The 60,948-nt window shown below is 35.1% G+C and overlaps 1 protein-coding gene across 7 annotated transcripts; it reads left to right on the forward strand.

Moving 5' to 3' along the window:
• Positions 1-23,697: 23,697 nt before the first annotated feature.
• On the forward strand, positions 23,698-58,543 carry LOC100374414 (AP-3 complex subunit delta-1-like). Of its 7 annotated transcripts, none has more exons than XM_085503203.1 (31): positions 23,698-23,929; positions 27,069-27,164; positions 28,466-28,627; positions 33,010-33,117; positions 34,791-34,856; positions 35,061-35,124; positions 35,779-35,918; positions 36,370-36,443; positions 38,011-38,060; positions 39,748-39,797; positions 41,257-41,305; positions 41,590-41,735; positions 41,886-42,034; positions 42,818-42,944; positions 43,303-43,641; positions 44,488-44,633; positions 45,022-45,111; positions 45,353-45,552; positions 46,290-46,364; positions 48,120-48,277; positions 48,908-48,990; positions 49,381-49,567; positions 49,841-50,056; positions 50,743-50,859; positions 52,060-52,224; positions 52,783-52,830; positions 55,704-55,841; positions 56,469-56,609; positions 56,918-57,003; positions 57,407-57,614; positions 58,374-58,543. In XM_085503203.1, exons 1-31 carry the CDS (start codon positions 23,834-23,836, stop codon positions 58,467-58,469), a joined length of 3,870 nt encoding a protein of 1,289 aa, XP_085359329.1. In that variant the 5' UTR covers positions 23,698-23,833; the 3' UTR covers positions 58,470-58,543. The 7 variants fall into 7 exon arrangements, with proteins under 7 accessions (XP_085359329.1, XP_085359328.1, XP_085359331.1 ...); XM_085503202.1 differs by lacking the exon at positions 33,010-33,117 and adding an exon at positions 33,648-33,755; XM_085503205.1 differs by lacking the exon at positions 33,010-33,117 and adding an exon at positions 33,648-33,755 and having other exon boundaries at positions 50,788-50,859.
• The last annotated feature ends 2,405 nt before the right edge of the window (positions 58,544-60,948 follow it).

Below are 60,948 nucleotides of genomic sequence, written 5' to 3' on the forward strand. Positions count from 1 at the left end.
GAATATAAAGGCAAGTGACCAGAATATAATAACATTTGGCCAGAATATAATAACATTTGATCAGAATATAAAAGCAAGTGATCAGAATATAACAACATTTGATCAGAATATAATAAAGTTTGATCAGAATATAAAGGCAAGTGACCAGAATATAATAACATTTGATCAGAATATAATAAAGTTTGATCAGAATATAAAGGAAGGTGATCAGAATATAATAACATTTGATCAGAATATAAAGGCAAGTGACCAGAATATAATAACATTTGATCAGAATATAATAAAGTTTGATCAGAATATAAAGGCAAGTGACCAGAATATAATAACATTTGACCAGAACATAATAACATTTGATCAGAATATAATAAAGTTTGATCAGAATATAAAGGCAAGTGACCAGAATATAATAACATTTGATCAGAATATAAAGGCAAGCGATCAGAATATAACATTTGATTATAATGTAAAGGCAAATGATCAGAATATAATAACATTTGATCAGAATATAAAGGCAAGTGATCAGAATATAAAGGCAAGTGATCAGAATATAATAACATTAGATCAGAATATAATAACATTTGATCAGAATACAATAAAGTTTGATCAGAATATAATAACATTTGACCAGAATTAAAATAACATTCGATCAGAATATAATAACATTTGATCAGAATTTAAAGGCAGGTGATCAGAATATACTAACATTTGATCAGAATATAATACGATTTGATCAGAATATAATAAAGTTTGATCAGAATATAAAGGCAAGTGACCAGAATATAATAACATTTGATCAGAATATAAATAACATTTGATCAGAATATAATAACATTTGATCAGCACATAATAACATTTGATAAGAATATAATAACATTCGATCAGAATTTAAAGGCAGGTGATCAGAATATACTAACATTTGATCAGAATATAATAACGTTTGATCAGAATATAATACGATTTGATCAGAGTATAATAACATTTGATCAGCACATAATGACGTTTGATCAGAATATAATAACATTCGATCAGAATTTAAAGACAGGTGATCAGAATATACTAACATTTGATCAGAATATAATAACGTTTGATCAGAATATAATACGATTTGATCAGAATATAATACGATCAGAGTATAATAACATTTGATCAGCACATAGTGACATTTGATCAGAATATAATAACATTCGATCAGAATTTAAAGGCAGGTGATCAGAATATAATAACATTTGATCAGAATATAATAAAGTTTGATCAGAATATAAAGGCAAGTGACCAGAATATAATAACATTTGGCCAGAATATAATAACATTTGATCAGAATATAAAAGCAAGTGATCAGAATATAACAACATTTGATCAGAATATAATAAAGTTTGATCAGAATATAAAGGCAAGTGACCAGAATATAATAACATTTGATCAGAATATAATAAAGTTTGATCAGAATATAAAGGAAGGTGATCAGAATATAATAACATTTGATCAGAATATAAAGGCAAGTGACCAGAATATAATAACATTTGATCAGAATATAATAAAGTTTGATCAGAATATAAAGGCAAGTGACCAGAATATAATAACATTTGACCAGAACATAATAACATTTGATCAGAATATAATAACATTTGATCAGAATATAATAACATTTAATCAAAATACAATAACATTTGATCATAATATAATAACACTTGATCAGAATATAAAGGCAAGTGATCAGAATATATTAACATTTGATCAGAATATAATAAAGTTTGATCAGAATATAAAGGCAAGTGACCAGAATATAATAACATTTGATCAGAATATAATAAAGTTTGATCAGAATATAAAGGCAAGTGACCAGAATATAATAACATTTGATCAGAATATAATAAAGTTTGATCAGAATAGAAAGGCAGGTGATCAGAATATACTAACATTTGATCAGAATATAATAACATTTGATCAGAATATAATAACATTTGATCAGAGAATAATAACATTTGATCAGCACATAATGACGTTTGATCAGAATATAATAACATTCGATCAGAATTTAAAGACAGGTGATCAGAATATACTAACATTTGATCAGAATATAATAACGTTCGATCAGAATATAATACGATTTGATCAGAATATAATACGATCAGAGTATAATAACATTTGATCAGAATATAAAGGCAAGTGTGACCAGAATATAATAACATTTGATCATATTATAAAGGCAAGTGACCAGAATATAATAACATTTGATCAGAATATAAAGGCAAGTGATCAGAATATAATAACATTTGATCAGAATATAATAAAGTTTGATCAGAATATAAAGGCAAGTGACCAGAATATAAAGGCAAGTGACCAGAATATAATAACATTTGATCAGAATATAAAAGCAAGTGATCAGAATATAATAACATTTGATCAGAATATAATAAAGTTTGATCAGAGTTATAAAGGTAAGTGACCAGAATATAATAACATTTGATCAGAATATAATAAAGTTTGATCAGAATATAATAACATTTGATCAGAATTTAAAGGCAGGTGATCAGAATATACTAACATTTGATCAGAATATAATAACGTTTGATCAGAATATAATACAATTTGTTCAGAGTATAATAACATTTGATCAGCACATAATGACGTTTGATCAGAATATAATAACATTCGATCAGAATTTAAAGGCAGGTGATCAGAATATACTAACATTTGATCAGAATATAATAACGTTTGATCAGAATATAATACGATTTGATCAGAATATAAAGGCAAGTGACCAGTATATAATAACATTTGATCAGAATATAGTAACATTTGATCAGAATATAACATTTGATCATAATATAATAACATTTGATCAGAATATAAAGGCAAGTGATCAGAATATAATATCTGATCATAATATAATAACATTTGATCAGAATATAAAGGCAAGTGATCAGAATATAATAACATTTGATCAGAATATAATAAAGTTTGATCAGAATATAAAGGCAAGTGACCAGAATATAATCACATTTGATCAGAATATAATAACGTTTGATCAGAATATAATACGATTTGATCAGAGTATAATAACATTTGATCAGCACATAATGACGTTTGATCAGAATATAATAACATTCGATCAGAATTTAAAGGCAGGTGATCAGAATATACTAACATTTGATCAGAATATAATAACGTTTGATCAGAATATAATACGATTTGATCAGAATATAAAGGCAAGTGACCAGAATATAATAACATTTGATCAGAATATAATAACATTTGACCAAAATATAATAACATTTGATCAGAATATAATAAAGTTTGATCAGAATATAAAGGCAAGTGACCAGAATATAATAACATTTGATCAGAATATAAAGGCAAGTGATCAGAATATAATAACATTTGATCAGAATATCAAGGCAAGTGACCAGAATATAATAACATTTGATCATAATATAATAACATTTGATCAGAATATAAAAGCAAGTGATCAGAATATAATAAATAACATTTGATCAGAATATAATAACATTTGATCATAATATAATAACATTTGATCAAAATATAAAGGCAAGTGACCAGAATATAATAACATTTGATCAGAATATAGTAACATTTGATCAGAATATAACATTTGATCATAATATAATAACATTTGATCAGAATATAAAGGCAAGTGATCAGAATATAATATCTGATCATAATATAATAACATTTGATCAGAATATAAAGGCAAGTGATCGGAATATAATAACATTTGATCAGAATATAATAAAGTTTGATCAGAATATAAAGGCAAGTGACCATAATATAATAACATTTGATCAGAATATAATAAAGTTTGATCAGAATATAAAGGCAAGTGATCAGAATATAATAACATTTGATCATAATATAATAACATTTGATCAGAATATAAAGGCAAGTAAGTGATCATATAATAGTTATAGTGGATCTGAGACAGTTACGGCTTTCCATAGAAAACAATGTTGGCGGTTGGGTGAATTTCTCAAAAAAAAGTGTTACAAAGATCAAAATTATGTTTTAATTTGTTGAAACATAAAATACATGTTGATCTAACTATTGGCTAACCGTAAGATTTGAGGACTACAAACACTCATAGGCTCATAATTGGTGGCACATGAGACCTTAAGTACGATACATACTTTTCAACATACTAATTAAGAGACAGAAATTGTTTTGCAGGGTTTTATTGTGCCATAGATTTTAACTATATATAAATTAGCAATAATAATATATTTATACATTATATTATTGAATTTTTACATTCATTGATATGCAAAACAAATGGATCACAAAAAATATGTTATATATGCGTTCCAGATGCTAATTTAAAATTAATGGCTTTAGAATACAACGTGGATTCTGGATGATGCTGATGACACCAGGCTGGCAAAGCTTTCTGCGGCCTTCGCAGTTGAGTTGTCCAATAATAGTCCAATGTCACTTGCAGTCAAATAGACAGTATCTTCCAAGTCGTCCATTTTGTTGAATTTCTTACCTGACCTACAAAAAGAAACCAATTGTATGAGAAATGAGAACAAAAAAACAATGAATAAAAGCAATTTGAAGCGGGAGAGTCGTCACCTACGCATGCGTCAGATGGCCAAAGCGTGTCATTGTTTACAAACAAGCGTCTACCCATGATGAGCCTTTGCGTTTTTAGCGTGTGTTGTTATGGTCGCTTGGGACTCAATTCCCGCGTGTGCACAGGTGACATCCCTCCCGCTTTAACAGAATCAAAGCAAGCAGGTTAAGAGCACATATTCTATGCGTTCGTTGTCAAGATTTTTAAATCACTTCTACGAGTTGTTGGTAAAATGTTAATTAACAAGAATTGTAACACTTAAATTTCAACTTACAAAGATTTTGTTGTTTTTCCAGCAGCACCTTTGAAGTATTCTTTCTCTTCTTCATAGCAAGCAGCTAAGATGTTCTTCAGTAGTGTCTCACTGACTCCCGATTTAACGGTTTCTTTCTGAGCGTTGGCAGCCTTGGCAGGTTTTTCCACTGGCATAGCAGATGCATTATCAGTGAGCCTAGGCATGTAGGCATCATTCATTGGCAATCTACAGATACAATAATAAAATATTTAAGAAGATATTCTCAGGTGCTGGTGAAAAAACATCAAGAAAGTAGTGTATGTATGTACATATATGAATTACTGACTGGGGTACAAAGTTGGAGTAGTATAAGTTTATATACGTCTTGGTTGGTGCTTTGGATTGTCTGTTTGCAGCGGGTGTTGTCGCAGCATTGCTGTAAAACGATATACAATTTGTTTATTGAAGTGGTATAATGTCATGTGACGCACACATTTATTACAGTTATTCAACAATTTTTTCATCAAGAGCATTATATTGTGTTAGTGAAGGTGAGGTGACCAAAATGGTGAAAAGGTTTGTTCAAAGCGTTTTGTCCCGTTGAACACACCCAAGGATTGTTCATGTGCCTTAAAAATCACAATCTACTAAACTTTATCTTTATTCTTAAAAGAATCTCACCTTTTCAAGGACTTTGCACCAAGTGCCAGTGATTCCAATTGCTTTGGTTCGGAGCGCTTCTCAGGAATCTCTGTCTTCATCGTAGTGGAGCGTCTACTCTTCTTACCAGTAGTACTTTCCTCTGGACCACTGAAGTTTATATCCAGGATATTCTTCAGCAAGACATCACTAACTCCCTTAACTACTTTCTTAGCAGCTTTACCTACTCCTCGGACCATTTTCTTTGCGCGTGAGTCATTTTTGCCTCCAGCATTCATCAGTTTGGTGTTTCCATCATCGGTTCTTGGTTTGGCATTAGCAGCATCCTTCACATAGAACATGTTCTCAGTGACAGGTTTCTTTAATGGCTTACGGGCGCTGTAAAAAAGAAAGAATTACATTATATCCCTGTAACATTATAGGATGCGAAATGAAGGCAAGATATACACTGTTGTTACTACACTTATAAAGAGCAGAGATTGAAACACACACACAAAATCTGATAGAGATATAATCATGTTTCTTCATAATAATTAAGATATTTAGGAATTATATCCAACATCATGAACGAAAATACACATGTCCCAGTTTTTAAGAAATTGAAATTAGTGATGAACATTACCTGGTGGCAGGTGTGGTATTCTCTTTCACCACAGTAACTGGTTGAGCAACAGCTGCAGTCATATTCTGCGTTCCATTAAGGGTGGATCTATCATTAGAGATGGTTTGTTGCTCCTTCTTCTTCATCATAGAGGAAGGTTTACTTTTACCAGTTGCACTTTCCTCTGGGTCGCTAAACGACGACGTGTCCAGGATATTGTTGAGTAAGACGCCACTTACTCCCCTGGCCACCTTCTTGCCCCTTGACTTCCTTTTGCTATTATCCTTCTTTGGTTTAGCATTAGTAGAATCCATCACATAGAACTCGTTCTCAGTGACAGGTCTTGGTTTATGGATGCTGTATGAAAAATAAGAAATCACATTGGTATTGATCGACAACAAAATCGACTGTATAACAAGAGACATGCTAAGTCAAGCAGAAGATAGATAGAACAGAATCAAATCAATTATTCTACACATCAGTCACTGTCAATAATTATCAAATATCAAACAACATATAACAATTTCATATTTTTAGCATTTACTTTTAACATGACTACTTTAGGAGTATCATCAATGACAAAGGAATGTGAACATTACCTGGCTGCAGGTGTTTTTACATCAGCGGTTGCTTCCATCATATTGACAGGCCTCTCAACACCAGTCATCTTACTTTTCCCTTTAGATCTTTCGGTAGAGACAGATCGTTGCTTCTCAACAGATGGAGCATGAGCGTTACTATAAAAAAATAACAAATACAATTTCTTTTCCATTTGTCATCATTTTACACAAGCTTTTGCTAAAACTATATACCAGACTGACAAAAATAATATTTCTAAATGTCACAATACAGTAGGTATAAAGATACAAAAAAATACAATATCTTACCGAACGATAGACTTTGCACCAAGTGCTGATGATTTGGTGACTTGTTTTGGTTTGTAACACTCTTCAGGAAACTCCTCCATCATAGTAGAAGTTACACTCTTCTTACCAGATGAACTTTCCTCTGGGTCGCTAAAGTAGGACATATCCAGGATATTGTTCAGTAAGATGCCACTAACTGTTCGCTTGACAAGTTCAGTTTTGGAATGGTCCAATGTCTTCCCCTCCTCTTTCATCCAACCGTCAGTACTAGCCATAATGTTACAAATGGTCTCACTGACTTTCCTTGGCGGGCCATATGTGCTGTGTTTTTAAAAAAAATGAATATCTGTTACAGCTACATCCATCCCACATTGCAATGAAGACAAATATAACAATAAATTCGACTTTTTCCAAATCTATTTGTTAATTATAACTTACCTGAAAGATGACTTTCTTTCCAGCACATAAATTGGCTTCTTAGACAAGTAGTCTGTCTCAACAGAGACAACTTTTCCATAGGGGATATGGTCATTCTCTTCTTCAGAATCCGATGTCAAGATATCATGAAGCATAGTCTCACTCACTCTACCAACAGCAACTTGCTTTGGTTTCCTAACAGGCATTGGTGCAATGTTTGTACCAGCGTACTGATATGCCACAGCTGTGGGATTAGCAGCGTAACTGTAAATACAAATTAAACAAAGTCATTTGATTAGTCATCTTAAGTTATGATGCAACTTCAAAGTATATGTAATTATTATATATATCTGGAGTCGGCTGTTTATGGACTGCATGAACGGGTGAGATGGCATTGAAATACCCTAGATTGTTCATTTTTACTTGTGCGATTTCACACATAATTTATACATATCAGTCAATATATGTATAAATTCTTTATATGACCTGTGATATTTGATATGATGAAATGTTTCAAGCTATGGCGAGGTGGACTTACCTAGTAGTTCCATCGTTGAGATATCTTTGTGCAAAGATATACTCATTCTCCTCCTCAAAGGCTGAAGACATGATGTTTTTCATCAATGCTTCACTCACTGTTCCAGTAGCAAGCTGCTTGTTTTCAGCAGGTTTAGAGCTGGCTTTTGGTCCATTACCAACTCCAGTTCCATGTTGCACAGTCGCTTGCTTCTTACTCACACTGGATGGAGCAGTAGCATTGCTATATCAAATGAAAACACATTTTTTAATAAGGTTCCCAGATTTCTGACTCACTTCTAATAAATATCATTGTAAAATAATGGATATTTGATAAATAATAATTTAAAAGTTTAAAAAAATTAATAATCATCTCACCTTGCGTAAGACTTTGCGCCAAGTGATTTTGACACGAGTTTCTCATCAGTGGCATTGCGATTAGCAGCATCCATAGTATAGTACAAGTTATTAGTGATCCTCTCTGATGGAACACGAGGACTGTAAATAAACAACACTAACAATTAGAGATATACAAATGGCATAATCATAAAAAAAAGACAGCTGTATTAGAAGGGGGAAAAATAAGTAAACAAAGATTTGATATTGATCTGTATTCAGGAACATTAAAGAGTAATGTTATGTTGTTACAAAGGCTTACCCCTTCACAGACTTGTAACCAACTGTCGATGATTTGGTGACTTCCTTTGGATCACTAAGCTCCTCAGAAAATCCCTTCTTCATCGCACCAGAAAGTACAACCTTACCAGCTGCATCTTCCTCTTCATCAGAAAAATCCATGATGTTTGACAGTAAGACACCACTCACTCCTCCCGTAGGCACAGTCGTGCCATTCAAGTCGTTTTTGCCTTTGTCCATCTTGGATTCAGCATTAGCAGCATCCATCTTATAGAAGTTCTCACTGATCTTCTTGGATGGCTTACGGTTGCTATAGTTATAAAGGGGTAATGTTATTTTTTAGTAAATCATTTATGATATGGCCCTGGCACATATTAAAAATATTCATAATAGATTTTTTCCTTATAATGTTATACATTTTATGTTCTTTGGCAGATTTCATTACAATGCATACAATCTGCTTTCAATTTTATAAAAAAAAAAATGTTTCTTTAAGGAATCTTACCTGACAACAGGCATGGCACCAAGAGCCGACGACTTGGTGACCTGGTTCAGTTCAGAATGCTCTTCAGGAAACTCTTTCCTTATTGTAGTAGAAAGCACAATTTCACCAACGATACTTTCCCCACTGAAAGATGTATCCAGGATGTTATTCAGTAAGATGCCACTAACTGTACGCTTGACAATTTCAGTCTTGGAATGATCCAATTTCTTCCCCTCTTCTTTCATCCAGCCGTCCGCAGTAGCCATGATGTTACAGATAGTCTCACTGACTTTCCTTGGCTTGGCATAAGCGCTGTGTAAAGCAGTAAATATTTATGTTAGTACCGTCCATCTCACATCTCCAACTGCATATTTCTAAGAGTTCATGGTACTATAAGCCAGACAGCGAGACGCATGGAAGCACTTGGTGTTATGTCAAATGGTTACTTGGAGTTTTATTTCTTAAATTGTTTTATAACAACCAACAATGAACAAGGACGTCAAAACGGCAGATAATTATGTATTCAGACAAAAATACCACACAACAACAAAACCCACACATGATCTATTGACTAACTATATTTGTAGAAATCCACTTACCAGAAGGAAGCCTTCCTTTCAAGCACATAAATTGGTTTCCTAGACATGGAGTCATCGTCAAAAGAGCCGCCAGCTTTCCCATAACGAATAAAGCTATTCTCTTCTTCAGAATCCGAAGTCAAGATGTCATGCAGCATAGTCTCACTCACTCTACCAACAGCAATTTGCTTAGGTTTCGTAACAGACTTTGGTATATTCTTTCCCATAGTACTGGTGTACTGGTACGCCATAACTGTGGGCTTGTCGCCACTGAAAATACAAATACCACTTCAACGTTTGATCTGTCATCTTGACCAAACACTGACATGGTCACCTGTTTGAATTTTGTCTTTGTGAAAACTTGATAAGTAAGTGGAAACATGTCTTGGTAAGCTTGCTGTAGTACAAAAAGTCTTCAAAAAATATTTCACAACCAAACTTACCTGTCATTGTTGAGATATCTTTGAGCAAAGATATGTTCATTCTCCTCATCAAAGGCAGTACGCATGATACTCCTCAGCAATTCATCACTCACTGTTTCATTAGCGAGCTCCTTGGTCCCCACAGATGTAGCGCCATTACTGTCATAAGCACGAGCACTGTCCACTTTGGCTTGCTTCTTACTCACACTGGATGGAGCAGTAGCATTGCTATATAAAAAGAAAACACATATTTTAATAAGGTCACTTTTAATATCATTGTATAATATTGAATATTTGACAAATAATAATTAAAGTTTTAAAATTAATAATCATCTCACTTTGCGTAAGACTTTGCACCAAGTGATTTTGACACGAGTTTCTCATCAGTGGCATTGCGATTAGCAGCATCCATAGTATAGTACAAGTTATTAGTGATCCTCTCTGATGGAACACGAGGACTGTAAATAAACACACTAACAATTAGAGATATACAAATGGCATAATCATAAAAAAGACAGCTGTATTAGAAGGGGGAAAAATAAGTAAACAAAGATTTGATATTGATCTGTACAGATTCAAGAACATTAAAGAGTAATGTTATGTTGTTACAAAGGCTTACCCCTTCACAGACTTGTAACCAACTGTCGATGATTTGGTGACTTCCTTTGGATCACTAAGCTCCTCATAAAAGTCCTTCTTCATCGCGCCAGAAAGTACATCCTTAGCAGCTGCATCTTCCTCTTGATCAGAAAAATCCATGAGGTTTGACAGTAAGACACCACTCACTCCTCCCTTAGGCACAGTCTTGCCACTCGAGTTGTCTTTGCCTTTGTTCTTCTTGGATTCAGCATTAGCAGCATCCATCTTATAGAAGAAGTTCTCACTGATCTTCTTGGATGGCATACGGGTGCTGCAAATAAAATTACATTAAAGTTATAATAAATATTACTAGCCATACCATAGCAAGGTGTGTGTTCATTTGCTAAAACTTATTCCTATTTTACATCATCATCACCATTCCACGAGTGAAGAAATTTTTGAACCATTCAAAATAACATGAACATTTACCTGGTTGCAGGCGCTTTTACACCAGTTGCTGCTTTCTCTCCCTTAACAGTAACAGGTTTCTTAACACCAGTCTGCTTCGCAACAGTCGTTCCACGCAAAGGAGTTTCTGCCTTACTTACGTTGACAGGAGCACGAGCATTACTGTGAGAAGAAAATTAACTTAAGTTTTCATCAACCAAATATGTAAAAACACGTGATTTTTTAAGTACCGGTAATACACAGTTCAACCCGTTCACAATAAACATTGAAATGATTGAGAATTTCTGTGAAGTTTAATTTACAAAGGCATAAATTTAGAGATACTATTGTGATACTATTAATATTAAATAAATCTTAATAACTTGATAGAATCATACCCAGCAATACTTGGCACCAAGTGCCGATGACTTACTTGGTGACTCGGTTCAGTTCATAACGTTCTTCAGGAATCTCCTTCCTTGCTGCAGTAGAAAGTATAACTTCACCAACAACACTTTCCCCACTGAAAGATGTATCCAGGACTTTATTCAGTAAGATGCCACTAACTGTACTCTTAACAACTTCAGTCTTGGAATGGTCCAATTTCTTTTCCTCTTCCTTCAACCAGCCGTCCGCAGTAGCCATGATATTACAAATAGTCTCACTGACTTTCCTTGGTGGGGCATAAGTGCTGTGTAAAAAAAAATATATTTATTCTAGTATTGTCCATCTCACATTGTATTGTGAAGATTATAGCAATAATATTTTTCAATTAATATAGTTTTCAATTGCACATGTGTACAACACAAAACATGGATGGAAAAACTTACCTGAAAGAAGTCTCTTTTTCAAGCGAAAAAATCGGCTTCCTAGATGCATAATCAGGGATGAAGGTATTCTCCATTTTAAAACCTGTTAGGTCGTACATCCATGGGTCACTCAATTTCTCATTGACAGTTTCCGTTGGTAGGATAACAGACGGTGGTGAAATGCTTCCAACAATGGTAGGGTGCTGGTACGCCACAGCCGTGGATTTCGCAGCCCCACTAAAATAATAACAAACACAGATTTTGAATTTCAGACATAAAAATCATCTTCGTTAGTAATTTTCTTTAAGTTTAAATAAATATAAAAATATTTGAATCGTATTTATCGTTTACTCTGAACTGTACCTTGTCTTGTTGTTAGTTTTACCAACTGACGCCTTCTTACTTTTCCTCTCAAGAGTTGGCTTCTCATTGCCAATCTCTACGTCGTCCTTGAGATAACCCTTAGCAACGACCATATCTTCTTTATCATCGAAGCATGATACCAAAATATTCCTTAGCAACGCTTCACTAGCTGTGCCAGTAGCAAGCTTTTGGGGCTTCGCAGTCTCCACGGTAGCATTTGGTCCATCACTGCCTCCAAGTACGCGTTGTCGCTCAGCAGTCTTTCCATGAACACCAGCTTCTGTGTGCTGCTCACTCTCATCAGCATTACTGTGTAAAAAAAAATATAATTATCAGATTAATAACTTTGACATTTGGGCTTGCCGCCAGTTCCCGGAAAATAACGAGCTATAGATATTCACTGTGACCCCTGTCAATGACATCGAATTACGTGATTATTGTTATCATACGCATACGGGCTTTCAAAATTATCATAAAAAGAAAATGCTTCCATTTTATTGCTTTTCCAATGCTTTACATGTGTTTTGTTTTCCAAATCGGCCATGTCATATTTACGGGTCACTTATGAGGTCAAAGAGGTCATGCAAACGAGTTATCTGCCTTAAGCGGGCGCAGTGGCGACGTAGCGTGCAAGGTACTCCACGAATATACCAGATTGTAACTCTGATTTGAACAGCACAAGTGTCACGGCACCATGTCAAAAGAGGCCGGTAACCAACAAATAAGATGTGTGTTTAGACATGTGCGGGCGCTGTTCGGCCTCAGACAATACAAACTTCAACTGTTACGTACAATAGTGGAATAACACAAACAGGCTGCTGACTGTGGTGTACTATTTGTATTGTTATATCATTAAAAAAAAAAATACATACCTAACATTACCACCAGACGAAGCTCCACCAAAGGGTGATCCAATTTGTAACTTGGCCTTGCCGGTCCTAAGAAACTCTCTCAACGTCTCTTCATCGGGAATTGATTTCTCAATGTCGCCGAATTTCTCAACCAAGGAAGCAACTAGTACGATGTTGTCAGTTGACGCACCTACTTTCCTTATTTCTCGCAAGACCTTACGACCAATCTCCGTATCGTTGATGACAAGAAGATCCGAAAAGAAGCCTTTCCGTCCACCTAACACTAAAGTTATACAGAAGAACGCATATTAGAAACACAAACACTGATCGCTACGTAGTACGCCAAATTGGGTTTTCCCGCATAACACTTAGATGTTGGTGCGAGACTGCGGAGCGCGAAATGCTATCACGCTACTAGTATGTATATATGTATGAATAAGCAGCGACGCTGATACAATTAATAATTGTAAATAATACAAAGAAACTAATTTACCGTTTTCGCCACTATCCCCACCATCCATTAACTTAGGTTTCCCATCTTTAACCAAAGGTCGTTGATGCTTACCGTTCTGCAAAAAATAAATCCTACTATTTATTTATTTATTTATTTATTTATTTATTTATTTATTTATTTATTTATTTATTTATTTATTTATTTATTTATTTATTTAATGTTGGTTGCTTTTACCTAGGACTGTGACACGTTTGTCTGAATTGCCATTGTTTTTGTTTACGTCACTTAAACAATGTCGCTTGTTTTCTATTGTCGCATTTGCATTGACATGCGCAGTGTTAGACTGATGGCGCCACAGAACAATAACAAACAAACGGCCACGTGACATATGATGCGCTTTTATCGCTGCAGTGCGTTTGTTGGGTCGTGGAAACACGTCCGGTAGTTATTCATTTGATTGTCCATTCACCAACAATGAAATCAACAACGACTGAATACATCAATATTGCGATAACAACAATTACTTTTTCTCTCTGCCGGCGGTGTCACGAACATATTCACTTTTTGCACACAAAAAATAAACTTCTGAAAACTTTCTGTTTAAAACTAATGTCTCAAAATATTCAAAAGTAAAATTTTAAAACCAACTTTTAACCATGAAAAGTACTGAGTGCGGTCTACCCAAATGTTTTTTTTTTTTTTTTTTATTAAATTAATATTTTAAAAATTGGTTCCTGTTTATGTTTGTTGACTGTAAACATAACCTATCCACATCAAAACAATTCAAAGAATGCATTCACAAGACTTTACCACAATTATTTTGTCAATAAATTTCAAGATTGGGTTAATAGTCGCACAAGAATGCCATACGAAAAACTTACCGGCTTACGAGATGACATGTTTTCTTTTAAACGCGCTGTGACTAGCAACTAGGATGAGAGCTATCGACAAGGCTGTCAGTTGTCCGAGTTTTCAAATAGAAATGAAACGTTTATTCTGAAATGCGTCAATTTAAACAATCTCACTTGTCTGTCATTGTTGCGTTGACATTGACATGCGCAGTGTTAGACTGATAGCGTCATGGAACAATAACAAACAAACGGCCATGTGACTTGTGACGAGCGTTTGTCGACGCAGTGCGTTTGTTGAGTTTTAGAGACGCCTCGGACATAATCTATTTAATTGTACATTTATCACCAACAATGAAATCAACAAATTTTCAATAATATGAATAAAACATCACGAAAAAAATTCTGTTAAATATTGATTTCTAATCATCTGGTATTTTTTTCATTTTCTATTCTTAGTAAAACAAGAAAAATTTGCGTTTGATGTAAATAAATACAAGACACAATGTACGTAAACTATAAAACAGCGCAACACACACTCACAACATCTACTAGTAAATTGTTCTCAACAGAAAAAGTAACATAATGTAATTAGTAGAACGTCGAACTCGTTGTGGTTAATCGTTAAAAAAACGGACTAAAACATTTCTGAGAATATTTTGCATTTAGTTGAATTGAACACTTGAAGTAAAAAAAAAAATACAAAACTAATGTAGATAAAATTATCTACCGGCCCGACGCGTTACACCACCCATTTACTATTTTCACATCGTCCGCCCGCACGGTGTTGTTCGGTGTGCAGATTTCATAGCTTTGCAAGATGATTGCGTTATTGTATAATTAATCGCGCAATAAAGCCGCGTCGATAACTATAAAGTCACGATAGGACATTTAATAGCTGTTTTTGTCAAGAGACTCGCACACATAGATGTTGTTTAAAAATAAAACATTTTCGAAAATATTAAAAAGTAGTAAAATTAAAACTACTAGTAACTTGTTTAAACATGGAAAGTCCTGAGTGTGTGCGGTCGATCCCAATTGATTTTTTTTTCGGGATATTGTTTTAAAACTAATATTTTTTTTTAAACATCTATGTATCCTCAATTCCCGTTAAAGATTTCAAAGAATGTATTACACAATATTTTATCACAATTATTATGTCAACAAGCCGTACAAGAATACCGTATAAAGGACTTACCGTTTTACAAGATGCCATGTTTTCTTCTAAACGCGCTGATAAATAGAAAATATTAGGAGAACTATACGCAAGGTTGTTGGTTATCTGAGTTTGGAACTAAGAATGAACAAGAATGTTGAATTGCGCGTTGTATATTGGTTACTTGAACAATCCACCTTCGTCTTGCCATTGTCGTGTTGCCATAGATGCGCATTGTTCGTCTGGTGGTCACAGAACAATAACAAACGCGCGACCACGTGATTTGCGCCGCGCGTTTGTCAACGCGGCGTAGTGCGTTTGTTGCGTCGCAGATCGCGACAGCACATAATAAGTTTGGTTCTTCAGCCTTTCTGAATAAATGGCCCAGTGATCGAGATAATTGAATTTCCAATTGTAATTTTGTATATTCTCAGCTCTATTCAAAGTACGGGCAGCATAACTAATGCACGATGACGCAACAAACATTACAATCCAATGTTAGTGCCATGATGAGCATGCGCCATGTTTGCAGAAAAATAAAACGTCTGCTTTAGATTATCAAAGTAAACGAAGAACAAGATTTTTACACAAATCGAATGTGTAAGATACCGAAAATTTGTACTATTGGGAAACAATTTCTTCCGATAAACAAAGTCACATCATAGTCACGTCAAATTGAAAACCCGATTGTACTCATGGAACTAAAAAATGGCATTAAACACAGTCAGCGGTACGTCCCGTATATCCACAAATCCTCGGGTCTGACATTACAGGCCGCGGGCATAGGAGAACACGTATATTGCACACGAACATCCCCTATTCACGGTACGGTACAAGTATGATCCATCATGATTCCATTTTTTTCTCATCGTTCATACACAGGGTGGGGCGATTCGTGAACGCATTCGGATTCCCCGAAGCAATCTTGAACCTTGATACACACATTCGGCACTGGGTAAATCATATCCAACGTGCGGTATACTACACCCACGATTCCTTCGTATAAAATTATTCCAGGTCCTGGCCCCTGGAGTCGACTTTACTATCCATCGTTTTGTATTTGGCGCGTGGTAGTCGTGTGCCGCGCGTGGAGGTGTCGCGCGTGCACCGGGGTCTAACTGGGGAATCCGTAAAAAAAAACTTTATTTTTGCCCATGCGACAGTGGTAAAGAAAATTGCTTGATTTCTAATATAATCTAGAATTCTAGATCTATTTAGTCATTGCTCACATAAATCAAGACTTGTTACGATATGTTATGCTTGGTTATAGTCAAGTGAAACTAGATAATATGTTCATTAATTGTGACCTGTAATATCCGGTTCTGATCATATTTAGAGGTTGAATGACTATACTATTAGCCAATGAAACAAATAAACAGCACACACGTAATTACATGTGAATGTTTCATGATTTTTGTTTCATTTTCTGTGTCAAGAGTGCCCGCACATAAAGTGGTCATAGGTAATGCATTATAATAGTCTATATAGACTAACTGGCCCAGGCGTGTCAATTTTATTGTTTTATTTGCTAAATCCTTTAGAACGAGTTTGTCACGGTAGAATCGCGAAATTGGTAATTTCGGGTCAGATCACGATTTAAGGTAAAAGCCTAGTCATAATTTTTGACAAAATTGGTCATAAATCACATAACAATGGAATAGCATTATTTTGTGTGTCAGTTATGCTTTTTAAGAAATGTGTCCTAATATTTTTTGAAAATTGCTATAAATTGCTAAATTCCATAGAACACAATGTTGAAGAAAAATTGCATTTTTTGACACTTTTTAATACCCAGATTTTTTAAATAATTCAGAACAACAAAAGGTACTCCATCATTAACAACATATGATTTTGTCAGCCTATGTTACCAGGTTAGATTTTCAGATATTGCATAATATCTCTGCCATAGAAACCTGTGGGAAGTGTTATAATAGTGTCAACATTGCGACTTTCCACTAAAATACAACCATCAATTTTTTGAAAAAAAGGCTGGTGACCCCCAACATTTTAGGTCAATATCTTTATATTGCCTTGGAGTACACTTTATTGCAAAATGAATAAATTCTGGGGTTTTTTTATTTATGAGTAGGCTTCTACCTTGAGAAAGAAAAAAATTGCCACGACTGGGCCAGTCTAAATAGTCCAGTAAGAAAAAAATTGCCACGACTGGGCCAGTCTAAATAGTCCAGTAAGCTTGCTACAACAATTCCACGCTATTCTACTGAATTCCTACGAGGCATCTCAAATATTGCATTTAGCCACCAGGGCCAATATATAAGTACTGATGCTGATCGAAACAAAAATCGTATACACATCCGTACAGATATACCTTATTTTACGTGATTATCGCGAATTCTGCTGTATCAGTACTTACGGAGCCTCTGCTGTAGTTGATTACATGTAATGTTTCTGTCTGTAATGATGTGTTCTAAATTATATATATAAAGGGGTATGTTTTCTTAGAGGAAATTGAAATATAACGAGGTACTCCAATAGTTGAAGTAGATGGGTATGCGCCGCCGTTTTGACCCCTATTTTCTCGGCCAAGCCCTCGGCGCCAACTTTCAAAGCCTATTTTTTTTGTTTACCCCAACGCCAATATCTGAGCCCAAGAGCGCCCCAAATCGATAGATTGTGCGTCCTACCCCCCTGGTTAATTCAGATCGGAAGTCAGTTATAGAAGGAGTTCTTCAAATGCATATTATAGTATGTTGATATTATTGTCATGAATTTGTTTTTGCGTATCTGTTAATCGACTTAATTAGCTTGATTACGAGCGAATTGCTGCGTTATGTCTGTCATCGTTTAGGTCTATTTGAAGTATTGGACGGAACTTGGCTCAGTGATTTGGAACTAATTACGAGATAACCGCCGCTATTCTGACTATTAATTCTGACAGTTGGTATCCGTAGTTATTAATGAAGTGAACGATTAATCAAAAGATATGACGTATTCAGTACTTAGTTTGATTGGCTGTATGATTGAAGGTTACGCCCTAGAGTCTTTTTACTGCATTGTAATTGGTTAGAGTTTTGAAAATGAATAAAGAGAGTTTGAGTTGGTCTTGGGGAGTACACCAGAACAGAGGCAGTCCTGGAGAGCCTTGGGGCGAGTGTTGACGCAGTCTAAGAGAGTCTTGGTTCAGCCTTGCGATAGTCTTGGGGACTTTTCCCCAGGGCGCTGTGTCTTGTAGAGTGCTCCAAAAGATCGACTAAGACGAGAGTTGAAACGTATTTCGTTGTGTGTGTCTTATTTGACTGTAAAGTTAAAGTGACTTTCCCGATCCCATACCTCATTAAGGGGACGAGATAGAGAGACGAGACGAGATTCCCCCCTGACAAGTGTGGAGAACCCGAGAGTAAAAGAATTTCCCCCTGATACGTGGTGTGAGAACCCTGGGCATTGCGTCTTACGCACATTGACATCCTGTGAAGAAAAGTGAAATGGCGAAGGTGTGTCTTTCTTGCGAACCGAACTAACTGGCTCGATGGCAGAGACGACTCAGAAACCGCGCTTGACGACTAACGGCTTTACCAGTATGGCACCGATGAATGACGCTGAAGAGATGAAGATTTCAGAACCCCTTATGAAGGACGAGTATCATATAGGACTGTATAATTAAGAATTGAGCGACATTAAAGACAAGAAGATGAAAGAACGACCCCGGACTAACGCAACGAAAAAAGAAGACGCTATATAGACTCTGATTAGAACTTTAGCTATCTGTGTATTGCTTAGAGAACCGCTCGTTGGACACTGTAACTAACACTGTGTAACTCAAGGACGTTGAACTCTTTTCCACAATCCCAACCCTATTGTTCAGTAATGTAATGTATTGCTTGCTTTTCCTATCATTTTTTCTTACCGTTTTTTTTGTGATGTCGAATTGTATGTATGTAAGCGCCCAGATTTTTGTTTTGAAATGATATTTAGTGACGTGCGAGGTCCTTTATAACGATTTAAGCGCGCCTCAGTGGACAAGTATTTGCAACACAGTGTTTTGAGTTTTGTGAAGTTTTATGGTGTTTTAATGAGTTTATGAATAAGGGATATGATGGGGAAAGTAATGCCCCAATGAGTTTTTCAGAGTTTTGAGATTTGTCGAGTACAGAGATACCGACGTTTTAAGAGTTGTTGTTGTTTACGTGTTGTTCCGGAATACTTCTGACGCTTTTTGAGTTGATAGCACCTTTGTAGCGTTTTTTAATATCTTTTTGGGATGAGAGTTTGGTGCGCTTATATACGTATTGTTTGATATCGCAAGCTTTTGTTCATTATTGACAGGATCATATGTAACTCAGTAGTTTCTAAGTTTTTAACTATTCCCCGTCTTTTTGCCAGAGGAGTAATGTGTTATGAAAGCAACATTGTCTTTGCATTCCGTTTCCACGCCGTATGACTTGTGTTTAGATTAACGACTTATGAGTTCAGTTGAAGTTTATAAGCGTATATGAAAGGAGTTTGATTAATAGCTTTTTATCCATTGTTTATTAGTTACCGCTTTGCAATGCTTTAACCGAGAGACGCATCCCTGGTAATCACGTGATCATGCTGTCGACTGCAGCGATTGGCTGATCGCTTGGTTACACCGCCACGCCTTAGTTTTTTTGACCTTTTGATATAGAGTTTGTAACCTTAGTAACGGAGACAGTGCAGCGAAGGGTTACCTCAGCGAACTGTTTGAGAAAGTGAGTCGATTAGTAGTCTTTCTCTTGTTTTTGATTTATAACCATTGATATTTGTGACTTTATAACCATTGTATTTAGACTTATAATCAGTTTATTAATCAGTGTGTTTTACTCTTTTTGATTTATACCTTTTCTTATTAGTACATGTATTGTATTTAACCCGTATGACGATGAGTAGAGGACGATGAGTAGAGGACGATATCTTTGATTTATGAACGTGTTATGCCGGGAGGCATATCTCAGTTTGGGTGAAGGGATGTGTCATGAATTTGTTTTTGCGTATCTGTTAATCGACTTAATTAGCTTGATTACGAGCGAATTGCTGTGTTATGTCTGTCATCGTTTAGGTCTATTTGAAGTATTGCACAGAACTTGGCTCAGTGATTTGGAACTAATTACGAGATAACCGTCGCTATTCTGACTATTAATTCTGACAGTTGGTATCCGTAGTTATTAATGTAGTGAACGATTAATCAAAAGATATGACGTATTCAGTACTTAGTTTGATTGGCTGTACGATTGAAGGTTACGCCCTAGAGTCGTTTTACTGCATTGTAATTGGTTAGAGTTTTGAAAATGAATAAAGTAAGTTTGAGTTGGTCTTGGGGAGTACACCAGAACAGAGGCAGTCCTGGAGAGCCTTGGGGCGAGTGTTGACGCAGTCTAAGAGAGTCTTGGTTCAGCCTTGTGATAGTCTTGGGGACTTTTCCCCAGGGCGCTGTGTCTTATAGAGTGCTCCAAAAGATCGACTAAGACGAGAGTTGAAACGTATTTCGCTGTGTGTGTCTTATTTGACTGTAAAGTTAAAGTGACTTTCCCGATCCCATACCTCAAGGGGACGAGATATAGAGACGAGACGAGATTCCCCCCTGACAAGTGTGGAGAACCCGAGAGTAAAAGAATTTCCCCCTGATATTATAAAGAAAAAATCAACCCACAGACGTACTGATTGTCGCTACCTACGGTTCGAGTTAGGTAGTTGTGAGGTACATTTGTTTTTGTATATGTTTTGATATTAATCCCAATATTATTAAAATATCTTTTAAGAAGAGATGAAATTTATTTTAGTCAGTTTCCAGTGTAATAATATGTTCTTCCATAATTCATTGCGATCAGAAACGTCGAAAAGCCAATAAGTTGTGTGAATCAATGGATCACAATCCTTCTAGTAGGGGGTTATGGATAACAGCACAATAAGACTTAATCGGATCGAAACACGTGACTGTTATGTGACATATATAATAGTACTATGCTGACTTTTCCTGCTGGCAAAAATTTTTCATCAATTCCTCGATTTTTGTTAATCTGTAATCAAACACCACAAAATCTAATTTGTCTGGAGCATTCCTAAAACATATTTGACACGTACATCTATTCTTATTTTTTAGAAATAGTGGTAGCATGGAGGTTGTTGTGTCGGGTCCATGACACAGGGGCTTCAGTGTCAACTGACGGCGAATCCTCTAGTGCGAGCACGACACTCAATAGCCCCGATGACATCACAGTTAAGGTTTATCTGAATTCAGTTTTAGGCAGTGATACACAGTTTAACTTTGAAAAATTAAAAAAACTCACACAAACTAAATAAATTATATTGTCGACACATTTAAACAATGACCATGGCGATCAAATCACGCAAATATTAACAATTTTTTTGGGTTGGAAGATTTCCTCCGTATGTCAGCGCCAATCACAACCATTGACTTGTTGCTGATTGGCTGAAATAGTGTTCCCAAGTAGTTCAGAGTCAAGCTCAAAAGTCTTGTGTCCAAATCAACAGTTAAAGTGAAGTTCTACTCACGCGTTTTTGACACGTGTTATATACAGTGATAACATCTCCTCTCAACGTCTGTCAAAGTATAAATGTCAGTAAGCGGTCGAGCAAACCTGTAAAATAATATACACAAAATATCACTGCGTTTTCCAAAGACAATAAATGAAAACACATTTCGTTATCGTCGAGTTAAAATCCCACTAAAAATAACGCCAATTTTGTAATATTCCTAACATCAACAAATTCTTGTAAGACACCCCGCATATTAGCGAGCAAAAACTGTGATACTATCAGTGTCATTGGTAACAGTAACATACCCTAAAACAGACAAAACATGCAATTTTAACTTGATTTTTTACATCGATTTTATCTTAATCGAATAGAGTGACCCCATATTTTTTATTTAATTTTCGTCATCCTTGTAACATGAAATGTTACATATGTAAAAATAAAGAAAATTACATTATTGTTGTTTAGTTTTGTGTAACATTTTCCCATAGGCTTGAATATTTCACCTTTTTATTTTTTGTATATACCGGTATATACGTGTGGTTTATCGTTATGTACAAAACCATGGGAATAAATTACCGTCTTCCACAATATCTAGCGTATCTACAGAGAAAAAAGACCCTTATTTAAAGTAGAACGGTACACAAAAGTAAAAATATCTGTCATTTTATTTGATTTGACAAAAGTATTGTTGCTACACGTGTGCAATGCTCACTCTGCTTCATTACGCGTTCGTCAGATCAGGTGGGTCATGTTCACGTGATCATTTGAACTAATTTGTTTAATAAACATCGTAGCACCTTTTAATTCTATACAAATTTAGAAGAAAATATTACGCTTAGGACAAACACAGTGTTTTTAACCTGAAGAGTATGTATACGTAGTGTAGTTACAGTGATGAGTTGCTCGTCTTCTCGTTGACTCGAAAGAATCTTACTTCGTTCAAGGTCCATGCCGGGGGTCCATGCTTCGTTGAACTTATTTTTGGTATAAATTACCATGTTACACGTATTTCCTTACTATATACTGCTATATAAATACAACACAAGAAAGATGAAAATAAAAGCATTGTTGGCGAGCGATGGTGTATTGTATCTATACACTGTTTTCACACTGATAATGTTCGGAAAAAGTGGCTGGTTACTATCCCGGGTCACTATGATCTGACACGAATAACTTGAATGCTGCGACGTTCAATTACCGAATTGCCGTCATCATGTTAAATACTAAAATTCCTGTGAGCATGTACAATTACAACAGAGCTGATTGATTGATTGATTGATTGATTGATTGATTTACTGACATATATGTGAATCAAAACCCCAGTGAATATGTTGAAATATCAAAATAGTGAAATTAAATACCAGTGAAAAATAACGCCTTTACAGTAAGCGATATTAATATTCTTGAAAGCATACTGCCCTCTCACGGTCATAACCGTATAATTTTCCAGAGTATCCCAAATGACGTCACATCCATGTAAAAGCCCTTTAGCTACCTCGAAATCTGCTGGCTTCGTGCACTATGAAGATAGAGCATACTGAAAATACATGTCTGTTGCTTAACATTGCTCGAACTTATAACTTATAAGTCATTCAATTTATGAATATGCGCAGAAATATACTTCCAATACGCCGGGAATGTAGGGAAACGAAGAATGACATTCGGGAAACAAATCAAGTATCTTTAAGTTAAAGGGCATTTGGTCATGTGACACCGCCATATTGGGATTTGGCACTGTATCGATGAAAAAAATTACCTTTCCGTAAATTGACATGATTCGATAAGAAATTTTCAGCAGACACTGAAGATCATCATATTGCATAATTTCAGCCACTAGAGAGCGACAATAATGGCCTTGAAGAAAGTAAAAGGAAGTCTGGAGCGTGTACTTGACAAAGATTTGCAAGATCTTGTACGTGGCATTAGAAAACACAAGGATAATGAGGTAGAATTATTTTATTCCTTTTCACCAAAAAATAATTGAAATTCAATATTATTTTAGTATTAATATCAATATTGACTGTACTCGCCATTTTTGTAGTCGCCCGATTGTGTTGATACGAAGCACGAAGTAAATTACGATCGACTTACGATGAAGACGCCCCCATATTTTTTCCTGATCATCGCAGCTGAAACTGATCAGTCTGTTTGCAATGAACGCTTATACGGAATGAATGAATAGTTCGGCCAGTCAGCGAATATTGTGAGTAACGTTGCATATGTGTCTGCAACTATTTTGTAGACTAAACGAAACTATGGAACAGATAAAAAAAAAAAAAATGTCACAAATGCAATGGTTTGTACATTTCGAAAATGAATCCATGCAATGATTTATTTATTAAAAACAAGATGCGATCTTAAAATAATTTATAAATAAAATTGTCATTCAGTCTTAAAAACGTACAGATGTGTTATGTGTTTTTTCCGCCCCTTGGACGTAAACAAAAATGCATTTACTTTCTGTGTTAAGTGATAAAAAATACATTGAGCAAGTATGAAAAATTAATATATATAAACCGTCCCCCTATATAATAATATCCAAACAAATACGTGCCAAAGAAATTCATTTTTATAATGAATTGAATAATATGCCATAACTTTTGAATACCATAAGTAGGTCATCAGAAAACATTATAAAAATCCTTGACCGCGTGTATAATTTTAATAAATCACTAAGGTCACTATTTTGACATGACATTTACTGTTGTCATAAAATAAAACTTGTATTTCTATCAATACTTCCTATGGCGTAATGGAATATCACTTGTTTTCTTATCGTTTGGTCCAAAATGAGAAATGTATTAGTTGTTTCTATTACCACTATATTGATTTGGGTCAATAATATTATATCAAAAAACCTTTTTTTGCATGTTGTTAATTGTGTCTGTGTGAATGTGCGTTTCCGTTCCAAGACCGCTACATCAGACACATGCATATAATCCAATAAAACACAAAACATAATTCCAGTAAAACGTAAAATAGTTGGTTTTTGAATGATTTTGTTGCATCATGTTTTATCAAAGACATTAAAAAATATGTAAATTGCCAACAAAAATGAGAGACTCGCAGGTTTTAAACTGCTGTCCTCAATAGCGTTTCTTCGTTTTATATAAAGTATAGTTTAAATTGTACTATTAGTGGTCATTGACATAAACAAATAAGTTGTGTCCTGTAATGAGGCACTTCTTTGATTTCTGTCTTTCATACAGCTTTGTTTGGTTGTGAACTGATTTGGCTTTTAGATTAAAATGCAAATTACTAAGGTCAAAGAAAAAAGATTTGGTTTCTCACCCCAGTAAAAATTGGAAAAACAATTCACTATGCAGTATTGGTACCACAGATTGTATATGGAAGTTGTGTAACTGTAGGAGTAATTTATCGTGCAAACTACCGGTAGTACATATTTCACTGTTATCGTAATGGTAACTTAAAGTTCCTGTGCAATGCCCACCCTCACATTTCCCATTTTAGATCTGTGTCCCACTGAAATGGGCAGTTATTGATTTTTTTGCTGAAAATGATTACTCGTATCCAAGTAAATTTGGGATATTTCTCATGTTGTAGCCACGCCCACCTATCCTGAAACTGTCGACTTTTTTCGAATTTCCGACTCTCGGAACTCTGGTCATTCAGTATACTTTTAAACCATATACATTTTTTCAGTCGGCGTTTTTTTCTTCTTTTTTTTTTTTGTCTATTTTTTTGAGTGGGAGTTTTTAGATGTTGTGTTGTGGGCAGTTGCAGTGAAACGTATAGTCATACTGTAAGTATTCACACGTTTCTAATCGATCCGAAGGTGCGACATCAGGGGACGAAAGCCACTTAACCTCAGATTCCTTTTTTTGGAAAAACTCCTCGTCCATGAAAAAAACAACTAGGTTTAAAGAGAAACACCGACAACATAAACCTGGCGCAACACTTTTGAAAGACATAGATTCCGACAAGTGTTTCAATTGAGTTGACTTTTTTTGCGATCCTGATTATCGTTTTATAGAGACCATTTAGTCCCTGTTAAGTAAAAGGTAGCAATAATTTTGACAGTGACACGAAAACGAAGCGGCGGACAAACAGGAAATTACACAGCCCTTAAACACTGCTAATTGTTTTCATTTTCGAAGGCTAAAAGTTTCTGAATTGTTTGGTGATTGGTGTTGAATGTCGAATTCACACCTCTGTTCTTTTTTTTACCTCCATGCTTGCAGCTTGATCTGTGTAATAATTTATGAAATAAGAATCTGGGCTTGGTCAATGTGTTTCCACCAAATAAAGTTTTAATATGATGTTATAATTATGACAATCACGACATGGATCACGCTAACTCGAATCCACTCTGAATTTATCTGTATGAGTGTCGATCTGAATTATTTTTGTTATCTAATTAAACGCTGCTTTTAACGCACTTGCCCTCGTCGTGACCCGACGCGTTCACCTATTTCAACAAAATTTCAATTTATTTCCAAGCGGCTGTCATTTATTTAGTAACTGTGATTTGTCGTTTTTTTTTAATTATTTTATAGTGATCACTATAGTCTAATGTTTAGAATGTCAAAATATGTTCTCTTTTATTTTAATTTTGAAAGTTTTACTCAGACAATCGATGAAATAAAACAGTGTAGTGACATGCCTAGTAACCTGCTAAATAACGAGATAATTCCGACGTCAAATTCCAGTTACACCAGAACGGACATATTTCGCATCTAACTCAACCCCATGCAACAAAAATTGATACTATGTGTTCATTATGGTTCATTCCTCCTTGATGAACAAGTGAATCGGCAATGCAAGCTGCCATGCCACTTCCCCTTCTGACGTCACGAAGGGGAATTTCTGTATGCAAACAAGAAGCTAATGAAGAGCCTCGTTTTAAAATACACAAAAATAAAGTTGCCTTAGATTGAGTTTAAAACACTATTTTTTCACTTAAAAAAATAATTCATGCTTAGAAACATAAAAATTAATAATATTTATGTATCAATGGATAATTTTAGGCGTGAAAATAGCAGCCATTTCACAGGCACTTTAAGTATTCTTATACACAGGCACTTAGGAATGGTTATCTGTAATTTTTTTTTTATGTTTGACAGGCCAAGTACATTGCACAGTGTATAGATGAAATAAAACAGGAATTGAAACAAGATAATGTTGCAGTGAAAGCTAATGCAGTTGCCAAGCTGACCTATGTAAGTAAATCAATTGTTAGAATCCCGCAAATGAAGACATGTTATTGATTTTTATCCATTTCTTAACACTAATGTGATGCCATGTGATTGGATGAAGGGGGCTACTGTGGGGAACTTTTAACTGATTATGTCTTTCCAAGTAATCAATGAATCAAGTAATGTTTTTTGAATGGATTGTTGTCACCATGAGTGTACATGTACATAGAACAACTTCCTGTACCGTTCATTTATCTAGCAATCATTGATTTGTGGGAAAATATACAATAAATCATGCATATGCTAACATGCATATGCTAACAAAGAAGGCTTCCTACGGATATCTCAATTATCAAATTTCAATATAACTTAGCAATCTGTGCATATTAATGACCTAATTAGCCAATATTAACTCTTTTCCATTTTTTTCTCCCCAAGAACTACTTTACATATCTCATTGAAATTTGATACATAGATGGTCTGAGATAATGCGCAGACCTGATTAGCTTCTTATTGCAATCTGTGCATATTATTTACCTATATGCATAATAGTTAGTCAGTTTTTGGCTTTCTACTTGTACATATATCTTGAGTACTAATCATCACATTTCAATGCAAAATGGTACATGGATGCTCCTTGAATTTATGTTAAAATATGTGCATATTAAATACCTAATTTGCATAGTTTAACATGATTAGTTTAATGTAGAAAAAAACATGCATATTGATGATATAATTTTTATTATCTCAAAATAATTTGATCTAAATTGAGTTTGTGGTAGAGGTGTTGTGGAACTGCAGACGGAGTATCATGAACCTGAATACTGTGATCACATTGTTTTCATGTTCTGCATCTCAAATAGCAAGCAGACCAATGTTAGTTGCCAAGATGCTTGAAATGCTAATCTCAAATTTTGAATTAAATTTAAATATGCCTTCAATGAATCAAGTAATTTATGTTTGAGAGTATTCAGCACACAAGAGTTTTTTCTAAACTTTCTTTGATTTTGTTTGAAATGAATTAACATCTTGAGTCAAATTACCATTGACTAATCTCCACTCAAATTATTCATCACTCAAAAAAAAAAATGTTTTTCTTTTTTTTTTCTAATATTTCAACCACTGCTACAAAAATAATATATACTAAGTAATATAAAATAATATTTTTTCATTGTACAATTATTGGAATGAGAGTGGTAAGTATAAGTGTAAGAGATCACACACAGTGTTAATGTTTTTACAGTCTATTAATCTTAGCATGTAAAAATCTGTTCAAACCATGGCTGGCCACTCTAACACTGTAACGATTGTATGTTGTCTTACAGCTTGAAATGCTAAGCTACGACATCAGCTGGGCTGCATTCAATATCATCGAAGTGATGAGTTCACCAAAATTTACCTTTAAAAGAATAGGCTATCTAGCTGCAGCTCAGAGCTTCCACGAGGACACCGATGTCTTGATGTTAACCACAAATATGATACGGAAGGTAAGATTGTCTCTTTCACGATAGTGACCAAGTCTGTTTGTGATAAGAATAGTGATAGTCTTTTCCGTAGCATTGAGGGCCAGGAGCTGTGTGTTTATTTGTATCATACTAAATCAAAATGACCTTTGTTGGACAGATAGATGCAAAATTTGTCCAGAGCAAATTTAAAGTTTTTTGGCCCTGAAATAGTGACTCATTGTCTTGTATCATCACTTCCACTGTTCCAAATACTAGAATTACATTAATCAGGGAAACGCTGAACACAATGACAAGAGAGAGGATAATAACATGTCTTATGGTTCTCTCACGATCTCAACGTTCATTTGCATCTTATTATGCTAATAGTATGCATATAGCTAGGAATTATTTTTGTTTGTTTGATCACAATATTTTCTAGCTGTGTCATTTGCCCATAATTTTAACATGACACATTGCCGGCTGCAAGCCTTCACTAACTGACAAAATAAATGACAAAAAAAAGGTGACAACGAGTGATGTGTTAAAGGGGAACTAAATAGAGCCTATTTTGGTGTTTGTATTTATCAAGTTATGTATATTGATTATAAATTTGAAAAAAAAAATTAAAAAAATGATTACCGTATTTGTCTTCAGTTAAGCGCCACCTTCAATTAGGCGCCAGTGCCACAAAAACTTTGTATTTTACACCTCAATTAAGCGCCAGACAAAGTTGAAATTTTGGCACGTAATGATCGTGAATTGGGCGCCGGCGGATCGACTACAGGTTACCGGTTCGTAGCGATGGACGCGATCGCGGAAGTCCCTCGCTGTTACTGTACGAATGGCTTTTATGTAAAAAAAATTGGTTTTGTTTCTAACAATTTTTAAGAAATCGGTCTATAATCTCTTGAAACATGTCTTTTTAGTCTACTGTAGAAAATATCAGCGTGGTTTTTAATTTCGCAGTAAGTCCATAAAAACGAAATTAAAACAATGCGAAAATGTTCTGTTTCAAATGCGCTGTTGTCACAGTAAACAGTGTTAAATTATTCTTTAAATGCTCAGTTTACTTTCCAAAAATAACTAATTTCTTGATTTAAAAAAAAAATCATGCCGTTTTTCCCACCAAAATCAAAGCCAAAATATCGCAAACATCGGCAAATCACTTCCGCATTGCGTTCATACATTATTTAAATGAGCTATGGTAATTTGATCACATTGGCATCATCCAGCATTTTGATTGGTTAATTAACGACTTGACCTATCAGGTCAAAAAACGCGTTCCAGGTCAAGTCCTAGACAGGAAGCATGGCAGACATCGAATCGCACCGAGCGTTTACATGCGACCAGAATCATTCGCTTACGATGAAATTAAGTTGAATTTTACTTGCATTTTATTTTTTGTACGTTATTATAACTACTACTGAGTAACAATCGTAACCGTGGAATGCAGCATGACCGGATTTTGCTACCGTGATCATTGACTACTAAGCGTTGAATTTGTGTTTTATTTTTCTGTTGATTGTACGGCAAACTGTGAATGTTTTCTAAAGAATGATAATTTTTGTATAACTTTCTAAACTGTCTGAAAATGGGTCATTTACTCAGTATTTAAAATAAAGGCTACAGTGACTAAGCGTCAGACTGTAATGTAAAATATTGTCAATAATCTATCACCAGAATGGAGCAAAAACAATGGCTTTTAACACAGTTACCGGTACTAGAACTTGAAGTGCTTGAAATAAGCGCCATTTGAAACAAAGTTGCTCAAATTTAACCACAAATAAGCGCCACCATGACATGAAAGTGTAACAAAGTGGCGCCTAATTGAAGACAAATACGGTATCTTCAGAGTTATGATGATTTAAATATGAGAAACCATAAACCTGCGAAGGACTTCCGTTTGCGCCATCTTGCCATAAAAAAACGCCCTCATGTGGTATAAACAGGTAAGGTAACAAAGCATGATGACGAAATAGTATCTGATTAAATATAAGCAACTTAGGGAGCCATAGCTGGCTGGACTGGTGAATTGACTTCTAGTCTAGGTTGTTTCGACTTTTACGTTAATGTTATTTACAAGCATATCATCATACAAACATTATGGATGTGCGATTAATCGAGACAGGCATTTTGTTTTGTTTTTTGTCTAACTGTCTAATAAATGCTGTTTCCAGTACTGCACTGTGCTGCGTGCAAATTATTCAAAGTATGGATGCTGGAGTATGCAATCTTGAGTTCGTAGGGTGGTGGTGGAAACATTTTCGTCCATGTATTCACGGGGCTGCACTGGCAAATCATGGGACAAGCGTCACAGGAACACCAAGCAGATTGTTCACAGACTTCCGTGTAATTTGAAATAAAACTTTCATCCGAACAAGGGGCATCGTCAACGATATACTCTCATCACTCACACTGGACTGATCTGAATCTTCACAGTATACCGTACTTCCCTGATCATAAGCCCGGGGGCATGAACACGTAAAGGAAAAGTAAGGGATGAGCTTGTACTCGAGGACCAACTCAGAAAAAAATGATTTTGTTTTGGGGTTAAACACTGTAACCATCTTGCAAACAACGAAAAATCATCCAAAAAAAAATATTCGTTCACCACGCCGGGCTCGGGAAAATAATACTTATTTTTGAAAAAAAATGCGTCATTGATTTGAACGATACTTACAATGAAGAAACAAACATGTTCATAAAAAACACACACATTTTATTACAATACGATTTACATACCGTCTGAATTTACGGTGAAATAATGGGTAGGGTCTGTGAGGAAACAGTGGACGAAGGCATTTATCATTATCTTCGTTTTGGTATGTTTTCGATCGTACGCAAACTCTCGACGCAAAACAATTTTCCACCATGAGGTTTTTCAGCACGATTTGACCTGGAACAACTTCCTTTGACATAACAGGTCATGTCTTTCATTAACCAATCAAAATGATGTGTCGTAATGATGAAATTTTCCGATTATTGACGATGATTTTTTAGCGCAATGCGGAAGTGAATTACCGCAATGTTAAAATGCGATCTGTAGCACTGATTGCAACGAAAAAAAGATGATTTTTTCCCCTAAAAACTGGCGATTCGCAATTTCCGAGATATAACCGACGGTTAATAGTAACCGTGGGTAAACTGAGTGTGGAGGAAGAATTTAAACACCTTTCTCGGTCGCCAACATGTCTCATCGTTCACCCTAGGCCTTTCATGATAGTCTCAGAGTAAACCATGCCCAATAACCAGGTACACGCCTTGACGATCACATTTTTGGCTTTTCAAAGGCTACTACTCAAAGAAATATGGATTACTTCAGAATTGCAACATCGATGTTTATCCTGAGTAAATGACAGAATAGAAACGATGCGAATCACGTTGTGTACGTTCGCCATGTACTCTGAACTTGAAATTAATGCGAGTTTTCTCATAAAACTAAAAGCATGAACCAAACTAACATGCCAATCACGATTATTATGAAATGAAACACACCTTTTACACGCATATTTTAAAGAATATCGTCGACGCCCAGTAAAAACCAATAAATAAATACCAAGTAAAAACATAGGGAAGGGCTTCATACTCGGGAGGGGCTTATGATCGGGGAAGTACGGTACTTTAACGCAATTGGGCTTTCACTCTCAGAATACTGTGTTTCAAACGCATAAGGCTCTAACCCAAGTTTTAAAAAGCACATTGTGCATATAAAAGTTGAGTTTATACTAATAGTACACAATGCTTAGCAGCATGAACGGCTATGTACAATGGCGTATACGAATGCGATCAGATACTAAAACGTCATAGCTTTGAAAAGTACCCGGATGTTAAATATGTTCGTTCGTTAATTATTCCCCTCCATGAATGGCCTCCATGGCAAGCACTTCAAATGCCTATCCAAGCTACAGTTATAATTAAAACAAAATTAAACCACTGCAATATTATTTCGAATACAGTTTAGAATATACACAACTATAAATTAAGGCCGCATTTAGGTTCGCTTTAACACCATTGCAAAGTACTTTGATTATACTAAGCTCATGTTTTTCTTAGACATGGCTGTCCATATTTCAGTGTCTACAAATCATAAGCCTATATTACAAATGTTGTATCATTATATGCTATTGTTATGAAGATCATTGTCAATGTCTATTAAACACTAATGTTCGCTAAACTAATGGCTTTGGCGTAGCAGTAAATTAAAAAATGTACTATTCTAATTGTTTATTCATGCAAGGTGATGGTGGTGGGAACAAATCATGTCCCGCTTATCTATATGCTTCTGTTAGTCTCTCCCTCCCCACACTTGTTACCATTACACTGCAAATACTTTCTTTGGAAATGTGCAAGTTTTTAAAAATCTAATGGTGTTGGCTTTCTATTTCTTTCTCTCTATACCTTGTATTGCCAAAATCTAATTGTAGGATTTAAGTAGTCAGACTCAGTACGAAGTCGGGGTGGCCTTGAATGGCTTATCCTGTTTTCTGACTGCTGACTTGGCCCGAGATCTTGCCAATGACATAGTAGGATTGGTAAGTTGTCATGTGTCTTGCATGCACACATGTTTAATTAACGTCATTGTGTGTAATAGGAAATCTTTCTAGAGGCTGTTCGGAATATCAAAGGTACAATTCATTTTCAAAATTAATTCTAAACCCTAAAAGTTACTGGATAATATATTTAGAATTGTTTACCCGTTCCATTGCTAACAAAAAATCACAAACTATTCAAGAACTATTTTAATAAACAAATAGTACTACATACACCAGCATTATTCGGAATGCAGACCTTGTCTTCTGAAAATCTGTGTCAAGCAAGTAATAGCTCTCCTGAACACAGTAATGCAAGTGATTAAGGGACCTATGTTTAAAAAACCTCTTTAAAATCGACTCGAGAAAGATTTCCTATTATAAGAGTTGGCGTTGTATTTATTACCCCCTTTGCTATATTATTCTGCCCCTCCCCCTCCTTTCCTGAGGTAAACCATTGTGGTAGTAACAGCAAAGTAGTATCTTTTTTTTGTTATTTGTGTGTACTTTATTTTCCTCCTCCCTCTATTCAGGATATCAATAGTGCTACTCAATATGACGCTGGTTTAGCTATGAGTGGTTTGGCTTGTTTTATGTCACATGACTTAGCTAGAGACCTAGCTAACGATGTCATGACTTTGGTAGGTTGGCTTTATTTGCATTAGTTTTGTTTTGAAGTAAATTCTCTTTATTAATTATGTGACAGTTTTTGCAATAGTTCAAAGCATAACTTGAAATAGATTGTTATTCAACAATCGCAAAAAAAAAACAGTTTTTCATCTTGTCAACTTTGGTGATTCGTGAACTAATATTCATCAACATCGTCTTTTTTTGCTTCTTTGACAATTTAAAATGTGAGAAGCAACAGCTTCTTCTCTCTTCAAGTTTTATAAAATGTCCATCTTCACAACGTCTTGATCACTGCAGACACTGCTTCTGATGTTCTGTTTGGTCAGCAGTGGCTTCAATATATTGTAAAAACAGTTGTCCCTAATATAGAGAATTTACAGTCTAGAACATATATGCAGTTAAATCTCCGTTACCAGGACACTGAATTTCTGATTGTCTAAACTAGTTTTTATGGCTCTTTAGCACTTACTATTATTTTCCCCATACCAATTTAACCCTTCCCACATCTAAGTCAACTTCTTTTTGTAGAATGCTTTTTTGTAAATTTTGGTCAAGACATGTACCGATGGAGCAGTGTATCTATTTGGTCTAAAAATAACCAATAACAGAAAAAATAATGACACAAAAAAATGTGTTATAAGTTTGTCAGAAAATGATGACACTCAATTGTAAACTGGCTCCCATGAAGAATTCTGGTAACTGAGGTTTGACGAATATACACTTTGAGAAACTGCTACTTGATTTATGTTATATTGTGAGATACTGTGTATACTATAGTTCTTGGTTGAGATTTAAAGCGATATCAAAAAAAACAAACAGCTATGTATATCGCTTCACAATTTCCCAAGAATTGCAGTGTGATATCAGTGTCGCAATGTTTTTTTTTATGTTAGAATGATCAACCTGTTATGGTTTTTTTTTTCCAAATTGAATTCTTGTTTCCATGGTTAAATTATTTTCTGTTTTGTATACTGAACAACATAGCTGTGTTTGCCTAATGTGAATTCCGATAATTTGAATATTATTGTAACATTGCTTCTATTTAGATGGCTTCAACCAGGCCATATGTTAGAAAGAAGGCAGTTCTAATTATGTACAAGATATTTCTCAAGGTATGTGGCATCTCTTCTGTGATTCTGGTTTTTGTTGTTGTAAACGCTTTGTAAGAGATTATCTGAAACTATCCATACGCTCAGTTTTTGGATGAGTGGACTAGGGATTCTTTTATTCTATCTAATGCATATAACATTTTTATTTTGTCTTCACTGAAACCTGTTGTATGTTGCCCCTAATGTTGCTGTGCCTCATTATTCCAGTTTCCAGAAGCATTGAGGCCAGCTTTTCCACGACTTAAAGATAAACTTGAAGATCCCGATCCAGGTTTGTAAAATAAAGCTGTCCCTTAATTAATTGTGGTCAGTTCAGCGGTGCATTGATCATATTCAGGACCATGGTACATTTTGTATAATGGTTAGTAAAGTGGTGCAATATTTACTATGATGGTCAGTACCATGATATGTCTGTTTAAACATCTGATGAAAACGTGTTTTTATAATGCCAGAAATTGTGTGTTTAGAAACACATCTATGTTAGTGATGCAAAGTTACATGCATGCCACAATTTATCCTTATGGTGGGAATTTAGAAACTCACCTTGTTATGCCAATTTATTGGCAGAATAAATCTGATGAGGGCGACTGAGTCCAAAAAAGTGCGCTAAATGAACCAAAAGGCATGCACAAAAAAAGCAAGGTATACCTTGAATTTGATTTGCCATTACTTAATCTATTTGACTGTTTAATCTATTGATTTAGCTCTTGAGCTAACTAATGGTGAAAACACGCTTTGTATTGATTTAAAAAAAAAAAAGTTGTAAGCTGATATTTTCATATGCAGAAAAAATATGGCACCAATATCACATTGTTACCTACATTGTGGGTGTAATATTGCCAGAAAACTTTTTTAATAACATTTAAATTACCAACTCAAGCAGTGATGTACGGAACTGATCTATTATATGTATCATTGGATACAGGTGTGCAGTCAGCTGCCGTCAATGTCATATGTGAGCTAGCAAGAAAAAATCCCAAGAACTATCTCTCATTAGCACCATTGTTTTTCAAATTAATGACCAGTTCTACCAATAATTGGGTGCTAATCAAGATAATCAAACTAGTAAGTATCTCTCTTGTGTCTTATAGTATAGCATGGTGTTATGATTCTTGACTATAAAGAGTACAAAATGTCTGATTTGAGAAATTTCAAGAACAAAACCTGGTTTTCCTGTCAAAAATATTGTGTAATTTATTGGATCCATTTTTCAGGTTAACGAAAACAGTAAGTTCTTGTTAACTGAAATGTGGACATGGCAAAAGTAGCTGCTGGTATTGTTGTCTCTGTCAAAACTGTTTCTTGTGGTTACGATAAATTGTTATTCCATATCACTAACAAATCTTGGCCATGTTTGATGTATGTGTTTTCCAGAATATGAGTGAAAATGTGATTGGAAAATCATCATTAGTTTTACGATTGTGTAAACGAACTTATTTTGAAGCGTAGAGTTTTGATTATCACTTTTTGTTGCATGTTTTCAGTGATCATGACACGATTATTTTCTATTTTTAAGTTTGGAGCCCTGACACCACTCGAACCCAGATTGGGCAAGAAACTGATAGAACCACTGACCAATCTAATACACAGGTAAAACTATATAATTATAAATCTGAATAGCAATGTTCTGTCATGTAATAATCTTTTGTGTATTAATCGTATAATATTGTACTCTAGATGGGTTATCTGCAGTGCATTTGAACATTTTGTCAATATTCAATAATGTGCATGTTATCTGTGACATATCCACTGTCACTGCTGAATGAATATCACCAAACTTTATCTGTCCTTACATTGTAACTCATGTATCCGTAGAAGTTTTGGATTGAAAGACGTGCAGTTGCTGTAATAGTGTTAATATACACTTAGAAATAATACAGTTGATTACTATGCATTGGTGAGGAGCGGGGGGGGGGGGGGGGGGGGGGGGGGGGTTCTTGTAGTATACATGTACCATCAATATGTGTCAGGTGATCAGGGATTTCGTTAAGAGCCGGCCTGCTACAAGCCCAAATTGGCAGTCTACTCTCTGCTCCCTGACCGCCTACGCCAGTCTCGCTGCAGCGGTTCACACAGTTTTTGGCCTGTTGTTACAGGATGATGGCCTGCTTAAATGCATTTGTGAAACCCCTTTGTGATTAATCTTTGGTGATACTGGGTTGTTTTATGTTCATAGCCTGAATGCTGTGTAGCCGTAGCTGTAGCTCAGGAAGATAGTTACATATATCACTCTACACTGATGACACACTTGATCGCTCATAAACTAATATTTACCCCATATATTGCCCCATTGTTGAGCTACATTGTCAGCTTGTAGTAAATTTCTCTAAATGCCACTTAACATATCACCTCCATGAATAACCAAGATGAATTTAAAAAAAAACGATTCTAGTAGGCGATGTGTAAATTTGCCATGCCCAGCTTACCGATTTGCCTCACCACTGTTTTATTGCAAGGTTAACACATTTTGATGCATTAATATTGGTTAAGGTTTTCTAGTGCTTGCTGTATTTCCTGTACTTCCTCCAAATTAGACAAACTGATAGAATGCGTCATTATATTTTTAGCAAGATATTAAAATTAATAATAGGCAACTTGTTTCAGTGCATTATTATATTTTCAAAAATCGGTAATATGCAGCATTTTTTTTGGCAATTTCTACAAGTAGTCAAAACAATTGGCAAACAAAACCATGCTAAGATGGGCAACCTACAATACCACCTGATCTTTCTCAATCTATTTTTGGGTGTTTTCCTAGCTAGTTTTCCAACAATTCATGATGCTTTTTACAGCTTTCAGCATATACTGTTTCGTTTTCTCTTTGGCCGAATAAGGGTTATATAAAGTTGATGCATGTACGGTACAATGTACAGTGTACATGCTTTGATATAATTGCTATAATATTATTTTAGTGAGTTTAACTAATTTGTATAATTATAATCATCTTTAACATCAAACAGTTTGTAAATGTTTTAATTTTATGTATTTCCATCCGACTAGTCACATCCGTAAACATGTTTTAATTTAAACAAGATTTATTTTGGGGTAAAAAAGTCTTAATGGCCGTCATACCAAAGTTCCATAATGCAATTTTGCAGATGTGGTCAGCGATGTGTAAATGAGTCTTTGAAATTAACAATGTTGTTTTGGTTTTCAGCACGTCAGCAATGTCACTACTTTACGAGTGCATTAACACGGTGATTGCCGGTGAGTCTCTCATCTACGTCTCTGATTATTGACTTTTTGCTGTTAAATGACTTTATTATTAATAATAAACCTTCTTCTGTGTTAATAAAATACTGTTGTCTCTCGTTGATAAATGTATCTATTACTTAGCTCTTTGCTCGCTTTTCTCATTTTTTTTTGTCTTGTTGAGTCTGTGTGCAACATCATTGTTGATGTATGTAGTGTGGAATACTGTAAACGGCCTCTGTTTAGCAAAAATAGAAAATTGTTAACAGTGAAAATTTTGCTGTGGTTGTTAAGACCGAAAGTTACCGTGACTTTCAGGACACCGTCACCGTAAACACTCTCTAAAATCTTAAATATTTTGTCGTTTACAGTAGATTGTTGTTTCACTTTGTCTCTGATTAGTGGTAACGCATGTCTCTTTCCTTGCTTGCATGTTTTTCTCATCTCGTAAACAATTACACTTTTTTTCACCGTGAAAGTATGAGTGTGTGTGAATGTGCATGGATCATTACAACTGTGACAACCGGTAGTTAGACAATTGCTTCTCTAAGCAGTCAGGTAGCATCCATGTACTCACTCTGTCTTAATAATGGAGTTTATAATCCTACAAAATTTATATAATTAATCACATCAAAACGAATAAATATAAAGCGTTATTGAGAATAAATTATTGAGAATAAATTGGAATTGTTGATATCTTACAGTTTAAAGTATTATACCGGTAGTTATAAACCATGTGATAATTAACAAAACTGCACTTACCATTTTAGTCATTGGAAGTGTTTCTAAAAACAAATCCTACATTTTGTTGTCTCAACTGTGCATTATCATTGAATGTCATTAGTTGGGCATTATTCTATGAGGCATGTTCCGCTGTTTGTAAACAAATCAGAGATCAGTTATGTTCAAACTCCCCTGAAGGCAATTGTACTAGGGCAAATAACTGTAGTGTGATTTCATTATGATATTTGATTATTTTTTGGCTGTAAATTCTAATATCGCTGCTGAAGTATAGCCATATCTCAGACGTGGGAAACTCAATTCTTATCTTGGCAGCTGGATCTCTAAGTTCAGTATTCCTAGTGTTGATTTCACAAATCATAGGAGAGTGACAGTTATTTACTGTAGGGTTATTTTGATTGTGGTTGCATGTAACGACAGTGTAGGTTGCAGAATACTCTCAATATAAGTAGTAAAAGGTCTGTTTTGAGGATATCTTTGACATATTTGGTTCAGTCACTTTGTTTATGAAGTCCATATGATTAAATTTAAGAGTTAAGTAAGAGTAATGTCTAGAGTATACACAGTAAAATAGGGGGATCCACTTGTGCCCTCAGTAAAGACAAGTCTGTAAACTGATGTTTCACAGTTGAACTGGTCCTTGATATGCAAGTTCTGACACATTCGCCATCAGCCTTTGCAGCGTTAAATAATAAAAACAAAAAAATACATCTCTTATTTTTTTTTCAATTATATTTGAAAATGAAACATAATTCAACCTCTTTTAACATGCAAAGGCTTATGGGTAACCACAATACATTGCTGATGAAGACCAACTATTGCATGTTTTATTGAATGGGAGGAATGCCCCCGTAATGCATTGCACCGTGATCCATATGGCTATGCTGCCTGTACCAGGACACTCTGATCAAGTGGAAATCTCCTGCTCACTATTCTCTTTCTCTCTCTTCCAAACTTACAGTTTTAATCTCATTATCTTCAGGAATGCCCAACCACTCGGCTTCAATACAGGTACATTTACGAGCTTTATACGTCGTGTATTGCTAGATTGATTGATTGATTGATTGACAGAGCAGCCTCCCAAGGAGCCTTATATAAGCACTGTCATCTGCCTTTGAGTCTTGGAATCTTTCAGTGCACACTGTCCTTGTGTCTAACTGGCCAAACCGTAACGTATACTACACCTTGCCCCTTTTCTTTTCAATATGGTGCTTCATTGGGTCAAGGTTTAATTTATTATCGTTAATCCTTTGAACGACAAAGTCAAATTTTGTCATTTTTCACCAAATGTTTTCATATTTGTTTTGTTTTTTTGAAAATTTGATCATGTTCTGTAGGCAATGGGTAATCATGTCTATTTGGTACAAAATTAACAAAGAAATTACAAAAAATTCACAACAAGAATTTGATGAGGAAAAAAAAGATGTTCAAAGGATTAATATGATGGGACATGCTGCTTATTAATTTCAATAATCCATTAATCCATGCTATTCTATGTTGAATATCTAATCCATAAATAAAAAGCATAATACATTTATTGCATTATATTCATCTAAGTAAATGCTCATGTAAGTGAACTTCATTCTGAAATCACAAATTTCTATATAGTACGTTACATCTGCTGTTTGCCATTCTTTTTTCTTTATTTCATAAGATGCCATTCTGAATTCTTTTCCCCCCTTGCGAGTTGACCCCTGAAATAAAATTCTGTCGTACTCCATAATTTAAATCTGAATGAATTTAAAATATATTGGAATAGATTTTACTTCCGTCAGCCTTTGTTGATAATTTATTTATTTAAATGAAATGCTGTGAAGATTTATTGAAATCTGTTAAAATATTGTATTCTATTTAAATATTGTATTCAGGGTTTGATATCTGATTCAGCTGATTTTGTATTGTAATAGTGAATCGAAAACTGAAGAGTACTCATCATGTGAAGTAGTATTATTATTACCAGTAACTTGATTGGATCCAATGTTGTACGAATTGTTTGTGTAAAACAAATTTGTTTTGTGTTTTATGCATGACGTGTAAAATATTTAACATTTGGCTTTTCACAAAAAATATATTTTTTTTCCACAAATTACAATAAAAACCGTCTAGCCTAAGGGAAAATGCATGTATGCCCCATTTGATCTAAAATTATAACAAGAAATTTGAGAAATGTACTGATAAAACAGTGAAAAATATTGAACTAAATTATGGCAAAAAATATATGCTATTTAATTGAGGTTAACTCAGTGAGAGTTCAATTAGGTAATTCAATTAGGTATTTAGTTTGTTTTTAATGAGGAAGTTTGTAAGTGTAATATTTTTATTTTGTTCATAGATAATGTGAGAAACATTTGTAATACGACTACAAAACATTACTGTACCATAGTGCATTAAAAAAACAACTTTGTTACACTTTGTAATGTATGTACATACTGCTTAAATATTTATATTTTACCCATGTACATTTTTACAGCTTTGTGTGCAGAAATTAAGAATTCTTATAGAAGATTCTGATCAGAACTGTAAGTAGAATATTTAGTTGCTTTCACTTGTTGATAGAAATCTAATTTTTAGTTTGGTTCTCTAGATATGGACTACTACGTTAATTTCAAAAATGATTGATTTGATTTGGAGACTTCATTTCATTCCTGAAGAAAAAATTTTATATAAAGTCACTGACTTGCAGAGATTGTCAAACTATAGGGATTACTTTCTCTGTCTCACAAAGACCACATTATGCCATCTATATTATTCTTCTTCATGCCTAGCAGTTCTATTTCACCATCTCTGTATTGTGCATCTGTAGTGAAATATCTTGGTTTGCTGGCCATGGGTAGAATCTTGAAGACTCATCCCAAGTCAGTACAGAGTCATAAAGACCTTATACTTCAGTGTTTGGATGATAAAGATGAATCGATTCGATTGAGAGCGTTGGATCTACTCTATGGTATGGTAAGTGTGCAACTCAACGTGATAGCACATCCACATGAATCACAAAAGATGCACCCATATGGCAAGAGATGTTAGTAACATTTACTCACAGATACATATAAGTTCGGCTAAAAAGTTTGATACTATTCTATTATTATTTGTTCTTCCTAGGTGTCAAAGAAAAATCTAATGGAGATTGTTAAGAAATTGATGATTCATATGGACAAGGCTGAAGGAACGCAGTATCGAGATGAATTACTGTCAAAAATCATCCAGATATGTAGCCAATCAAACTATCAGTATATAACTAACTTTGAATGGTGAGTATTTCCTTGGTTGTCTTAATCCCATGGCTTGAAATGAGAAGACAAGGCCAAATAGACCATTTTCCGTTCACTGCGAGATCCCGGTGTTATGCGTGAAATCGAACATAAAAACAGGGCAAACAAAGTTCGTAGTGGCGACAAACATTGAGTGGGATTTGATAAACGCAAAAGTATTTTGAGGGATTTTTCCATGCTTAATAATGTGCTGTACACATTTGATGATGGTCAATTTCCATGAGGATATTCAAGTGCAATATTCCCCTGTCAAAGATCGGCCTTTTGATTTGAGCTACAAAATATAGAAATTCTAGTTCTCATTTGTAGAGATTTTAGTGGCACGCATCTTCCATGCAACTTGCAAGATCTCGCAGTTGAACGAAGAATCCCCTAGTTGATAACATTTTCCTAGCATATGGGGAATAGGGGACCAAAACGCACCTTTTGGGAAAAGAAATCAAGGAAAGAAAATTGCCATTGATGCTTCCATAAGCTTAAGAACCCCTCTCTCGAAGATTTCACTAATTCTGAACTAACTCTTTGCTGAAGAGTGGTTTTTGGCTTGGCCATAATGATGTGAAGGGAAAGTCATAGTAGTGGCAAAATGTCTGCCATGCGGTGGTGTCGTTGTCTTCATCGTAAACTTTTATGTAAACAAAGTATTCCAATGTTCAACAAATGTTGTATATGTCGTATGGGTCCCATATCGAACATGATCACACTGGCGCTATGACTGGAGTATTTCTTCTGTTATTTATAATTATTCCATTTTCTCGCTAGGTATGTAAGTATTTTAGTTGAGCTGACGAAAATTGAAGGCACTCGACATGGTAAATTAATCGCTTCACAGATGTTGGACGTTGCAATACGCGTCAAAGCCATCAGGCATTTTGCTGTATCTCAAATGGTAAGTTGGTAACCAGTTAAAGTTCACACAGTTAAGGGCATGTCAGTATCTAAACTCCATCCTTTTTTTAAAAGCGTGTAACAAAATAAACAAATCATAAAATTTATACTGTGGATTATTTCAGTTTAGCCTAAATCTCTTTTTGATGAAAATCTTAAATGGGGTTGACATTGATTTATTGGAAAAAAAAAAATATTTTTGTTGATTTCCCCTTTTAGCATATTCAAAAGTAAATTATCAAAATCCAGAAATATTCAAATTTATGTGCATTCGGTCTATGAAAGTATCACAATTTCGTTTGTTCTGTGCTTTACTCTGTATGTAACTGATTGATACTGACTTTTCAATTTCTCCACAGGCCCAGCTGCTTGACAACTCACACTTACTGGTTGGCTCTGCCATGCATCGCAATGGGATATGTGAAGTCTTGTATGCGGCCGCCTGGATAGTCGGCGAGTTCTCTGAACACCTATATGATCCCAGGGCCATATTAGATGCTATGTTACGTAGCCGAGTCACAAGTCTACCTGGTCATATTCAAGGCGTCTATGTTCAGAATATCATCAAGCTGTACAGTTTTATTTTACTGAAATCTGAAAAGGACGATGACAAAGAAGACATGCAGGAGACCACGCAGCTGTTGATCGAGAAGCTGCCCATGTTTGCAGAGAGTGCAGACTTGGAAGTTCAAGAAAGGGTAAGATTGTTCATTGTTGCTTCGATCTGAGTACAGTTAACTTTGATTTACAATCTACATATGAATAAAACTGTACCTGGTTTACAATCTGTATAATGAATACATCTTTACCGGTTTACAATCTGTATATGAATACAACTTTACTGGTTTACAATCTGTATATGAATACAACTTTACTGGTTTACAATCTGTATATGAATACAACTTTACTGGTTTACAATCTGTATATGAATACAACTTTACTGGTTTACAATCTGTATATGAATACAACTTTACTGGTTTACAATCTGTATATGAATACAACTTTACTGGTTTACAATCTGTATATGAATACAACTTTACTGGTTTACAATCTGTATATGAATACAACTTTACTAGTTTACAATCTGTATATGAATACAACTTTACTGGTTTACAATCTGTTTATGAATACAACTTTACTGGTTTACAATCTGTATATGAATACAACTTTACTGGTTTACAATCTGTATATGAATACAACTTTACTGGTTTACAATCTGTATATGAATACAACTTTACTGGTTTACAATCTGTATATGAATACAACTGTACCGTTTTACAATCTGCATATGAATACAACTGTAGCAGTTTACAATCTGCATATGAATACAACTTTACTGATTTACAGATTGTATATTTATACCAAATTACCGGTTTTAAATCTGCATCCGAATACCAATTTAGCAGTGCAAAACTGATAATTTGCTCTTCTGAGTCTAGGTTTGGGTAAGATAGGTAAGTGGAGTGATCACTTGTCTTAGAAAAGTAAGATCTAAACATTTTTTATTCTAATAATAGTTAGTCTTAAATCTTTCTTCTCTGCAGGCATGTTCCATTCTTCAGCTGTTAAAATATGTACTGAAACTACAAGCTAAGGAAGTAGAGGTTGGCGAAGAGGTAGCTGCTTTGTTTGACGGTGAATTGAATCCTGTAGCTCCAAAAGCACAGAGAAAAGTACCTGTACCAGAAGGGTCGGTATAAAATGAATTTTAGTTTTTCTTCAGCCAAAATTGTGTTATCTTTGTGTCCATGCGTATGTTCTAAGATGGGAATGTATTACGTTTTAAAAGGAAAACAAAAAAATCACACTTTGCTTCAAATCTAAATAATCATTACCTACACCAGGGCCCCAAATTTACCGAGACCACAACTACAATTGCTCTGATGCCCTACCCGACTGCCTGTTCTGCCGCCCTCAATTTTTTACAACACAGTTTCAACACAAGTTGCTTCGAAAATTGGTGACATGAAAATTCTGATGTTCAAGCAAACTTGACAAACTTGACATCGTAATGACGATATAAATAGATACATGATATAATTGTGTGCAAGCCTGACAGTGTAATGTTTCATTCACAGGCTTGATCTCGATAAATGGATCAACGAACCTCCATCTGAAGATGAAGACGAAAATCCAATTGAAGCGTTGTTTGTTTCTGATGAGCACGGGTAGGATTAAAATGTCACTTGTCAGTTATTACGACCATGATCAGAACAATCCATCAAAGTACAGATGTAGCCTGGATGTAGACAACTCCTTTGTGTCTGTTAAACATGCAAAGGACAACATCGGTTCTTGTCTAGTGGCACTGTCTGTCGACTGTACCAGTCAAATATTTTAGATTAGAATTCTAGTACATTAATGTGGTATTGAAAGATTCATTGAAATAACAAGCATTCAAAATTTCAGGTCAATGGGTCAATCCTCACGGAAATATGAAGAGCCCACGGAGGATGAACTGAGAAGACGCCGCGATATGAGACGTCAGCAACAAGAAAACAATCCGCACTATCTGAGACCTGATTCACCGTCTAAGAAAAAAGACTCGGCTTACATGAATGACATTCCAGTCGCAAAAATAGATTTATCTGTACCGTTACATGTACCAGGTGAGTCAGTTATGTTACGCCTATTATCATTGGTGTAACAGGCAAATTATTTAAATTTGTAACAGTTACCCTCATGTAAGACACATTCTCATTGGTTCGCCAGATGTGTTAGTTCAGTCTCCCTTCTTTTGATATTACATAAAGTGCTTGAAATCTGGAAACAATATGATTACATATTAAAGGCATTTTGTGTATTGAAAACTACAAATGTCTTGACTAGTTCCAGTGTATGGGAAAATAATTTTTTTTTAATGTCCTAAATAATCATCTTTAAAATTCTGTTTAATTTATTGGCATCTTCGTGATATCAGTGTTTTTTATCTTTTCATCTTACTGCATGCGATCTTCTAAACCTAAATCATGATCTGTTCATGTTTTTCTTCTCACGTCATGTCTGTCTTAAAATTTTCATAACAAACAGATGTTGTCAAAAAGGTTGTGCAAACAGTATACTTGGTATTTGCAGGTGATTCTCCCAAATAAGTATTAAGTAAACTACTAATTTGTGCATATGCGATGTGATTTGTTTCGTTCAGCTACCGTGCTTTGGTTGGAAACCTTTGTACTTTACTGAAATCTGATCCTGGAAAAAAAAAAAAATTAAATCCTAGAGTTTGCTTCGGTGTGATAACGTGTCCACTGTTATTTTGAAAAATTGTTAAATGTGGCTTGCCTTTTTGACAAGAGCTGTAAGTCATTTTTGATCATCTTGACTAATGCTCCAACCATTTATCTAGGCTTGAAACGTAAAAAGGGTACTAGTAGATCTGGTGGCGGGAGAGGACCCAAATCTGCCTATTCTCACATCCCAGGTGATTTAGAGCTTTATTCTCATCATCGTTTCACTATCTCGACTCTTTCACCCGCTCTTTTGATTATTTTTATCACCTCTGGCTTCAAATCATTCATCTCAGAACTTAATAAAATAAATTCTTGTATGAAGTGGGCTGTTTTTCATTTTTACTTTAAAAAAAAAAACACACCACCAGGTTAAAATCCTTTGTAAAATTTAGCAATTCAATTTTCGCCATTATTTTATCTGAAAACCCCAGATCTTGGTGGTGGTTTTCATGTCGCTCTCCCGCCCGCTTTATTTGGGTGCAAGAGTTCAAGATATTTTTTTTGTGATGTCTGTGATGTGATGATTTGTGTCGTTCTAATCTTACTTGATGTGTTATATGTTACTGAAATGCATGATGATATCATTTAACTCTTTAATTAATTGTTATTTTTTTTTTTTCTTCGTGAGTACAAGTTAAGTTTGATTGACACTGGCAACTCTGAGTGTTAATCTTTCACCTTAGTGTTCCTGAATAGTTTGGAGTTAGTTTAACGCTGTGAATGCCGTAATGTTTTCTGTCTAAATGCTGTTGCAACGTTTTTTTCACTTTTTTATTAAATGAATATTTCTATAATATCTTTGTTAGTTTTGGAACAATTGAACATCTATTCTCAATGGCTATCGGTTTTGATCGACAATTTAAAAATACACACAAATTTGGTTTGAATTTGTCAAAAGTTGTCAACTCCCCAAAAAAATGTTTTCACCTTTCACTTTCATCTTTTTCTCTATATTTTGTTTCAAAAATTATGATCAAGACCTGTAGACACTTAATACTGTGTAAAAATATGGAAAAGAAAGAATATTGAGATTTTGGAAAGACAAATACTGTTGTTGAAAATGTTTAAAGTTGTCTCTTACTGAGTGTGTGCACCTTAGTGTTAATCCATGCCACAGTATGCCATGTGCTGTTCCCTTCCAGCTCGTGTGCCAGGCAGCAGCTTCTAAATGTAATAATGAATGGTTCCTAAAATGTAAAGTTACGATTCAAGTTAGTCATGTAAAAATAAATTACCCTTGGTGTATGGTACACAACTGTCACTAATTTCTGCTTTCAGTGCCTGGTGAATAATAAGATAATAAGGTATACTAATGTACTTGTACATGTGGGTGTGTTTCTTACAAAGTTAGTGCAATGCCATTGTATCACCAATCTCATTATCTTATGTACTATGGTAGCTCCCTGATCCTAGTTTTTTCACTTCTCACTCTCCGCTATTTTTATATGCCATTCAAAGTATGATTTGACAAACATCTGAATGAAGCACAGACCAAAACTGATGGGATATGAGCATGAGTGTGAGATCTTGTAACCGTCACTCAGAACATCTTGCAAATATCGGTGCTGTTGCATTTGTGATTAGATGCGTATTATTTTGTTGGTTAAGAGCTTCCAATGCTATACATGTGTAGAAGACAATACAGTTTTACTTGCTTATACTTGCTTTAGTCTACAGCTGAAATACATTTGTAGTGTAGTGTTTGAAAAGTAGAAGAATGATCACGATAAAAATACTTGCAAATTATATTCATGAGCTGGAAATTTGAATATAATTCCTGTCGTGGTAGGTGGAATGGTGCATGTACACAAAGTGGCGATATGTACGCAATACCGGTATGTACCTTTGCTGAACCGGGCAATAAGTTGACATTGATAGATCTTGGTAGCCTAGTAATCTTTGATGACTGGAAGATGTAAAACCTATTTGTGTATTCCTTGAAACAGGAATGACAGTTACTGACAAGTATATGAAGGAGCAAACTAAGAAGGAGAAAAGAAAAAAGAAAAAGAAGAAAGGTCGTAAAGGGAGAGCCAGAGAGACGGATTCTGAAGAAGACATCCCAGTCATGCACGAAGTGGACACCACAGTGGATATGCCTGAGGTGAGTGCATTCTATGTCATCAGATTGCACACTGTGAATAGTAGAGTTACACTGTGTAATAAGATCTGTACAAAAAGGTAGTGTTTGATTAATTGACAGCCTTATTAGGAGGTAGACTTTCCAAATAAGGGTGCGTGTGTGGGTCAATATGTGGTTAGGTTTGAACTGATGGTAAGTTTGAAATTTAACCGTGTATTTGTGTAATGGTTTAAACACCATAAAAGAACATCGCCACATTTGTTCTACTAGAAGCTTGTACTGTATGTTTATAACAGAGATGTTTCTTTGATAAAAATAGAACATGCATGTATCTCAATGTCTGATCCAGTATGCAAAAAATACAATTTTTGTTTTTTGCATTTCTATTAACCTTTCTCGCCCAACTTTTTCTGAAGGAAAGAATATATATATATATAACCATTTTGTGAATTAGTGATGAAAAGAGAAAACTGGTAGTAAGAAGGTTAAGAGTTGAGCTTCTAAAAAAACTCAGGAACTCAACATTCAGTTAATTTTAAAGAAAAAATAGTGCATATAATGACATGGGAGCCCTTATATGGACATGAACTGACCATAGAGGACGTCACCACCTTGCCAGTATTGTTTCATTGATGTAATGTGTATTTTCAGGGTGCAACACTGAGTGATGGTGAAGAAGAGCGCATGGATCCAAATGATCCTCACAGGGCTTTAGCTGATATTGATATTGACAAGTAAGATATGGCTATTAAAGTTAATCATCGTATCGTTCATGGAGTCTCTATCATCATGCCACAGAACACTGAAAAGATTTCTGAAAAATTTAAATCAAAGTCTCATGTGCTTTGTCAGTTAAGCTTATTATGTGATACAAGACAACATTATCTATTGGTTTAAATTTGAAAATGATAACGAGTTGTTTGCGAGGAACGCTGATTGATCCAGCACTTTAGCATGCCCAACAAAATCATTCAATTCAACTGAGGTCAAATACAGCTTTTCCGAACATGATCATGCAAAGGGTTTGTAAGAACTGCCATGAATGGTCGGTTTCAGTGAGACTGGGAATTTGATGATGCTTTTTGTACATAATAGTACATGTATTATTTGCTTTCTTCTTGTAGACCTCTAGAATCCTCAGAAACCTTGCCAGTTCGAACACATAGGGTAGTGAACGATGTACCACAGTCCGTGCCGTCTACTGGTTTAAAACTAGCAGAAACACTACCTGTGGAAGAAGAAAAACCCAAGAAAAAACATCACAGAAAGAAAGATGAAAAGGAGAGGAAAAAAGATAGGAAGGAAAGAAAGGTGAAATAGATTATTGTCATTGCTGACTTGTAGTGGTTTTGCCATCTCTGTTGGCTGTCTTTGAGATTTGCCATGCTGATGCTCATAGTGGTGTTTTTTGTGTCACATATGCGTTTAATAGATATGAGCCCCATATTAATAAAGTTGGCAACTTTCATTGTTGTATAGTTGTAAAGATCGCTCGCATGCGTGGTGTGGCCTGTCGACCATCACTCTTTAAATACACAAGCGACAGTGTTAGTTAACAAATAAAATTATTATTCATAATTTAAGAAAAAGAAACGAGCTGAGTCAGTAGAAGAGATGAAACTGACGCAGGAAACCAAAGAAGAAGCGGAGAATAACTTGATGGGTTATTCTGAATTTGATACATCGCAAGGTGGTGGAGAGGCTGATGATGAGCTAAGCCGAGAGTCCCCTGCCACGCCACCACCTACACCGAAAACACCTCCAGAAGATGAAGATGCGACAGACGCCAAGTTAACCGAGGTAACTATCTTACTGATGAATGTGATGAACCTGTTGTAGTCTGGGTTGATCAGAAGATAAATCCAGTTGTAATAACATATTTAATTTATTATAATTGACAGTCCAATCTATCAATAATGGATAAATGTATTCCATGTTCGGTTAAAGCTATCTTGACACCTTACATTGCAAATTGAGAATGGTTAACAGTAAACTACACAGCCTAAGATGTACATGTATTTGTATTCATGTGTAACGTTATACATGCATTGTATCACGTTTATATTGCTGCATTGAAAACACTGTACCGTTTCGTATTCTGTAAATATATAAGTTTGTCATTACTGTATTATCGTATCGTCTTGTACATGTATTCCCATCCATCCATCCCAGTTTAAGGGCTCGCTTCTGAGAGTAAATCAGTTAATTTTTTCAAGCACACCATATATTTTATCATCTTATATTATTTATATACATCCATCCCCCTTTTCCTTGCAATAATTGGGGAGCGCCCCCCACCAGGCACACTTTTTATCATGCACTGGTTATCCCTTGCTGTTGTATGCTGTATTGCTGCGACACACAAAATATTTGTTTTTTAATGTGCTGACCAAATTTATGACTGCATGATCATTGTGTATTTTAGCCAGTAATGCATGCGGCGCTTTAAATGTCCACCTCTTTAGTTGTCTGTTGTTCTCACCTAGCTGGATGATATTAACTTCTGGTTATCTGCCACCGATGCCCCAAAGCCAGGAGAAGCCGAAAACCTTAAGGAAGCAAACGAAGCTGCAGTCGAAGAACTAGAAGAACGTCCCATAGAGGTATCTGTATTACTGTATTACATCATCACAGCTGACAGCGTGATTGCAATTATTTTGTTTTCACTTACAGCATCTGCATGTTGCATGCCCCCCTCCTTCCCTTCTTTCCCTTATATGTATAAATGTGATAAATGATAATGTGTGTTTCCATGAATGTTATAATGTGGTTTATGTACATATTGATTAACATGTTGTAACTCTACATTTTTTCTATCAGAAGTTGCCCTTAGTAAACATGTGTTAAAAACACTATAATTGTAATATCTGGCCATGTGAAAAATACATGGATGTAATTTACAGAAAATTTAATTGGCCTTTTAGTTCTAGTTTTAGTACATCTAGTATACAGACATCATTCATGATTATTTGGTAAATCATGAGGTGGGCAGGGAGGCAATCTGTGTAATCGTGTTACATTTCGCAGAGATGTGATTTATCCATACTGTAGTGTCAAAAAAAAAAATACTGAAACCCATATATGGTATGATACTAATTTGTGATTGAGTAGCTATTAAATATTGTATAGTCCTCGATCATTCACTTTGCTTTAATTTCACTATCTTCACAGATAAGTGAAATGCACTTTAAATTAAATCTATGTGGACATGTAGTATTAACAAATGAACTCATTGTTTCCCTGTAAAACTTAGCAAACTCAGTGAATATTATGAAAATAGTGAAATTAAATAACAGGGAAAATTAATGTTTTCACAGTACATGTACTAACCTCCTGAACAGTAAAAAAAATATATATGTGATTCCATTGTACTAATCATCTGTTCCACGTCTCATAATATTTGTCTAAGATTTTCTGAGCTTGTGGAGTCGATGCAATGCTTACAAGATTGTGCCTTATTGGCTATCCAACCCTAACACCTCACAGTCAAAACCAATCAGGGAGCAGCTTGATTGTTTGTTGATGCATTTCTCGATAAATCAATTTCATCCTGATTCAACTGAGGTAGTGTTCATCTGGCATAGTCCGTGTTCATTTTCTGCTTCTCTTTAAACATCTTCATACTCACTGCCTTTATCTGCTTTTAATATTTGTACATTACTCATATTATAAATAAGACAAGCTGTATTGATTTTTATTTTTTTTTAACAGGCTACAGTCAAGAGTAATTAATTCCAATGATTCATCTTTGACTTTGAATGATTGAACAGTAATTGCATCCACATTGTCTCTGTTTTGTTTAGAAACATAAAAAGAAGAAAGAGAAGAAAGCAAAGAAAGAGAAACGAGAGAAGAAAGAAAAGAAAAAGAAGCACCGCAAGGAGGAGGAGGAGAAGGAGGAGGAAGAACCGACAACGTTTGAAGAGGTTGTTGATAATGAACCAGCCATTACTGAAGCCCCACTGCCAGTACGTATACATTCAGGATACTGGGCTATATCTCTATTTGCAGACTCGGGGCACTACCCATATATGAAAATTCTTATATACGGTTAAATATCCCCTATCCAACACAGTCGCTGAGCCAAACAACTATCAGTTCCTTGTAACCTTATTATTCACAAATAATCCATAGCTTTTTTGCGTTGTGGCTAGCGGTGAACTTTCGCTCACAGACAAGAAAAATGGGATACAGTTCTTACTGAGGTTAAAATTAAAGATGGCCACCACTGAACTACCGAGGCCAAGATTGTTTTGGTTAACATTTTGAGCACCCAAGTCAACTTTTGTCGCTGTATTCAAAATTGAATGCTTATTTTTTTCCAAAATTAACAAATTCAAGAAACAATTTCTTGAAATTTTTTTGAAAATTTGCCAAATGAAATGTTGCACCAAAAGTGTAGTGAAAAAGCAATGGTGTTCTAGAGGTTATTGAATGAGTTAGTGTAATTTGTAGTCTTCCATATGCTTGGTTTAGGTTTTATGCATTTTAATTTAAAACTCATTGTTTTTGTTTTTTATTCCTAGCCAATGTCAAGTTACAAATTATTGGGAGAAAGTGAATTCATTAAAATGGTAAGTGTAATTTTGTTATACAAATGCCCATTTTGCATATTGTTGTAACCCCCAATCAGGGATTATGCTCACCAAGCTTGCTAAACACAAGTCTCTGGCTGTAAATCCAGAAACTCTTATTTACACGAGCTGTTAATTTTTTTAGTCCCCATCGGACGTTGTCTGGAACAGGGATTTATTTTTTATTTGGTTGACCTTTGACCGACTGGCGGCCATTTTGTCCCAAAAAACACACAAAAACCATTTAGACTTGTCATTAACTGTTTCTCGGAAATGCCTTGACCGATTTCATTCAAACTTGACATCAATCATGGTAGGTTACTGATGCACGGCATTTTTTTTGTGATTCGATTCAAAATGGTGGCCATTTTGTTTTTAGTCCCCGTTCGAACGCAGTCCGAAAACGGGGACTTATGTTTTGCCCTGTGTGCGTCCGTCCGTGCGTCCGTGATCACCTGTATCTCGAACATGCATGGACCGATTAAGTTCAAACTTCACTCATACATCACACATTATATGGGACATATGCACATGCATTTTTTTCATGATCCGATTAACGATAGTCGAATAGTGGCCATTTTAAGGCCGAAAATGCATCAAAATCGCACATTTTCACCATTCCGAACCCGGATCTCGGTTATGCATGGACGGATTTTGTTCAAATTTGGTACATACATTAAACATAATAGGACCTTGATGCACGTCTTTTTTTTTTTTGGATCGGGTTCGAAATGGCCGACTGGCGGCCATTTTGTTTTAAAGAATTCAGTTCTGGATCCGTATCTGAGACATGCTTGGATTGATCGAGTTCAAACTTCACACACACAAGGTACATCATGTCACAAATATGTATGTGCATTTGTTTCATGATCTCATTAACGATAGCCAAATGGCGGCCACTTTAAGGCCGAAAATGCATTGAAATCGCACATTTTCACCATTCCGGACCCGGATCTCAGTTATGCATGGACGGATTTCATTCAAATTTGGTACATACATTAAACATAATAGGACCTTGATGCACGTCATTTTTTTTTTCCCGGATCAAGTTCGAAATAGCCGACTGGCGGCCATTTTGTTTTAAAGAATTCAGTTCTGGATCCGTATCCGAGACATGTCTGGATTGATCAAGTTCAAACTTCACACACACAAGGTACATCATGTTACAAATATGTATGTGCATTTGTTTCATGATCTCATTAACGATAGCCAAATGGGGGCCGCTTTAAGGCCGAAAATGCATTGAAATCGCACATTTTCACCATTCCGGACCCAGATCTCAGTTATGCATGGACGGATTTCATTCAAATTTGGTACATACATTAAACATAATAGGACCTTGATGCACGTCATTTTTTTTTCCGGATCAAGTTCGAAATAGCCGACTGGCGGCCATTTTGTTTTAAAGAATTCAGTTCTGGATCCGTATCCGAGACATGTCTGGATTGATCGAGTTCAAACTTCACACACACAAGGTACATCATGTCACAAATATGTATGTGCATTTGTTTCATGATCTCATTAACGATAGCCAAATGGGGGCCGCTTTAAGGCCGAAAATGCATTGAAATCGCACATTTTCACCATTCCGGACCCGTATCTCAGTTATGCATGGATGGATTTTGTTCAAATTTGGTACATACATTAAACATAATAGGACCTTGATGCACGTCTTTTTTTTTCGGATCAAGTTCGAAATGGCCGACTGGCGGCCATTTTGTTAAAGAATTCAGTTCTGGATCCGTATCCAAGACATGTCTGGATTGATCAAGTTCAAACTTCACACACACATGGTACATCATGTCACAAATAGATATGTGCATTTGTTTCATGATCTGCTTAAAATGGCCATCATTCCGCTATTGTTAAGGCCAAAAATGCATCAAAATCACGTATTTTCACAATTCCAGAACCGGATCTCAGTCATGCATGGATGGATTTTGTTCAGATTTAGCACAATGTGTTGTACATATGCAGGTGCATTTCGGTCATGATCTGCTTTGAATGTATATGTCACTCAAATATGAACGGAACGGGGACGTGTCATTGACAATGACTTGTTTACAAGTGTTCTGCCCATTTTACAGAGATAATTTTACAGATTGGGTTTAAATTTGGTACAAAGGCAAGATATAATGGGTTAAATGTTGTTGTTTTTTTCAAAGTTAGTACATCACAAGTCATGATACATGTGAATATCCTGTGTTTTATTTTGTTGACCTTCAACTGACAGCCATTAATTATCCCAAAAATCAACATTTGGACATGCCATTAACAGTTTCTGGGGCATGCCTTGACCAATTTCATTCAAACTTAGTCTTCACACCTGTTTTATGCACATTTGTAGTTAATATGCTAAATACTAATATTTAAACATACTTTGCTTTTCATTGTTTGACAAAGTCACTAAAAACATTATCATTGATAATGACTTGTTTTCTCTGATATGAATGTTTCTTCTGAAAACTCTTTTTGCTGATATAATACTACTGGGCTCTCACCAGATTTTTTAGAAGTGTTAGTAAAGTTCGTAATTCAGAAAGGAAAGCTAGAAATATAGCGTTTCAATATAATTACTAATGTCATTTTATACTAATTTAGCTTGAGGTTTGTAGTAAATTCTGAAAAGAAGAAATCTCAATTTCCTAATAACAGAAAAAACGGCTATGTCAATGACAGTTCATTCAAATCGTGTTGTATAAGCCCAGGTATATGCCTTCACAGCATGATCATCATCCACACATTGTTTGCTATTGAGTTTTGTAGCCTGTAAAACTGTGATGACATGAATTGTGTTGAATTTATACCAAAGATGATGTACTCCTTTATATTTATATGTAAGAACAATTTCTACATGTGTATTCTGTTTATAGACGTACGAAACAAGAGTTTCACCGACGCAACCACAGCAAGTTATAGTATCTGTTATATTCAGTAATTTATCAGACAAGCACTTAAAGTCCCTAGACTTCAATGTCATGGATTCATTGAATACAAAATTAACCAGGGAGGTAAGTTCAACAGTTTTGTTTTCCACTCCTTTAAAACTAATGGTGATACCTATTTGAGTGAGATGCAGGCCTTGAACTCAATGGAGACATCAAACACAATAATTATTGTCTTGAAACAGATGCTCAACCAATTTTCCTTGGTCCCCTTCAGTATTCCTTATACTATTCCTATAGTTGTATTCATGCACAGCTCCTTGGCACGGGCTAAGAGGTCAAAAACGTTAGCCCGTGCTAAGAAAACATGTGCGAACACCTAGCTTGGGGCCGAAACATCATTGTATTCAATGTCCATTTGCATTTACTTTATTCTTAACTATTCATTTTGATATGCCATTTGTGAAATGTCAATCAACAAATGCAAATCTACGGACATTGATCTCTGGAAAAAAAAAAAATTGATGATGACTCTATACTATTGTTTCCTCCTGTGCGTGATTACAATTGGGTCCAGTTGATATGTAAACGTATGAGATTAGCTTTATAGCCCATACTTGATGTAGCCTGAACATGACTTATGATGCCAAAGTAATTTTATCAATTTTGGCCTTGTGATTGGGTGCTCCCTCAACCTTGAAGATCAAGCTCTGTCATGAATTGATTTAACCTGATCATTTGTTTTGATTACAGCACGGTGCTACACCACATGATGGCGTGAAAGTACCATTCCAGCTTCCCCCTAGCGCTGCTAATGAAGGCCAGTTTGCATTTACTCTGCAAAATATTACAATGAATCAAAAACTAAAAGGAACGTTAACTTACATGATTAAGGTGAGGGTTCAACGTTTACGTACATATTTAAAGAATAATGTATCCACTGTTAAGTGGTGTGAAGCCTACAATTTAATTCTTTGCTTGTTTAACACACGACTATAATTTCAAAAACAAAAAAAATTTATAAAAATCTATTTCTTCAATCAACCAGTTTATTTTAATTTGCTGTTTGAACATTGAAATGTTTAAGTTGGATGATTGTATCTCGATATCTCCTGAATTGCTAAAACAGATCTAGAAAACATAATAGTGAGCACAGCACACCTCATCTGTATTATTAAGTATTTGTGATTTCATACTTACAGGATGATGAAGGTACGACGTGTGAAAAGATTGACTTTAAGCTCTTACTGCCTGTATCAGCATACTTTTTAGGGGCACCGTGTAATAGGTTTGTTGAAAAAAAAACTATTCTCTCAGATACCCAATATATACAGCCGAGGACAGAATTGTGTGTGACTGTTGCATGTACGCTGTAAAATGCAAGATGCTTGCAATACAAGTATAAATACTGTCTTTGTATTTTATTATTTACTGCCATGTCTCATCTCAGCGGCTGAATATTTTACATGTCAATAGCAGTTGATGTAGACACAGCAAACAGTGCTCCATCTTTGGCGTACACAACAAGCGTTCCACAGTCCGCGTGTACCAAGAACAGTCGCACTATTCTGTTCTCGGTTGTGAATAAACCAACAGTTACATGATTACATTCTGTTATCTCAATCAATTATGAAATGGCATGCATGATTTTAATTTTGTTTAAATATCATGAATTTTTATTTGTTTTTCAGTGATCGGTTTGCCGAATTGCTTGGTAGTGGTGACCTCTCATTCAAAAGTTCCATTAATCTGACCACAAGAGATACTGAATTCTCACATATTGTAGCTAAGACATGTTTTTATGGGCATTTATCACTGGTAGAGCGTGTTAATAATACAGCGTCTTTCTATGGTTGCTCTATCCAACAACATCATGTATGTCTCTTAGTTAAGCAGTTGGTAAGTTTGTTACTTTCTTCTTACACTCGTACATTTCGGTTATACACACAACAGCAATGACGATTATGGTTGAAAAACCCAACATTGTCGATTATTAACCCTTTGAATGACATAGTCTTATAAAATAAACCCTACTTTATCCGAATTTGACAGGGATAAGGAAAAGCCAGTTTGAGGCTCTGTGTGTTGGTGTATTTGAAAGCAGTGCAGCATCAACCTGTTTTTTTTGACACTCCCAACACATGATAAATTTTTATAGTTTGAGTATGTGTACGTTCAACATTTGGCAATTAAAATTAAAATAATCAATTTCAACGTTTTTGAACACAGACTTGACTTTCTATGTAATAAAATTATGGCAAAACAATTAACTTGTGTGAGCAAAGGATTTTTTTGCATAACGCGTGACAGTAAAATTAATGGTTTTGCAGTAATCGTTTTCAATAGTTGTCATCTGATTTTATATTAATTTTCCAAAAGAGAACAAAATAGTGACAATAGCTTTTTAAATATAATAAAAGTACGCCCTCTATGGTGAAACTGATAGCTTGGGCTTGAAGTTCACATTGAAAATCAATCGGTAAATACAAACATCTTAAATGGCTATCAAAACTTGTCATCTACTGTCTCACAAAAATACAAAATATATACTGCCTGCTGGCCTGGACTAAGTAAATTGCATGTAGCCCATGCCACGCTACAACGTTATTGTAATTTATACCAATAATGTCAACTAATGTATTTTGTTCTTTATTGCAGCCTAGTGGTAGTTTATCTGTGGATGGCAAGAGTTCAAATGATACTTTGTTATCAAGTTACTTGGATGAAATCAAAAACATCCTCAACCAGCCATAGCTGCAATAATATTTACTTAAGATCCTAGATTTTGAAGAGAAAAAAAATACGAGGCTGACATGTGATGCTGTCATGTATGCATCTCCTCCCTCCCCCTCCACCTCCCCCCCCCCTACACTCCTGTCCTTGGGGAAAAATTATGAAACGATTGTGATTGACAGTCATGCGTATTTATTATGCTGCTATGATGTGTCGTTCCACAGCAGATATTTATTAATTTGTTGTCCCTTGCAATCAGAATCTATGCAGTCTTCCCATAATACAACATTCCTCAATAAATGCATTCAACCTAGAACTCGTACAGATCGAACAAGCTGTACACATCTTTTTTAGCCTCACTCGACCCCATTTTTGTTCGTAAAATGGAATGATCTACATGTATTTGTCTGTTGTTCATAACCATGAACACGGGAGTGGTTTATACAACTGAGCTGACTTTCACAAATCTTATTTCACACTCGGTATGACAATGCCAGTATTCAAGATCGCGGGAGCGATGTAATAGCTCCACGTTTTCTTGTTTATAGCACACTTGGCATTATTTGTTGTATTTAAAGGTCATAGAGAACTGCCTGATTGCCTGAATATTAAACATGTCTGCCTCTCGTTTCAGTACATTTAGTAGACTATAGGCTTTTTATCCCAGCTTTCAAGTCATCACAATACTGTTACTGTTTTAGTTGATGCTCTTTATTCAGCTGCTTGAGATGGTATTGATCTAACAGTCTTGTATTATTTACTTGTAGTAGACTTACACAACTGTCTGCTTTCCTATAAATTTTACTGGACTAACCGTGTTACTTCAAACTTCATCATTCAAGCATTTTTTTTTTATTTTATTTTATTTTATTTATATTTGAATTATTTATAGTTTTTATGTGCATTTATTTTAGTTTAATCAGTTCATCCCATACACGCTTGACTTCCGTATCTGCCCAGTCTAACTATCATTACACCACAAGGTACAAAAGTTTGTGAAGCTGTGCCTAAAGCCTCGGGCAAACCAAACAAAAAAAATTGTTATATACGTTGCTGTGCCTGACCTGAATTGAATTTCGCAGTGGTGGTGTTATTTCTTGAATTGTCACTTAGTTTGCATATAGTTTCTACCTGACACTAGGGGGCGCTGTGTAGTTGATGTCAGATTGAAAAAGTCGAGAGTGTCAACTGGTGGCCTATCTCATGCAACAATGGCTGGGTGTGTTTCTGTAATTCTAAATACATTGCAAAAGAATGAAATAATGCTTGTCGCTTCTTGACACGTAGCTTTTAATAACCCAGTTGAGAGAGGCATCTACTGATACTTGACCTTTTGGACATTATTGTGAATTGCAGTGTCATTATACTGTAAAACCTTTTATTTTCATTGGCATTTAGTTTCACTGTTTTCATGTTTTGAGCAATTTTAAGTTCATGAATTTGACAAAGAAACAACAAGTTCTGTTGTACATGTTCACATGAATTTAATTTGGAGAGTTTTACTCGACAAAAATAGCAAAATTAAAAACCAGCTAATAATTAATGTGTTTAACAGTACGCCCGAGAAGAACCAATTTAATTTCATGCCCCTGTCTGTTATTTACGGTAGTATGCCAGTATGATCCTAGTGACCATAAAACTGAACTTGACCTGCTGTATTTTATGTGTAATGTCTTGTGTATGTATATGCTGATCCTATTTCTAAGTATAAAGCTGAAGTTGTGTGTAGAAAATGAAATAAATTATGTACAGAAATGACTGCATGTCATCTACAAGTAATCATGTTTATGTGCTGAAATAAACAATAGATAAACAATAACATTCACTGAATGTGAGTCTTTTCTTTTTTTTGTGTAGCTATTCCTTAATGTAGATATGGGAACATGCATTCAGTCTACAATGGAGAATAGGTTTGCGTATATATTGGTCTTGAATGAATGTTTTTGACTCCCTGTGCAAAGCACAAAAAGGGAGTCTTTGCAGTTAGTGTGTCTGTCTGTGTGTATGTGTGTCCGTCTGTTCCACTGATATCTCAAGAACCATACATCAGTTTTTGATGAAACTTTGTGCATAGATGCTCTGGGCCAATGCGCAGATTTGATTAGGTTTTGGTAAAAATCCATGCATATTAATTACCTAATTTGCATGATAATTAGCTGATTTTTAACTGTTCCATGACTGTTAAAGAACCACTCATTGGATTTTGCTGAAACTTGGCACACAGATGCTCCAAACTAATGCGCAGATTTGATTAGTTTTGGGTAAAAATCTTTGCTATATTAATTACCTAATTTGCATAATGATTAATTATTTTTCAGCTTTTGATATTTCAAGTAGTAATCATCACATTTCAATGAAATTTGGTACATAGATGTCATAGGACACTGCACAGACCTGATAGTTTTTAGGGTAATATGAGTACATATTAATTACCTAATTAGCATAATTAATTAATTTTCAGCTTCTGATGTTTCAAGTAGTAATCATCACATGACACTTG

The sequence above is a fragment of the Saccoglossus kowalevskii genome, chromosome 9 (assembly GCF_978046115.1).
Source record: "Saccoglossus kowalevskii chromosome 9, keSacKowa6.1, whole genome shotgun sequence".
In the NCBI taxonomy this organism is placed as follows: domain Eukaryota; kingdom Metazoa; phylum Hemichordata; class Enteropneusta; family Harrimaniidae; genus Saccoglossus; species Saccoglossus kowalevskii.

Bases quoted from the DNA above. Each gene is read 5' to 3' on its own strand.
- LOC100374414 (XM_085503203.1), top strand. From the start codon at position 23,834: ATGGCCTTGAAGAAAGTAAAAGGAAGTCTGGAGCGTGTACTTGACAAA. The intron at 46,365-48,119 runs GTGATTTAGAGC...TCCTTGAAACAG, and splicing joins TGCCTATTCTCACATCCCAG to GAATGACAGTTACTGACAAG. The intron at 57,615-58,373 runs GTAAGTTTGTTA...TCTTTATTGCAG, and splicing joins GTCTCTTAGTTAAGCAGTTG to CCTAGTGGTAGTTTATCTGT.